The sequence below is a fragment of the Malania oleifera genome, chromosome 11, assembly GCF_029873635.1.
Source record: "Malania oleifera isolate guangnan ecotype guangnan chromosome 11, ASM2987363v1, whole genome shotgun sequence".
Lineage (NCBI taxonomy): Eukaryota > Viridiplantae > Streptophyta > Magnoliopsida > Santalales > Ximeniaceae > Malania > Malania oleifera.
In genome coordinates, this window is record NC_080427.1 from 54,146,543 (window position 1) to 54,218,631 (window position 72,089).

At 36.5% G+C, this 72,089-nt stretch overlaps 3 protein-coding genes across 3 annotated transcripts in view; 1 reads left to right on the plus strand and 2 right to left on the minus strand.

The window, feature by feature from the left end:
- Positions 1 to 3,741: 3,741 nt before the first annotated feature.
- LOC131168459 (cysteine-rich receptor-like protein kinase 46) lies at positions 3,742 to 8,103 on the minus strand. Its single transcript, XM_058127896.1, has 8 exons — positions 7,463 to 8,103; positions 5,918 to 6,236; positions 5,557 to 5,676; positions 5,308 to 5,435; positions 5,013 to 5,223; positions 4,447 to 4,681; positions 4,150 to 4,300; positions 3,742 to 4,039 (listed from the first exon to the last, which is right to left on the minus strand). Exons 1-8 carry the CDS (start codon positions 7,880 to 7,882, stop codon positions 3,752 to 3,754), a joined length of 1,872 nt encoding a protein of 623 aa, XP_057983879.1. The 5' UTR covers positions 7,883 to 8,103; the 3' UTR covers positions 3,742 to 3,751.
- Positions 8,104 to 12,737: 4,634 nt separating this feature from the next.
- Positions 12,738 to 47,628, minus strand: LOC131168460 (polyribonucleotide nucleotidyltransferase 2, mitochondrial). The gene is made up of 16 exons (XM_058127897.1): positions 47,171 to 47,628; positions 46,582 to 46,737; positions 46,321 to 46,491; positions 41,795 to 41,920; positions 41,555 to 41,716; positions 41,355 to 41,474; positions 40,706 to 40,843; positions 40,425 to 40,587; positions 39,211 to 39,336; positions 38,553 to 38,683; positions 38,034 to 38,253; positions 37,847 to 37,930; positions 37,372 to 37,451; positions 35,419 to 35,562; positions 25,116 to 25,751; positions 12,738 to 13,550 (listed from the first exon to the last, which is right to left on the minus strand). Exons 1-16 carry the CDS (start codon positions 47,507 to 47,509, stop codon positions 13,446 to 13,448), a joined length of 2,901 nt encoding a protein of 966 aa, XP_057983880.1. The 5' UTR covers positions 47,510 to 47,628; the 3' UTR covers positions 12,738 to 13,445.
- Positions 47,629 to 71,331: 23,703 nt separating this feature from the next.
- Positions 71,332 to 72,089, plus strand: part of LOC131167551 (uncharacterized) — a 3,627-nt gene continuing 2,869 nt past the window's right edge. The window contains exons 1-2 of the mRNA XM_058126353.1: positions 71,332 to 71,527; positions 72,000 to 72,088. Of these exons, the coding sequence (XP_057982336.1) occupies positions 71,332 to 71,527; positions 72,000 to 72,088 (285 nt within the window). The remainder of the gene's footprint in view (positions 71,528 to 71,999; position 72,089) is intronic.

Sequence of the window (72,089 nt, forward strand, 5' to 3'; positions counted from 1 at the left end):
AATATGGTGGAAACTCAAACAACCAGAAGGATCAAGTGCCTCCGTACAGATAATGGTGGAGAATATTGAAGTGATCCATTTCTTAAAATCTGTGAAGATGAAGGTATTATACGACACTTCACAGTGAGAAGTACACCACAACAGAATGGAGTGGCAGAACGTATGAATCGAATATTGTTGGAGAAAGTTCGGTGTATGTTGTCCAATGCTGGGTTGGGTAGAGAATTTTGGGCTGAGGTTGTAACATATGCCTGCCACCTCATCAACCGCCTACCATCTACTGCTATTTGTGGTAAAACACCATTGGAGAAATGGTTTAGAAAGCCTGCTACAGATTATGATTCCTTACATGTATTCGGTTCCATTGCCTACTATCATGTCAAGGAATCAAAGCTGGATCCGAGGGCTAAGAAAGCAATCTTTATGGGAATCACCTCTGGAGTAAAGGGATATCGTCTTTGGTGTCTAGATACAAAGAAAATAATCTTTAGCAGGGATTTTACCTTTAATGAATCTACTTTTTGAAGAAAGGTGAGAACAGAAAGTGTTGAGAAAAAAGATGGTGCTCCAAAACAGGTGAAGTTTGATAGAAGAATTGTTTACCCAGAAAATGAAGACTCTCCTATGGTAGAAGAAGAGTCGCCTGTAGAAGAGGTTTCAACCCAAGAACCTCCACAGCAACATAAATCTATTGCATTGAGTAAGCCAAAGAGAAAAATTAGAAAGCCTGCTCGCTTTGTTGACATGGTGGCTTATGCATCTCCAATTGCAAACGATGATACTCCTGTTACTTACAATGAAGCAATCCAAAGTTCAAAAGAAAAAAAGTGGAGGGAAGCCATGAATGAAGAAATGCAGTCCCTTCATAAGAATCGAACATGGAAGCTTGTTAGTCTTCCGAAGGGAAAGAAGGCAATTGGGTGTAAATGGGTATATACAAAGAAAGATGGATTTCCTGACAAGAATAGTGTTCGCTACAAAGCAAGGTTGGTGGCTAAAGGCTATGCACAAACGGAGGGAATTGATTACAATGAGGTATTTTATCTAGTTGTAAAACATTCCTCCATTAGAATCTTATTGGCTTTGGTAGCAAAATTGGATATGGAACTAGTTCAATTAGATGTAAAAACTGCATTTTTACATGGAGACTTGGAAGAGGAAATCTACATGACTCAGCCAGGAGGTTTCAAAGTTGCTGGAAAAGAAAATATGGTGTGCAAACTTGAAAAATCGTTGTATGGATTAAAGCAATCCCCAAGGCAGTGGTACAAACGATTTGACAAGTTTATGATGGGGCAAAAGTACAGAAGAAGCAAATATGATCACTGTGTGTATTTTTGCAAGCTACAAGATAGATCTTTCATATATCTTCTTCTTTATGTTGATGATATATTGATAGCCTCCAAAAGTCAGACAGAAATCGACAAACTGAAGGCTTGGTTGAATAGGGAGTTTGAGATGAAGGATCTAGGCGAAGCAAAGAAAATTCTCGGTATGGAGATAAGTAGAGATAAGAAATTGGGGAGGCTTTGTTTGACTCAAAAACAATATTTGAGGAAAGTACTGAAGCGTTTTGGTATGGATGAGAAGTCAAAACCTGTTAGTACTCCGCTTGCTCCTCATTTCAAGCTGAATGCATCTATGTCTCCAAAAACTGAAGCAGAACGAGAATACATATCAAAAGTACCGTATTCAAGTGTTGTTGGTAGCTTGATGTATGTCATGATGTGTACAAGGCCCGATATTTCACAAGTCGTTGGAGTTGTGAGCAGGTATATGCATGATCCTGGAAAGGAACATTGGCAAGCTGTGAAATGGATTCTACGATACATTTTGTATACGGTAGATGTTGGACTGATATTTGAGCAGGATAAGCAAGATGATCATAGTATTTTTGGATACTGTGATTCCGACTACGCTGGTGATTTGGATAAGCGTCGGTCAACTACTGGCTATGTTTTTACTCTTGCAAAAGTGCCAGTTAGTTGGAGGTCTACTTTACAGTCAACAGTTGCTTTGTCCACTACAGAGGCAGAGTATATGGCAGTCACAGAGGCTGTGAAGGAGGCAATTTGGCTTCAAGGATTGATGAAAGATTTGGGAATTGAACAGAAGCACAACAAAGTGCATTGTGATAGCCAAAGTACTATCCATCTAGCAAAGAACCAAGTCTACCATTCAAGGACAAAGCACATTGACGTTCGATATCACTTTGTTCGAGAAATTCTAGAAGAAGGTGGAGTAGTAATCCAAAAGATTCGAACCACTGAGAATCCTGCTGATATGATGACAAAAGTGGTAACTGTGGTCAAGTTTCAACATTGCTTGAACTTGATCAACATTATTAAAAATTGAAAGATTTGCGCTACAAACGCATTTGAAGACATTATGGAATCCATGAGAGATGTTAAGAGATGGAATTTCGCCAAGGTGGAGATTTGTTGAATTATAGCTCATTCTAGAAGCCTACCATTACCATTGAAGTCTTCAATGGTGGGCTATTTTTTCAAAGGTAGGTGATTAGTGGTTGTAATAGTGGTATTTCCTAACCTATATAAACCCATCACCTCCATTTGTAATCTCATCCCCAAATTTGCCTACTTCTCTCTTAGGCACATTTTCTCTTCTCTCTCTCATTTTGTAATATTTCTACAATAGAGAAATATTGATTGATAGTGTCCAAGGACGTAGGCACAATTAGTCGAACCTCGTTAAATTCTGGTGTTCTTCATTTTATCTATTCAGTAGGGGTGAGCAAAATTCGGTGAAAACCGAATTAACCGAATTAATCGGCCGAAATTGGTCGGTTCGGTTCGGGTAAAAATCCCGGTTCGGTCGGTTTGGTTACAATTCCACAAAATTTCGGTTAATCGGTTTCGGTTCGGTTAAGGGTAAAAAAATTTCGGTTAACCGAATTAACCGAATTACTAATTAATTAGATTTTAAATATAATTTATGAATATAAATTTTGCTTATGCAAGTGCATGAAGGAGTTTAATTAACATATTTCGATTCTTTGTTTTACGGTAAAATATTATTTTCATTAATAAAATTAATAAAAAAGGTATTTAATTAAGTTAGATTTGGTTTTAAAAAAAATTTATAATTGTATTATATTTCTAACAATTAATTTTAAATGATTTCGGTTAAAATCGGTTAACCGATTTACCCGAATGGGCAATTCGGTCGGGGTCGGTTCGGTTTCCATCGACAATTCGGTCGGTTTGGTTAATGGTTTTATTTAACCGAATTTTTCGGTTAATTCGGTTAATTACCCGAATTTAACCGAACCGACCGTTTGCTCACCCCTACTATTCAGCAGTTAACTTTTGTCGGGTATAGTTGTAGTAATATATTGTGTGAATTACATGTCTAAGGAAAATTCTGTCTAGAAAAGAGGGATTTAAGCGGTCCGTTGTGACCCCCCACTTCCCTAGGAATTTACCTGGTGTAATTTTGCACAATTATTCACTCTCTATTTACCTGTACAATAGTAAACTGTGGTAAAGTTAGGTGGAACAATCTCAAGTTTCACAACAAAACTTATATGACACCATTTTACCTAAGAAGGCAAGCACAATTACATCCACCTAAGTTTTTCGTCCTCTAACATAGAAGTCCAAACTCAATTGTCTCATGAGACTCACTCAATTGGCAATAGTATTAAGAGCAATTATAGTTGGGGGGAGGGTGGGGTGGGAAGAGCTCAAAGGAAAAAAGCTAAACGTACACAAATTAATGAAGGGAAAAATCATAAATGGCTATCATTAGTGTGGTGCAATATACATGAAGAAGAAGAGTTTGAGGCTGCCTTGGTTACATCAGTGAAAGGAGGTTTAGATGGAACAGGCAATTCCATATCCTTCTGTTTAAGAATTTCTACTACCATCGACATGCTTGGACGCAGAGTCAGCGACTCTTGAGTACACAATAGACCCACCTGAACTACTCTCTTGATCTCTTCAATGTCTTCACTATTCTCCATCATGCTTTTATCTATAATTTCTGAAATTGTCTTCAGCTGAAAGTGTTTCCATGTCTGTCAAAGAACCGAAAAAAAAAAAAACATTTGTCTCAATATGATGAAGATGAACACTTACATACATAGTTAGCTACAAAAATAAGAAATAAAAAGATATAGGAATGTACAGTTGTAACGAGAGTGTCAAAGGATTCCTCATCCTCAAAATCATTATTCGGCACGCCACTCACAATTTCGAGTATCAAAACTCCAAAGGCGTAGACATCTACCTTTTCAGTCAATCGTCCTTGGGCAAGATATTCAGGAGCCATGTACCCTCTTGAGGCCACCAAAACCATATATAGGAAAGATTTAAGTGTTTGAGAATGCATGTGAAGCAAAGAGGAGGGAGTTGACAGGAAAGGTAACAACCCATTAACCAATTTTCACCCTGATGGGGTGATTACTGCATAACTACTACTTACAGTGTGCCTGCAACAGAGGTGCTGACAACGGTTTTGCCGTGCATATGAAACCTTGCTAAGCCGAAATCTGAAATTTTCGGCTTGTATCTCAAGTCTAGTAAGATGTTACTTGCTTTTATGTCTCTGTGAATAATCCTCACTCGGCATTCTTTGTGAAGGTAGTCTAAACCTTCAGCTGTTCCAAGTATTATTCCAAGCCTTTTCTTCCAATCTAGTTCTTTCTTCTTCTCCAGATCTTCCTTGCACGGCAACCAAAAAGCCTTTTGAGTGATATAAAGAAAGTACGTTGGAAGTTAATGATTATTGAAATTTCTAATTGACTGAAGCTTACATTAATCTGGCCAAAATATAACCACAGTGCTATAAAATGATTCCATGAAGATTAAAAGATGCAGGAAACACCTGATTAGCATGACATTTAATTGTTCTTAGATTTGCTAGCATGCATACAATCCTATCTTTGCCAATTCTCATCATAATTATTTATTTTTTTCATTGTTTATTTCCTTATTCCAATTTAAAAAAACTGAGAGATGGACGCTGTACGTCTAACTTCAATGGTTTACCAAACAAGATGAGATCAAGGCTTTTGTTTGGGAGGAATTCATATATAAGAAGGCTGTCATCATCCGTGAAGCAGCGGCCGAGAAAACGAACCAAATTCTTATGTTGAGCACTACTAATAATGTCCAGTTCATTGTAAACCTCTGGACCACGACTTCTTCCCGTTACAAATAAACGTTTTACTGCAATCTCTCTACCATCTTGTAAGACTCCCTGCACAAAAGTAAAACTAGTGTAGGTGAAAATAATTCAGGAATCCAGAAGACTATTAAGTGAAAAAAACCACAGAAAATCTACCCTGAAAACTTCACCATATCCTCCCTGACCAAGCTTATGGGTTTCACTGAAGTACTCAGTGGCCTTCTCTAGCGTGGAGAACTTGAATTCCAAGCCTCTACTTAAAATTGATAGGTTCATCTCCACACCTAGATCAGATACCAAAATGAATAACATTAAAAAATTTTCAAACTATGATTAGTATGCGACATAGTAAGGCAGAGGAATGCTATTTGTTTGTCTACATTAATGAACATGACTATTGTTTACCTGACCAATTCATTTTACTGTGAGAAAACCTGAATCTCCAGCCAAAAAATATCATAGAAAAGGCCAATGCACAGAATACAACAGCTCCGAGTGCATAGTAGATGTATGAAAATGGACTATCTGCAAGAGATTAAAACCATATGGAAGTATTAGAATATTATAATTCAACAGAAAATAGTACCAAAAATGACAGACTTGCGACTTGGTCTATATTTTTACACATAAAGAACAATATAATAGATGGCATCTTAACTTCATGTAGCGAGTACATAATCTTGGTATGCCATTTAGTGACGCATTTCCTAATATAATGCTAGATATAGTGAAACCATTGCTGCTGGAGCTAAAAATTGGAACTAACCTGCAGGAGGGTCAGAACTAACATCAAGAAGTTGGTAATCAGAGTAATGCAGAAAGCATCCGGCATTAAGCACACGACCCTCTGTTGACGGCAGACACTTGGAAGCCAATGATGCTGCTATCTCCAAACATTTAGCACAAGAGATCTTGTCTAAAGTATGCCAGCATTTAGCCATGCCATGCACAGATGAACCATTGTATTCCATGCTACGAAAATCCCATCTACTTTTGTTAAGTGGTGCATGAGTTGCCACATCTTTAATCAGTTTCCTGGCTCCATTTGCAAATTCCAATGTATAATTTTTGCTAATGCCGCATCTCTATTCAATCAAACCCAAAAACAAAACACAAAATCATGTCAAACGAAAACTAAATTATTATAATGCTACATCTATGGAAAAAAAAAAGAGGCAAAAGGGGGTGTGGATGCAAGACAAGGAATTCAAATTTCATGCTTCTTCCTTTGTTTGTGAGCCTTAAGCTTTTTGTCAGGATATTATAAAAAGGTCCTAAACTTTAATGAGAAGAAAAGGCACTGAATGCAATCTTTATTCATGAATTTGAGAAAGACAAATAACAGAAATATACAATGAATAGTTCTGTAAATGAATAAAAAAAGAGAGACAAAATTTCTAAGGACATCGATGATGGAGACTGAGTTCAGATCCAGTGTTAGTCTTTTTTGCCTTGATAAAAAGACTAATTACAACGGAAATCAGAAGTATATATCCAGGTTGTTGCAGGAATATATTTATTTTATTACTTCAAAAGGCAAAACAAGTACCTGGAAATTAGCTTAAAGTTATGAATTTACTTCTAGTATATATGGCAATTTTTAGAAGCTAGATAGTAGGCAAGAATTCTAGCTAGCTGGAAATGCTTAAATGCAGGCTTTATCTTTACATTGGACTTGAAAAGAGAGATTGACGCCCACAAATTTAGATTTGTATCAACAAACTGAAGTGAGTTGTCTAATAGTTAAGGAACAAACAAATATTATCCATTCAAATAAATTGAAAATTTTTATAATCTTTCAGAAGACCAATTACTGTTACATCCACCTCCATGGACAGTGATGAGTTGACTACAACTGACATGAAAAAGTTGAGCTATATAACTTAAAAATTACAACGAAAAAGTAGTAAGTTCAGTGACAAAATGCTCCCCCCAAGAACTTAGCACATCACCATTTATGCACATAGGAATAGAATCTAACATGATCTTAACCAAAAAAAAAAACTACATTAATTAGTCAAACAGAGTGAAAACACTTCAGCAAATGGAGGATCTCCCAGCTGCATTTGCATTCCTAATTCTGTCTGGGTAGTGAACTGATTCCCATTGTTCAAACTTCCAGTCTTTTTTTTAGCCTTCGGTTCACAAACTCCATTCACTCCCCCCGCCCCCTTCCAAAAAAGAAGAAGAAAAAACGATAGCAATCAAACCAGAGATGATTAAGAAAACACAATATAAGGGAAAAATCGACCAAACCCATTAATCTTCTGAAAAAATCAAAAGAACCCAAACATGGGGGGAGATCAATTACCGTCAAATCCGAAGGAGAGATGATTTCTTCGAAGAAACTGTAATTATCCACCCGCAGAAAACAGCCGTCGAGATAAACGCGACCCCCTGTTCTTGACGAACAATCGCGCAATTTGGAACCCATACGATGGACGCAGGATTGGCATTTCTTGGCGCTGAGATGATCGTGGCATTCGGCGAGCATGAACATCTTATGGGGAGGATTGGCCGTGGAGGTGTGATTGTAAGCCATGGCTACTCGCACGTGTTTGTTCATGTCTTCTCGCATCAAATCGTAGCTCTTCGCGTACCTCTTGCCATTTTCGGCGACCTCTTTAGTGCAGGTTCTCGCGATTAGGTCGAGCTCTTCGTTGTGTCCGGCATTTAATGTCGGGATCAGAGCAGAAACGAGAACGATCAAAGGAAGAAAACGAATTGCCATGCGAAAATTTGTGGGTTTTTTGGGGGGCTTTATATTTTGATCCCTTCTTGGTTATGGGGTTTTGGGATTTGTTGAAATCGAGATTTGTGCAGTTTTGATGAGGATTGGTGTTTATAGGGTTTATTGATGGGCAATGATTTGCGAGGCGGGAGGTGGAAAAACGGAACGCGCGAATGCAACTGAAATTAACTGAAACAGGGGATGGGGATGGGGTTGGGATCTCATTTTGGGGGAACAGAACAACTCATGCTGCAAAAAATCTACGCGCGTAAATAACTGAAATTAACAGAAAAACAAGTGTAAACTATTTACAAATTTGAAAAATAATAATGACAATTGATTGATGGAAATTATCTACTTACTTTTTCATTGTGAGAGTTTTTTACCAAAATATTATTTAAAAAAATCAAAAAACACAAATATGAAAGAAATTTAGAAAATTTACATAAATGTACCCAACCGACTTTCAAAAGTCGGTTTGGGCTTTATCAGCCTCAATTCTTGACTACCAAAATAAAATAAAAATAAAAATTGAGAATCAACTTTCCAAAAGTCGATTTGGGTTTTAAAAAAAAAAAAAAATTCAACCGCAATTCTTTACTATCAAAATAAAAAATAAAAATAAAAATTGAAAACCGACTTTTCAAAAATCACCCTCCCAAAAACCAAATCCCAACCCCCACCCAAAATCAAATAATAAAATATATATTATTTTTAATTTAAATAATAGCAAAATATATATTATTTTTAAAATTTTAAGATTTAAATAAAAATTTATAAATAATTTAAATATTTTACTAATAATACTGAAAACATACTCAGGATGAATAGTTAGCTAATGTCATGTATTACCCCCCACGACGGGTTGTGCACCCCGAAGGCGGGACCCGACAATAGCTGGCCAACCACTGCCGAGTCAAATATGTCTGTAAGTACAATGAGTCCGCCGCACCCTGGTCCGGATTATCAAGTGGACGTCCACACTCTACTGAAAGTCACATCGACTATTTATCTCTCATCCCCTCGTGGGATGATTAGCACTAATCTGATCATAAACATCTATTCTATAAACTACGGTACCGTACTCCTGAACTGAACTAAACTAACATCCGGATTCTGATAACATATAATACATGATATATAATAGCGGCCTCGTGCCGATCAGTTTCATAAATACGACCTCACGCCGAAATCATAAATACGGCTTCGCGCTGAAATCATACATAAATACAAACTCGTGCCAAAAACATAAATACGACCTCGTACCGAAAACATAAATACGGCCTCACACCGAAATTATAAATACGGCCTCGTGCCGAAAACATAAATACGGCCTCACACCGAAATTATAAATACGGCCTCGTGCCGAAAACATAAATACGGTCTCGCGCCGAAATCATTTCAGGTATGTACATTCTGAAAATAAATCAATTATCATATATATATTCGTCAAAATCATCGTAACATAACACATTTTTTCATAATACCTGAAAACATGTTTTACTTGTAAAATCTTTTATATCATATTACATTTCACGTAAAATAATATTCATGTCACACATGTGCCATATAAAATCATACTTCTAATTCTAAAATCAAAATTTTCTGACATCTCATACATATATGCTCGTTTTAACGTAATAGCAGCATTTTTCCCAAACATGCATTTATTCAATAATATTCAAATATCGTAAATATTTTCAGGAAATCAATTTGCTCATAAGTAATATTAATTTACGTAAAAAGTAACTGTTTTAGTTTATTCCCTTACCTGACTACTGAGAAAACTCCTAAAATATCCTAGTCTAACCCTTGTAGGATTTCTTGATCAATACCCTGAAACTAAAAATTTCCAGTATTAAATCTCAATATTTTCACGTGTATATCATTTCCTATAACTATCGTAATATCAAATTGAGCTTAAAAAGTCTTACCTCAACTTAGGGATAATTTCCAACTTACTTTCACCAATGATCCGTTCCGGCAGATTTGGAGAGAACTTTCCCAAGAGCGTCGTGGTGACTTCGGATTGTCGATCTGGCATAAATCTGGCCCAAAATCGATGAAAAAGAGAGAGAGGGTCGAAGGGGAGAGAGAGAGAGAGAGGGAAAAGTTTGCTTAACAAGGAAGTTAAAAATCCGGATTTTTTCTATTTATAGAATTGGATTCGTCGACGAGTCACGTCATTCGTCGACAAAACCTTCATTAATTTTGTCGACGAAATTCAGTCGACTCAAAACGCCTCTCGGTATTTTTTCGTCGACGAAATTCAGTCTTCGTCGACAAATTCTCTTAAGCCCTCGTCGACAAATCCCCTGTATTTGTCGACGACGCGACAAACGAAATTGACTTCCTCCTTCTGTTACTGGTTTCATTTCCCTTCCTCTTTATTATCTAAACTCCATTTTTCTTTGGGTTGTCACAAGTCCTATTTGGTTCGAAAGAAAAGTAGAATAGCGAAAAAAGGAAATATTAATTAAAATTAAAAACAAATTTTCTATTTTGGGAAAAAAAATGAAAGTTAGTTTTTTTAAATAAATTTTTTTATGTAATTAGGAAGTAAGATGTCATTTTTATCTTATTATTCTCAAAAGTAAATTATTTCAATTTTTTTGTTATGTATTCATTTCTATATAATATTTTGAAATTAAAAAATTAATTTGCTTTTTTTAATTCATTTGAAAAATAAATAAAAAGAAGAAAAAAAAAATTTTATATTAAATGACACTAAAAAAAATTTTTTTATTTACAAATTTTTATTTAAATCTTAAAATTTTAAAATAATATATATTTTATTATTTGATTTTGGGTGGGGGGTTGGGATTTGGTTTTCTGGGGGTTGACTTTTGAAAAGTCGGTTCTCAATTTTTTATTTTTTATTTTATTTTGATGGTAAAGAAATGCGGCTGAATTTTTATTTTTTTTTAAAGCCCAAACCGACTTTTGGAAAGTCGGTTCTCAATTTTTATTTTTTTTTTATTTTGGCAATCAAGAATTGCGGCTGACTTTTTTTAAAAAAAAAAAAAAAAAAAACTCAAATCGACTTTTAGAAAGTCAGTTAGGTACATTTATGTAAATTTTCCCAATTTCCTTCATATTTATGTTTTTTTTATTTATTTTTTTTAATATTTTGGTAAAAAACTCTTCATTGTGAAAAGACAAAATTAGAATAGATAATTGATGAAGCAATGTTGGTTGTAACTTTTATCTCATTTAGAATTCAAAAATATTAAGAACAGGAAATATATATATATATATATATATATATATATATATATATATATATAAAATAGAATTTGTTTGTGCACATATTTACTTGTCAAGAAAATTTAAAAGAGAATAAGGTATATAGTAAAACAATGAAATTTTTTAATTTTATGTCATTAATTTTTAGGGCAAAAGCTACTAACATCTCCTAATGTTTGTTAAAAAAGGACCTTCTCTAAACTTTCAAACATTAGATTCATCTCTTTAGAGATTTCAAAAATATTGCATCTCTCTTCTAAAGTTTTCCAAAAGCACACAAACTTTTCTTGAAAGACTTTGTCCTTTTACAAAATAAAAACAAAAATTTGTACCTTTTTGGAAAATCTCAAGGGAGGTCCCTAAAATTTTTGATATAAAGGTCATTACTTTTTTTTCTTTGCGAAACCTTAGGAAAGGCTAATGTCTTTCAACCAATTTTTATATGCTTTATTTTTAATCATATTAAAATGATCCTTTATTATTAATGATATTCAATATATAATTGTTTGTGTTTTCATTTTTAAATTTACTACTATTATGATATAATAGGTGTCGCTGCCAAGAATCGTATGACTTTTGTAAAACCGTCCTTCGACCACGACCAGCTGAAAGGAATCAAATAAGAATAGTTTGGAGAACACGGGATGTACTTCAGGAAATCACATAATAGCTAGTCACTCATAACCTCCCTAAACATAATGGCTAGTCACTCATAACCCCCCCTAAGCATAATGACACACTCACTTACTCTTCATTTACTATTGCAATCTGAACCTCCCATTCTCTGACTTTGGCATCAGAGTAATCCCCCATTATACACCCCAATCCTCCAAGTCATTCTTGTTTAATTCGTCTCAGGTGGTTGCAATCAAAGAACGGAATAGCAAAATTAATTCGATTCTTAGCAACAACGATAGGAAATTAATATTTATTTCAAATTTCAAAATAAAATAAGTTATAAAATTATTTTTATATTTATATATATATACATGAATTGTAAACATTTTAATTATTGTAACTTGTAAATTGAGGATATTTTGCATAGATGGTTGAAGGAAAAAGTAAAAGATCATTAAAAACCTCTAAGGTTCTCTTAATAATAGTAGGAAAAAGATACAATAGAATCTTTGTTTCTTTTTTTAAAATAAAATATTAATTTGGACAAGCCTTGAATTTTTTGACAAATTCCATATGTTAAATATCAAAGATTACAATTGGCTTTGTGATAACTAAAACAGTCTTAGATCCTACATTTATACCAAAAGGATCGTTTAAGAAGTTTACATACCCTGCCCCAATTTACTGGAGAAACTCTTTTTTAGTACAAAATTTCAAAACTTTAATTTCAAAAAATAACCTAAATCTATATTACATTTTTTCTCATCGAGCCCGTCAATTCAATCTACTGGTTCTTTTTTTTTTTTTTATAGTGATGCATTCATCGTTCTGATCTTTTTCTATCCCTGTTTTCTTTTTCTGTTTTTCTCTTTTTGGGATTTTTGATGAGTACATAAAATCAATAGCCTCCAACCTGAGTTTGATCTCTTGCAGAAATCAAGAAATCTCATAAAAATGGAGCAACTCCAACCTCAACTCGCCTCGTACAGTATTTGAGCAATTTCAGGAAGGTGCATTATTTGCTTAACTAAAAATGTACAAGACGCAAAAGCTACAACATGAAAACATACTCAGTAAAAGGGGCAGATTGCCCAATCAACTCGAGCAAGATACAAGAAGATCTGTACGCATTTTCAGGAAATTCTTTTCATCCCCAAAGATGCAGCAAATGGTTGTGAACCGTCTTCACCAGGCACATCCCTGCGTTTCTGCAAGATGCACGATCCTCTCCCTTCGGCTTTTGAACAAAATTCAGATAGATTATGACATATAGTAAGAATCAAAAATATAATTTACAAAATGTTGTATTTGGATGATGACAAATGAACCAAAATTTTGAGGTCAGATAGACTAATCATTGATGATGCATCTCAGAAGCTTAAAAGTTCATCCGGAATGCTTTCTAAGAAACTCGCCTTCAACCAACAGCAGAGTGCTTTGTAAAAAACTATAACCTGTTAACAAATGGCCAACCCTCCTGATGATCATGCAGACTAACCCGGTTGAATATATTCTCCTAGAAACAATACTGTGTTGCCCATAAAGCTTTTAAATGAAGAATTTGACACTCTTCCACGTGAACTTCTCCAAATTTTTGCTGAGCATAGAAGTTCCTCAGGTCAAGTTTTTCCATTGCAGCAATGTTCTTCCCAATCACCATCTGTAAGAAATTAACCTAAGAAAACAACACTGTATAGCACTAATCATTTTCCACCAAAGACACTACTGGAATCCCCTTGCTAGAGAAAGTTGAGCACACAACTTCCAACACATCACCCACGTCAAAGTCTCTCTTGCCACCAGCCTGCACCACAGAATGAGAATTTAGGTATGTCATTCCTCGTGTAAAGACGGTCAATTACATTATGAAAACATTGAACAAATTTCAATTGCAACAGCAGCGGCAACTACAACAGCGATACAGGGTCTTTTACATAAAAATGTTGAATATAGTAATCTGCCAATGATAAAGATGGTCTGGCTGATTTTAGCTTTAAGCATGCTAACCTGTTGCTTGCTTATACATGCAGATGCGGAACAATAACTAGGTTCGGCAAGATAGCTATTCATTGGAATAAAATGGAATATAGTTTAAATTTTGGGAATCAAGGAAATAGTAATTTATTATATTTTCCTAATTATTTCATTTAACATGTAATACGAAAGAAATAAACATCCTCGTGATGAAATTTGGGTGTACTTATTCCAGATCTATTCCCTATTATTGACTCATAAAATGTTTCACAATGTTATTTGCTTTATAGTAACAACATAATTTCTTATATAACTAACCTATTAAAACTAATCCATTCCGGGGAATAAGCATTCTGCAACCAAACGTAACCATAGAAGATCAGCCCACACCAACTAGGCTATCACCTCAGTAGTACTAGGTTTATGTTGAAAAAATTGAAATTGTTCAACTAAGCAGTAGGATGAAATCTAAACCGACAAATACATAATCTCACAAGTGAAAGGAAAATATGCATCAGAATAACTAGAAAACAAAGAAACAACATATTTAACACTTGATCAACAAATGCTAATTCCCAACCTGATCAAGAAGAATTTCTTTACATGAAATAAGTTATTAAAAATAGCAACTTAAAATTCAGAAGAAATATACCAATGGGCACGAAACTAAGGAAAACAACTAGGAAGTAATTAAAAGGGTGAAAATTTTGCACCCATGTAATGAGGACTACTGGGAGCAAGCACTCCATGCAGCATCCTGGTAAACTAGCCCTGCAACATGCAGCTTGGCATTTCTTTCAAAAACAAAAATTGGCTATTGATGAACCTCTCAAGTTTGAGATTTCCCACTCCCATTCATCTTTCTTTTTCATTTCTACTTCTTATTTATTTTTAACTAAAAAACCGTTTGAAATGACTACTTCATGTTTCAAGAAAATGGCCAAGTGGCCCAATCATTGGCCCAATCATAAGTGTATAGATACTGTATGGAACAACCACTCTACATGTAATATGACGTGCTGAAGAGGATATTGACAAATGGTAACCACTGTACGCGTGTATGCCCACACATCTGTAAACCTACATAACCCCGCTCCCACGGGAAGGGGGGGGGGGGGCAGAGAGGGAGGGAGAGAGATTCACCATAATATACCAAAAAAACAGAGCATGACAGAAATCATGCAGTTCACAACTGCAAACTAAGTCAATGGGACCAATAAAATAAACACTTAAAAGAGGGATTCTCTCCCTTGACAGCGTCAGTTTGTCTATTGTGCTCCATTCAGAGCAATTAAACCCAATCCAGTTGTGAACAAGTATCCTCCTGATGATGTCTTTGTGAAACCTCTCCCCTTCTATCTAACGTCATTGGGGTATATTGCTATAATGATTGTAGACCATGAAGGAAGGAGACTGCAGAAGATCAGTCCAGATCGAAGGGAAAACCTTCAATATGGGACTGAGTAGAGTCAGAACGAGTTTCTATTTGTGCTTGAGCATAACCCTAAGCAAAATCAATGGGTAAAGTTCTCTCCATTGTCAATCAAATGGTTTTAGAAGGAATGTTGTCGGTTTTTGGAAGATGAGGAAGAGGCTTTCGAAGCACGGGTAGGAAGTGTCAGGTATTGGCTTTCTATTCATTTGATGATGGGGAAGTTTTTGGAGATAGGGTTGGGACAATCCTTGTGTGGCTAAAGAAGAGGGGTGGTGAAGGTTTATTGGAGAACTTGGAGTAGCGGCTAAAGGCAAATGATTTTGGCAAAGGCAAGGTCGGGGAGGGGGTTCAGAGGAATGCTTCTCATAAGAAAGTTTTCTGATCACTGTGGGAATGCGATGCAGATTGTGATGCCTGGACATTTTTCATCTGCCATTAACCCCCACCTTTTAGGGGTGGCGGCAATTGTTGCAGAGGCGGCTAGGGTTTTGACTTGATGCTAGGGCATCAAAGACGGCCATGGTTTCTCAAATAGGAGACAAGATGATGAAAGTTGGATAAAGTGGATCGAGATGATTGGTGGTTGTCTCGGACTTGGGCCAGACAGTTTGAATCTGGGCCAATATTATAAACAAGCCCAGTGCCAGGACATGGTTCGGATCTGAGCAAATGCTATAAACAAGCCAAGACCAGGTTGTAGCAGGTTCCAATCTGGGAGGAAGGAAAATCAGTTGGGCCATGTAACAGAACAAGCCCAAATTCCTCAGGATTTAAAGTAAGCCCATGAATCTAATCAGATGCATAATAAGAGCAAGGGTGGGGGGTCACGAAGCTCAATGATCTAACCAGAAGGCTTCTTATGGTGGGAAGATGTCTCTTACAGAAGAGAAAGGAGGTAAGGGAAGCAGGTTAGCTAGCTCTGACATTACTACTCTTGTGCGTTGGTGAAATAGCTTCCTATGTAGGATGATAGGGTGGAAGAACCCACGTGGAGCAGCAGCTTCCTGTTAAAGAGCAGAGTGAGAAGCAAATATGTAGCAGATTGTGTTCCATCTCGGGGTAGCGAGGCTGTGAAGGAATGTGACAAGGCTGAGGATATGAAAGTGTATAAGCATTGAACATAGGGGCAGGAGGGGCCAGGCAAGAAGGGGTTTCCATTTAATGATCAATTGAATTCAAACCAACGACAATAATAAGAACAACCAAGCCTTAAGTCCCTCTTAGCGGGTCAGCTCCATGAATCCTTTTCCACCAATTTACCGATCATGGACAATTTCTTCCAATAATTTAAGAAGCTATTAAATCCTTACCATCTCATTCCGAGTTATTTTAGGTCTACCCCTACCGCTTTTACTGCCAGTAACATAACTCACTCTCACCAATGCACTATCCGACCTATCTTGCAAGTGGCCCAAACCATCTGAGATGCCCCTCCCCATCTTATCTTCTAAAAATGCTATGCCTAACTTACCATGAATATGTTCATTCCTTAATTTATCTTTTAACATTATACCACTCATCCACCTTAGCATTCTAATTTTGGAAATTTATACTTTTTGGATATATTGTTTCTTAGTTGCACAATGTTCTCATCCATATGGAATAACTAGTCTCATAACCATCATATAAAACTTTACTTTTAATTTTAAGGGTATTCATCGTATTCTACGGTCACTCAACATGCCCGAAGCATTCTCCATTTGACTCACCCTACTTTAACTCTATGCATAACATCTTCTTTGATTTCTTCTTCTTGTATAATAGATCCAAGGTATTGAAATCTAGTAATGCTATTAATTTCTTTACCATCAAGTTTAATCTTTTTTCTAATATTCCTCTTAACACCGTGACTGAAATTACATTTTATATATTTTGTCTTATTTCTATTTATCCTAAAACCTCTAGATTTTAAAGTTTCTCTCCATAATTCTAACTTAAGATTATACTCCATCCCTAGTTTCACCAATCAAGACAATATCATCTACAATGGCGCACACCTCATTTTCGGTGACTCCTCGTAAGTTCATCACAAGTGCAAAAAGATAAGGGCTCAAAGTAGATCTATACTCGAACTAGTTGAAAAGAAAAGAAAAAAAATCATTTTTCAGGGAATTTTTTTTTGTTGAGAATCTCAAAACTGTTCTGAGTATATTTTAGAGAAGGATAAAGGAAAATATCGTATTGAAAAGGAAGCAAATGGGAAAACATTTCAGGAAACGACTGAGTTTGCCCGTGATAGTGGATTATTGTTGGATAAACACTAAACAAAACGTTGAAATTGGTCATGATTCCAATTGTTATGAATTTTTTGGGGATTTTTCTTATGTGCCTCCTCCCCTCGAAGGCTTTAGGGATGTTTCTATCTTTGAGAGAGGTATGGATAATGATTTGTGTTATGCAAATCAATGAGCAGCGAAAAACCGAATCACACAATGTAGCAACCAACGATGAACAATACGAAAACACAATCACACAAAGTATATGAAAGCAATAAAACAATGGCACAAAGGATTTACGTGGTTCGGGCAATGTCTACGTCCACAGGAGCAAATTGCCGTGATTTTCACTATATTTGGTCCAAAGACCTAGAGTTACAACATACAACAACATATGTATGCTAACCCTCTTCAACCTCTAGAGGTTTTCCCTCCAAAACCCAACCTATTCAACTTCCCAATTCAAAATTTGAAAAACAACGCTAAGTAACCAAGCCAAACTGTCAACGGTTTCAGACAAAACGTCGATAGTTTAGTCCCGAGACCAAACCGTCAATATAACCCTGCATAGTTGTCAATTGTTACTTCTTAACTTGAACAAAACCATCGACGATTTCAGGCAAACAGTCGCCAGTTTCTTCCTACAAGTCAACTTCTCTGTTTTTCCACCATGTTTTCTATGTAGATATGTTCCACTCAAAATATGAATCACATATTACAACATTCTCCACCTTGGCGAATATATAGCCCTTAGGAGAAAAACCAAAAACATAACCCGCTACCCGCTACTCCACTTGGGACAATAGGTTGGGACCACCTCCCATCCAACAACTGGAGATGTTACGCAAGTCCAAACAATGCTTGAACTTATCCGTGGTAACAGGCTTTGTCAAGATGTCTGCTGCATTTTCAAAAGTGTGAACTTTCTCAAGCACAAGTTCACCAGAAGAAACCAATTCCCAGATCCTGTGAAATCTCACATCTATATTCTTGGTCCTTGCACAAAACACCTGGTTCTTCGCCAAATAAATGGCACTCTACCTATCACAACGTAGCTAAACTCCACCTTGCTAAATACCTAGCTTCTTGATCAAACCTATAAGCCACAATGCTTCCTTGGTAGCTTCAGCGACTACTATATACTCCGACTCAATTGTAGATAGTACAACTAGAGACTGTACCATAGACCTCCAACAAATAGGCCCTTCCACAAGAGTGAATACATACCTTGTTGTAGACCTCCTGTCATCCAAGTCCCCTGCTTAGTCTGCATCCACATATCCCACATCTAACGGATCACTTTGTTGCATGCCGAATATGATGTCATAGTGTGAAGTACCCCGCAAGTATCTGAAAATCCACTTGACTGCACCCCAATGCTGGCTACCCGGATTCCAAAGAAACTTACTCACCACACTGACAGCTTGTGCCAGATCTGATCCTATATATACCATAGCATACATTAAACATCCCATTGTACTAGCATATGGGACCTTTGACATGTCACGAATATCATCATCCGTCATTGGCCATTGAACGGTAGACAATTTAAAATGATACGCCAATAGTGTACTTACCAATTTTGCATTAACCATGTTAAACCTCTCCAACACCTTCTCCACATAGCTACCCGCAGATAACCACAATCTCCCTGCAGCTCTGTATCTATGAATCTCCATCCCAAGAATCTTCTTGGCTGCACCCAAATCTTTCATATCAAATTCTTTACTCAACATAGTTTTCAACTAATTAACCTCAGTAAAATTCTTCCTAGCAATCAACAGTCATTCACATAAAGTAATAGAAAAATCACCCATTTGCATCCTATCGCTCTCTTCCCTTTTGGAAGCTCCACCAACTCTCATATCAAGTTCTTATGCAGAGACTCCATCTCCTCCACCATAGCACTCATCCATCTGCTTTTCTCTTGGTTGTACACCGCCTCTTGAAAGTAATAGGATCCTTACTACTAATAATGAGTGAATAAGACACCAGATCATCAAATCCATACCCGGGCGGTGGCCTAATAGTGTCTGGGTCTGTATATAGCTATACTGTGATGCTACTAGTTTCTCAAGCTAGAACTCCCGGCATTCTAAATATTGTCATCTCTACCCTGAGTCTCCAACTCTACCTGCACCACATGCTCATTTCTGCTGCAATTTATACTGTGATGTTGCTAGTCTCCCGAGCTAGAACTCCCTGCATTCTGAGCATTGTCATCTCTACTCTGAGTCACTAACTTCACCTACACCACATGCTGGTCTCCCGAGCTAGAACTTCTTACATTCTAAACATTGTCATTTCTGCCCTAAGTCAACTCCATCTGCATCACATGCTCATTGTTGTTGCAGTTTTCTAGCACTTGTTTCTCTTCTTCTACCTGAGTACGCTGCACCATGGCTTTGTTATAAAAAACCATGTATCTATTGATCACCACCTTGTTTGCCTTTGAATCCCACAACTTGAACCCACCTTTCTGACACCCCAAAAAGATACATCATCTAGACTTTGCATTAGGCTTCGATCTCTCCTCACTAGAAACGTGTACATAGGTTGGACATCCAAACACTCTCAAAACAGATAGTCTACCATGCTGTCTGTCCACACCTCTTATGCAATTTTCCCATTTAGTGATGCCCTTGGTGATCAGTTAACCAAGAAACACGCCATACACACCATCTCAGCCCAAAACTTCTTTGCAAGCCCTGCATTCAACTTGAGACACCAAGCTCTTTCAGCTATGGTTCGATTCATCATTTCCGCCACACCATTTTGTTGTAGTGTCTTATGTACTGTGAAATGTCTCCTTATTTCATACTGCTCGCACAACTCCATGAATCTCGAATTGGTGTACTCAGTTCCATTGTCTGACTTGTGGCATTTAATCCTTCTCCCGCTCTAATTTTCCACCTCAGTTTTCCACAATTTAAACTTGACAAATGTCTCTGACTTGTGTCGCATGAAATACACCCAGACCTTTCGTGAGTAATCATCGATAAAACTCACGAAGTACATATGTCCCCTTCATGATGCTACCCTGATCGGCCCCAAACATATCGATAAAACTCACGAAGTACATATTTCCCCCTCGTGATGCTACCCTTACTGGCCCCTAAACATCTAAATGAATGTTGTCAAGGATACCCTCCATATTGTGTGTGGTTATCTTGAACTGCATCCTGTTCTGTTTCCCAAGAACACAATACCTGCAAAAAATTAGCCTGCATGTTTTGACACCCTTCAAAAAATTCTCTTATGAAGCTCCATCATCCCACGCTCACCCATATGCCCTAACCGTATATGCCAAACAATATTATCTGACTCAAAATTTGCAGCTGCAACTCCACCTACAACTGTGGTACCCAGCAATGTATAGATATTTCCCACTAATTTTTGTCCCTTCGTCACCGTTAAGACGCCTTTACACACCTTCATTACCTCACTTTTAGACTTGTAACTAAACCCGTTACAATCTAAAGTGCCCAATGAAATTAAATTCTTCCATAGCTTTGGTATGTGCCTAACATCACATAATGTTCTTACAACACTATCAAACATTTTAATTCTAATATTCTTTATTCTAACAATTTTACATGAAGCATCATTTCTCATTAGAATAGAACCAGAATTTACTAACATGTACGTGATGAACCAATCTTTATTTGGAATCATATGATAAGAACACGCCGAATCTAGAATCCAAGAATCCGTGAAGCGATCTGAATCTGATGAAATAGAAAACATATCACCATCACCGCTCTCTGAGTTTCCTTCTTCCACTACATTCGCCGATTTTGAAGAACCCTCTTGATTTTCTGCATTCCCCTTCTTCCTTTCCGGACACTCCGATTTTATGCACCCCTTTTTCTCGCACTTAAAACACTGTATATCCTTCTTCTTCCTGAACTAGGATCGAGATTTATTATTACTTGATCCGCTCCGTAACTTGCCTCTCCCACGATCCTGATTACCCTTCACCTTGTGAAATCTCATCGCTAGCTTTCTTCCTCTAATGAAAATCTAACAAAGCACTTGCGACCTCTTCCAAATTCTGGATTTCTTTTCCCCATGTTAGTATTGTAACCAGATTTTCATACATATGAGACGCAGGTAGGGAATTCAATAGCATCAATGCCTTGTCTTCCTCCTCAACTTCACATCAACCTGCATCGAATCACTTATAATCTGATTAAATACAATGATGTGTTGGTTCAAATCTAAACCCTCTGCCATCTTAAGCCAATACAATTTCTGCTTAAGATACAACTTGTTCGTCAAAGACTTGGACATATAACGACTTTTCAGTTTCTGCAAAACTGCCACTGGAGATTCCTTATCCATGACGTGATGCAACACGTCATCAGCCAAACAAAGTCTGACACAGCCTTCACTCCTAACTCCTTTCAACTTGTTTCATCCATGCCTTTCGATTGACTTCTGTATAATGTCTTCACCATACCCTACTGCACTAACAGATCCTCAACCCTCCCCTGCTATAGTCTGAATTTTTTCGATCCATCGAACTTGCAACATCAAACTTTGTAGAAGAAATCCCAAAAGCCATTTAACCAATTGCTCTTATACCAATTTGTTGTGCAAATCAATGCACAACGGAAAACCAAATCACACAATGCAGCAACCAAGGATGAACAATACGAAAACACAATCACCCAAAGTATATGAAAGCAATAAAACAATGGCACAAAGGATTTACGTGGTTCAGCAATATCTACGTCCACAGGAGCAAACGGTTGTGATTTTCACTATATTTGGTCTAAAGACCTAGAGTTACAACATACAATAACTTATGTATGCTAACCCTCTTCAACCTCAAGAGGTTTTCCCTCTGAAACCCCAACATATTCAACTTCTCAATTCAAAATTCAAAAAACAAAGCTAAGTAACCAAGCCAAACCATCGATATAACTCTACATAGCCATTGATTGTTTCTTCTGAACCTGAACAAAACCATCGACAGTTTCAGGCAAACCGTTGCCGATTTCTTCCTACAAGCCAACTTCTTTATTTTCCGACCATGTTTTCTTTGTACATGCGTTCCACACAAAATATGATTCACATGTTACAACAATCTCCACCTTAGCAAATATACACCCCTTAGGAGAAAAAACGAAAACATAACCAGCTGCTCCCGTTGAGGAGGCTAGTGTCAAGAGAAGCTCAAAAGCTATAATATAAAATGGATCTCGCTTTGGTTGATCCTAGAGATAATGAAGTTCGTTTGGATGGTGCTAATAGAAATAAGAAGAAAGAACAGCCTGAATTGGCAAATTTTCAATCATGATGTAAAAGGCTTAAATTGGGGTTTTCTTATTTAGAGTTTGTTAGGTTTAGGTTTAGTATTGACTTTATTTTCTTTTTCTTTCCTTATTTTGTTTTTCTTTTCTAGCTCTAAGGATCTCTTAACTCTCCTAAGCTGTTTTTTTTTTTCTCTTCTCTTTCTTAGTAAATTTCTTTTCCTTTAAAACAAAAGAAGATGATTTCATTGGATCAAGAAGAATGTACAAAGAGGAGAGTAAAAAATCCTCCTTAACAAAAAAGGCAAAAAACAGGAGAAAAAACATAAGGAGGAATCAAGAATCAAACTAAAAAAGCTAACCAATCCCATTGAACATCTAAGAGTCTCACTCCTTTAAAGCAACTTGCACAAGCACACCAATGCAATGCCAAATAATGTATCTTGTCCCATAACATAAGATATTCAACTTCTTCCCTACATATATGTGCATTACTTTCCGATCATAATCCCCAGAGCACTGCTAAAACTGCACATCTCCATAAAGCGACAGCATCTTTGCTTTTACCAAAACCAGAAGAAGAGATGACCAACAAATTCTCCACCAAGTCTATACAAGCCCAAGTTCTCCCAAAGGACCAAAAAGCTATTCCACATCTTCCAAGAAAAATCACACTGCAAAAATATATGAGGAACTGTTTTTGAACTGTCAAACATATTGAGATAAAAGTCTTAATCTTTTTGGGAACTTTGGCAATTCAATTATTTTATAGAGTGGAAAAAAGAAATTAGCAGTAGTCAAAAGATAAAAAAAAAAGATTTTACATGAATAAAGCCCTGAACAATCTAAGGACCAAGAATGTCTATCCACTCCAAAAGGAAATATGACAATTTTCCATCATCAACATAGATGAAAACTCCTCCATCTACCTATCATTTAAAGACCTACGAAAATGGAAGTCCCAAGAAGGCATATGACCATCACACATCAAAAATAGAATACAGTATTATGCCCCAGAGTGAAGCAAAAAAGATGACGAAAAGAAATGGCCAAGGCAGTATTACCCACCAATATCAAACGAATTCAAGGACAAACCAAATATGAGGAATGAAGAGAGTAAATCTCAGAGATAAACCTCTGTGGACTTCCCGAAGAAAATCCAAATCCCAAATTAGCTTCCCATGTTCCCATCCATTCACAGGCCATCCAAACATACTTTAAATGACTCTATGCCAATAAGACAAATCCTCAAAAAGGAATTGCCAAAGCCATTTAGCCATTAAGGCAGTGCTTTTAGACACCAACTTTCCAAGACACAAACCTCCCTCCAAGTTAAACCTACACACCACCTCCCCAACAAATTAAATGATCCCTCTTTGCCCCAACCCCAGACCAAATAAAATTTCATAATTTTCTCTAGCTTGCAAGTTATACCCACTGGAATCCTAAAAATAGACAAATAATATAAAGGGATACTAGCAAGACAAGCCTGAATAAGGCAATCTTAAAAATAAACAATCAATGCGGCCGCCCCCATTTCCAACCCTAGTAAAATTTCTTTTGTTCTCAAAAAAAATTACACTTGTTGATTCAAAATTAATGAACTCTATACATACATGCACTTGCACATAATAAGAATTGATATGTGAAAAATAACTTCCCAATTAAAAGGTGCCACGGTGGCACCATAACAACTCATGATGCCCATAACGAAGTCTATAATTGAGAGTGGAGAAGTAGGCAAAACTCTCACGATCTAAGGGTAATTTTTTAACTCGCCCATATCAAGAAACTACCCATGATCTTCTATTAAAGGTCTCCGGAGCCCTAAGGTAGGGGCTCTCTTTTCGAACACTCAAAGTCTCGTTATATTTCATCATCGGAGAGGTACCCAGAGGCCACTCCAGGCCTCCCAAGCATCTATCTCTACTATGATTGGAGAGGCAGCAGGTGGTTGCAAATTAACTACTGATTTAAGGATCAGAATTCAGCTTGGATCAATCTCTACACTAAAACAACAGCAGCAGCAGCAGCAGCAATAATTTTGCCAAATTGTACAAAGCATGTGGCATTATACAGATCATTTTTATGTTAAAAGCAGGTATTTAAGATTAAAATTAATCTATTAAGGTAACCAGCCACAGGGTGAGTTGAGAGAATTGGAAGCAATTTCATCCTTTGCATATGAAATATTCATAAAAATAAATAAATTTTACTTCTTGGTAACAACTACTTTTTTTCCCTAAAGGACCAAGAGGAAGCCATGTCGCAGGAAATTAGGCAAAGGGAAAGCAATTCAACCCTTTGTACCCTTTCTCCCACTCATTAAATGGATAAATAATTTTACTTTTTGGAAACAACTAAATGACCAACATTGCATTTCTACACATTGGTGTGTGTATGAGAGAGAGAGAGAGACAATATAACATACTTCAGCACAATTATCAAAAGGCTGCTAAGATATCATAAAACAAAGTGACACATACCTCGAACCGATACATTCCACGAATTCCACCGCCCAAATCAAGGACCAACCCATGCGCACGAATTTGATAAACTTTCGCTGTAAGCTTCATTCCAAGCTTCAGTTTCTTCGCATCAATGTGATTGTCAGCTGCAGTTTCCTTACCATTTATAACATTTTGAGAATGTGCATGGAATTTGGATTTACCATCTTCATCCAGGTTTCCAAAGATAGAAATGATTTGATTAGCTCTCTCCTTTTCCAAATTTGAATTGCCCTCGGGTCTAGAGGCACTTTTAGAACTCTGACTTGATACAGCTGATTTTTCCTCCTCATCACACTCTGCAGCACTTCGAATTACAATTGGTGGTGGTGAGGAAATAGAAGAGTCTACACCACCAACTTTGTCTTTGAACTGTGGCAAATCTTCCAGGATAGAGTCCTGACTTTCTTGTCCATCAGATACATCAACCAATGAGGAAATATTAGAGGCTTGCTTTGTAAGTGAGACAGATTTTTCAGCCACATTAGACTTCTCAGATCCTGGTTTGGGTACAGTTGCTTTAAGGGATAATTTAATGTTGCCACGAACATCTTGCCCTATACACATTAAAGAAAGCTGCTGGCCAACAGACACTACATCTGAAACTCGAGAGACCTGATAATACAGCAGGTGCATGCCTCAAGCTTAAAATGACCATGAGAATGAAAATTGCAAGGGTTTAGAAACAAATTCCACAACAAAGTCGTGCATCACCACAAGAAGAAAGGATCATTTGAAAATTAAAATCAATATATAAGTTCTGAAAATCTTATGCAAACAATTGAATTTTAACATGAAATTCCATAACCACCAGCAAGTTGCAGCTTATGATTTTTCAAAATTTGCTTGAAGCAGTGTCAACTACACAAAACACTGGAGCTTCAGAAAAAAGCAGTGTCAACTAACATGTCTCAGACACTTCTCAGGCATGGGGGGCTTTTTTCGTTTTTAATTTCCAGACATATGTTGAAGACATCAAATCTGAAGTCTATGGCACTTAAAGAACACAGCTGGAATTATTTTTTAAAAAAAATTAAAATCTTTGGGACAATTTGTGATGTCATCAAATTTTGAGAGATTACTTATATCCTGCATTGATCATATTAGCAAAAAGAAAGAAAAAGGGGGGAAAAAAAGGTGTGCTCTTAATCCTCGTGTCCTTGCAAATCTTTAGAAGTATTATATACCTAATATGACAACTCCCTACCATATGGGTGTCAGCTGAATTGTCAGCTGGGTCCTACAGAAGCAAAATTGAAGTGGGATATTTGCAGGGGAAATATGTTAGGAGTCCTTAGTGAGTAAAGTTGTTAAATTATATGCTTGAAAGTTAAATCCATGGATTCATTTTTGACGATCATTGCTTCTTTAGAAAATAAGTACATGTGGAGTCTATTAAAGGGCTGTAACCTTGTTATGTGTACAAGATGAGTGGACAAAACTTCTCCAGCATTGATGCTTAAGGGCAGTAATCTTTTTATGTGTACAAGATGAGTGGACAAGAGTTCTCCAGCATTGATGCTTTATCTTGGTCATTTGGATTTCATGGTTATTGTGAGTCTATTTCTCACAAGCATAAGGCATATTTCCTAGGTTCTATCCTTCTCTTCTAATTCTTCCCATTATTTCATATATGAATCCAGCCTATTTCCATTTCTAAAATAATAAAACCACAATTTAAGGGCCTAAATCTCCCAAGCCCATATCCACTATTTTACAACATCAAAAACTCCACAATTTAAACCTGACTGTTCTCAGTACTGTCCCAGCCCTCAAAACCCAAAGACAGGGTGAAGGTCGAGAAAATTTTTGCTATGCTATTTGGCAATTTAGTACTTCAATAGAACTTAAGCCAAGGTGGAGATTTGTTGAGTATGTCTTGAATTCTTTCCCAGGCCCACAGATATAGGCCTAGAACATCATATACTAATTTTGTTTGCTTGGAATTTCATAAAGTTGTCTTCACTGGAAATTAAGTTCATGTCGAAGCATAAATTTCAGGCTTTGGATGTGGATTTGAACAAAGGTCATAATTTCGTAAATTTCAGGCTTTGGATATGGATTTGAACAAAGTTCATCATAATTTTGTGCTGCATTTTATCCAAATCTACTATCAGAATTCCAAGCTCCAAAACATGGAGTAAGAGTATAATTTTTTTTCCAGTCTATAAAATAATTAAAAGTCCTGAAACTTTATGTTTTGGAAACATCTAAGTCATAATTGGTTTCCATCTTGCTCAGGCTTGTTTCTAGAAGGTTTTGACTTGTGTACTCCAAGTCCTATGAGGTCCCTTGTATCAAAATGAAATTAGAGCTTGAATAGTAAGTTGCTGGTCTTCTAGTTGATTGCTCTAGGCAGAGCCCCTAATTTTCAAATTCTTCAACATCTTCTTATCTTCTTTCACTTATTTCTTTTACACTCCCTAGTCTCTACTATTATTCTTTGACAGGCATGCAGGTGATGAATAGTCCTTGGCATATGGCTCTGCAGATTTAAAAAGTGATGGTAAATTTCTGGATAAGAGTTGTTTGACCAAACCATGGGGAAAATCATAATGGATGGACAAGTGGAGGCTTGCAGGAGAGCTCACACAGTTGGCTTATAGAGACATCTGAGAGACAGGAAGAGTTTTTAACTGCTGTTATCTGTGTTGCCATAGATGGTTTGCTACTGTATGGGTGGGAGGGCTGTTCTCTGGCGCTACCTTTGTTGTTGGAGATGGTTTACTAGTGCACTTTTTGGCAATTGGCATGACTTGTGCTGTGGAACTAATCCAGGTAAAAGCCAATCCTGATGCTTTTTGGGCTAGCCTCAATCTAGGTGAGAGGCAATTTAAAGATTCAGAAGACATTTTGAAGAGACAGATATGCAGGGATACTTGGGCCTTTTGAAGGTGCCGTACAAGAGTTGGAGGGTAAGAGAAGGATGCATACAAGGTTATTGGGGCTCAATCAAAGAGTGGTAGATTCTCTGAGAAATCGTACTCTTAAGATTAAGGGAAAAGAAAGGAGATGCAGTCACTCAATTTCCCCTTGAAATCTGTACGGAAAACCAGGTTCCTTGCAAAGAGGCCTGTTACTTGAGAAGCCACAAAGAATTCTATCTCCTTACAACTTGATGAAAAGGGACCATACAGTAAAACAGGAGTTGCTTGAGTAAAGAGTTGGGTGAAGCGGTCAGTTACACTATCTTACATTGCACTCAAGAAAAAGCAGCACTACAGGACTAGGTTTATGCTTCTCCTGGCATTAAATGGGTGGTAGCTGATATGGTGGGGTTGCACTGCATGCTTGGAGGGGTATCTTCTGAAGGAAAGGTTGAAAGAGTTGTGGGATGCAACTCCTCAACCAGCATTTTGGATTACATGGAAAGAAAGGAATGCGAGGTCCCTTAAAGGAGTAAAAAGAACTCTGGAAAAAATGAAAAAGAAGTGGAAGTGTTTTAATTTTCCAGTTGAAGGGTTCTTCTTTTAAAAGTTCTGATTCATTGTTAGATTTTGTTGACGGTATTTTGTGCCTGCAGATTGTCTGTTTAATGCAGAATCACACTTTTCTCCTAGTCTTTCTTTATTGCCTCCGGCACTATTTTGTGCATTAAACCTTCTTTTAACTCACTCATAAAGCCCCATTCCTTTTGGCCAGTCGCAACCATATTGGTTTTTCCCTACAACATTACAGTTACGCTTAGTTCACATTGAATGCCTATTCCTAGGAAAAGAATGGAATAACATGGGAATGCAATAAAATTTGTATAGGACTTAATTTTAAAAAAATCATTCATGTAAAGACATGAGGTAGTCCATCCACCCATGGTGAAACTTGAGAATAGTTAACGTTTTTGCATTGTCATTTGCTTTATGATTACAACACATCTTCTTTTGTAAGCTATCAAATTCTTATAATATGATAGTTCTATTCCAAGGATTACATTCGGCAAATAAAATGAACCTAAATTTCCAAATTAATTGTTGTACAAAAATTTCCACAAAATATTTCTTCAATTTTCCAGTTGCTAATTACCTTATAAACATCTGCTTGAACGTCAATAATTGGTTTTCTTCTTTACAAATATTTTTTTATATAGAAGCAATATCACTAATAGAAAAGAGAGAGAACTACAAAGAATAGAGAACAAGACATCCTCCTAAAGACAAAAACAATCACTAATAGAAAAGAAAGAGAACTACAAAGAATAGAGAACAAGACATCCTCCTAAAGACAAAAACAAGTAACAATCACAATAAAAGGAGTGAGCGTTGGAATGGAGTGGAGTCTATGAATCCTGGAAGCGCTATATTAGTAGGTAAATCTGTTCACCTCGTCCATGGTTGTATCAGTGCTTCACATAGTTTGTGATTGTCCCAATTAGTTTTGATTGTTCTTCATGTTTGACATTGGTGTGGCTTTAAGTTTGTGAGTGTTGGAATGGAGTCTATAATCCTAAAAATATGTTTCCCACATCGCTTCCACACCTTTGGGGCCGAGAGCGGGGCAACATACCATATCCATGTCAAAGGAAGAGTATTCCAAGTTCCAGCAGTATCAAGCATCACAACAAGCTTCTCTTCCCATTGCATCTCTTGCCCAAATAGGTAATCCCACAATATGCCTGTCATCTAGTACTTCTCGTCCTAGTCCTTGGGTCATAGACTCCGCTACCACTGATCATATCACAAGTATACCTAGCTTCTTCTCCATTCTTCAATATCCTGCAACTTTACCTTGTGTTACTCTTGCCGATGGATCCACCACTGCAGTCAAGGGAATTGGGACTGTAAATCCCACTTCTTCAGTCTCTTCCTTCGGTTTTGTATATTCCAAAATTTCCTTTCAATCTTATGTTCGTTAGCAAGATTACTAAATCCATAAATTATTCAATGATATTCTTCCCTGATTCTATGGTTATTCAGGATTTGAAGACAAGGAAGACAATTGGCGGAGTGTGTGAAGCTGGTGCTTTATCACTTTGAGCCGCAATCTCCTTATACCGCCTGCACTAATGCTGCCACACCTCTCCAAATTCATTGTCGTCTTGGTCATCCTTCACTGGAAAAGTTAAAACATCTTGCTCATGATTTGAGTTCTGTGTCTAGTCTTGATTTTGAGTCTTGTCAGTTGGGAAATCATCATGTCCCTTTCACTTCCTGAGTTAATAAACAGGCTGCAAGCCTTTTTATGTTAGTTCATTCTGATGTTTGGGTCCTACTAGAGTTATTTCTAAGTTGGATTTCCTGTACTTTGCAACCTTTATGAATGATTATTCAAGAATGAATTAGCTATATATAACAAAAGAATTGTTCTGAGTTATTTCATGTATTTTGTGTCCTTTTGTTATGAAATAACAACTCAATTTAATTTGTTAGTTTGAATACTTTGAAGTGATAATGCTAAAGAGTATTTCAGTGCACAATTCACTATTTATATGACTCAATTTGGTATTATCCATCAATCATCCTGTACCCACACTCCTCAAAAAAATGGGGTTGTAGAGAGGAAAAATAGACATCCTTGAAATCACTAGTGCCTTACTTTAATCAAATGCATGTACCTAAAGTGTTTTGGAGTGACGTTGTACTTACTACTAGCTATCTAATCAATAAGATGCCATCCTCTATTCTTAGTGGTAAAATTCCCTACTCCATTCTCTTTCCTAATTCACCTTTATTCTCTCCCTCGTATATTTGGGTGTGTCCTTTGTTCATCAACTAACTCCTGGGGTGGATGAGTTGGATCCTTGTGCTATAAAATGTGTCTTCCTGGGCTACTCATATACTCAAAAGGGATATCATTGTTATAGTCTTATGCTACATCACTTCTTTCTTTCTACCGATGTTACCTTCTTTGAGTCTACACCTTACTACACCTAGTCCCTAAGTGCTTTTGAGCTCAATGAGTCTCTTCCTCTGCCTAATCTTCCTGATTTTACTTTGTTGTCCTTGCCCAACCAACCATCTGATTCTCCACGTAGTTCGAGTCCTTCTCATCGTCTTGATCATCCTAATTTGCGAGTGTATTCAGAACAGCGGCTCCAAAGAAGAGAGTCCTCTCTAGCTTCTACTACCACGCTCTCTAGCTTCTACTACCATGCTTTTGGTTTCTTCGTCTAATGATCATATTTACCATGATGTTGATCCTCCCATTGCTGTTTGAAAAGGTAAACGCACATGTACTCAACATCCCATCTCCAAATATGTTTGTTATGACTTCTTATCACCCTCCTATTACTGTTTTATTACTGCTCTATCATCTAATACCCTTCCTAAATCCGTTTCGGAAGCCTTATCCCACTCTTGAGTATAGGAATCCTATGGTTGAAGAGATGAATACATGACAATGGCACTTGGGACTTAATACCTCTTCCTCCTAACAAGTCTATGGTTGGTTGTCGCTAGGTTTACATTGTGAAAGTCAACACTGATGGTTTTGTGGCTTGTCTAAAGGCCCATCTTGTTGCTAAGGGATGTATTCAGGCGTATCGCCTGGATTATTCTGATACTTTTTCTCCGGTTGCCAAACTTACATCAATACATTAGTTCATCACCTTGGCTACTACTTTATCAGCAAGTGTTATGAGTCAATTTCTAAATTTTCAGAGGACAAGTCATTGGGACACAGGAATTCGCATCTAGAGATATCTCAAAGATGCACCTAGGAGAGGTCATTTATATCGTGATCAGAGCCACACCTATATCCATGGATATAGATGTAGATTGGGCAGGGTCACCTTCCAATCAGAGATCCACAACTGGGTATTGTATCTTGGTAAGTGGAAATTTGGTTTCTTGGAAGTGTAAGAAACAAACAATGGTGGCTAGATCAAGTGCTGAATCAAAATATAGAGCTATGGCTCACACTATAATGACCCGGAAATTTGAAATTTATTAAAATAATTAGGAAAAATATAATAATAATAAGAATAAATATGAAAAAGAAGCTTATGGGTTGGTAGGAGAGAAAACCGGTGACGTTTTTCTCCAAGGGAGATAAAATCGGCAACGGTTTTGTGAAATAACCGCGGAACGGTTAAAGGGTAAATGGTAAAAAGGGGGCTGACTAAAAAGAAAACCGGCGACGGTTTTCTAGAGGTCTCAAAAAACCAGCGACAGTTTTCTACGCAAAATGAATTATGAGAAAGATTGTGCGGGGTTTTTAAAATAAAACAATTCTTCTCTTCCTCTTCTCTGAGAAACCCACGGCTCTCCCTTCCTATTTTCATCGATTCTCGCTCCAATAAAGCTCAGTTTGACAATTCGAAACCACCACGAGGTTTGTGGGATCGTTATCTGCAAAGTAGCCGGAGCAGATCGAGAATTTAAGGTTTTGGGGAAACATCCCAAAATCAAGGTAAGTGAAATAATTTAAGGATTTGATGTTAAATTAAGGTATTTGGAGTTTAGGAAGTATTATATAAGTATTATTTGAGGTTTTGAGTTGATGAGTTCGGGGTTCTGTATCAAGGTCCGTGTAAGTGCCGCAAATATCGGTTCGGGGTTCCTGCCGGCGTAGTTCAAGAGTCAGGTAAGGGGGAATTACATTAAAACAGTTTTTTACAAAATGAAACAGATAAAATGATGGGTTTTATGTATGTATACGTATATGTTTCCAAATGGGTTTTAAATGCCCAACCATTTAAAAGTGTGGTTTCTGAACCTAGGACTGCTAAGTCAGCTACGTATTTGTGAAAATGCATTGATGAAAGTAAAGAATGTTTCAGGATTTAAATGTAAGGAATTTATGATTTTTTTTTTTAGCATACAAACATTAAACATGGGTTGGCTTATTTTACCAAAGCATATGTTTATTGTTATTAAATTTGTGGCATAAATGAAATGGTTTTGCCATGTAAAATTATGTATATGTATGAGATGTGGGTTAAACAAGAAAAGCAATGACAATGAAATATAATATGGATTATGCTGCATGTGTTTATTAATGCAACCATGTTGAAAACAGCTTAAAGATGTTGGGCAATGTAATGAATGTCTTGGCTAAGGCCATGAGGAAAAAGGAAAGTAATGTAATGACTTGGCTTAGGCCATGAGCAGGGGATAAAAATGAACAAGTTATGAATATGAAAATAAAAGACAATGAGCATGCAATGAATGAAAACATGCATGAATGTATATGAAATATGAAATGTGAACGATGTAAAATGTGAAAGGTTATATAAAGTGAAATGTTATGAAATGTTAAAGCTGAGAACATGAACAGTTATGAATTACAGAAATGACAGACAGAATAATGTATTATAATATTATCAGTATTTATGTTAGTAGAACATGTTACGTTTGGACGAGACAAACTCTTCGCCTGAGGGTTTGTTGAGAAAGACGAATGCGCTAATAAGTATCAGATGTAGCGGTAGGCTACATAACGTACTAGGGCGGAGGGAAACTATTTGTATGGGCGGGTAAATTTCCCTATTCTCAGGGGCCATCGTTGATAAAATTTTGTATGAACTGTGTGAGTACGAGATTAATCTATCACTTGAAAGCTTACTGAGTAAGGTGAGTGCCCTAGTATGCTTTAGTAGTGACATTTGGGTTGCTTAAAGTATCAAAACAGATGGGTGTTACTTGTATGGGCGAGTAATCACCCCTATCCTTGGATAGTCTCGTGGGAAAAATACCTTACATGTGTATAATCAGGTTCGGGAAATGTTTTCAGAATTTATGTTAATATTTTGCAATGATATTAATATATTATTTATAAATCTCATGTTGCCACGCATTGCTTTAATGTATGGTTTTTTCCCCTACTGAGATGTGTCTCACCCGAATACAAATGTTATCTTTTCAGGACCTCATCATCATTGAGTATGAGCTTGGGGAGCTCAAGGTTTTTGTAAGTTCTTTTTGGGAACTGTAAAAGGGGGTATAGCCCTGATTTGTTTTTGGGATGTAATGATGATTTATGTTTTACGTCTTTATGTTTTAAGTCAACGGTTGTGAATACTGGAAGTTGTAGATTATGTTTTTGGAGATATTTGCATAAGTGGATACAGGTGGATGTATGGTTTGTTTTGAATGTAGTTAGATGTAGAAAACTCTGATATTACGTTGATTGAGGATTGTAGTTATGTTTTTCGCTACGTATTTATTAATAGAATATCAAGTGCAGGAAGTGAATAACGTGGCACCCGGGTCCCACAAGGCGGGTTAGGGGCACTACAAGGCACGGTTTATTCAGGTTTAACGCGCCGGACCGGGTTTTCGGGTTTGGGGCGTTACACACACTACTTGTGAACTTCTCTGGTTAAAAAACATGTTGGAAGAATTGGGTCTTTCACATTCTTAGCCTATGAAGTTGATGTATAATAATCAAGCTGCTTTTCATATTTCCTCCAACCCAATCTTTCATAAGCAGACAAAGCACATTGAAGTTGATTGCCACTTTGTTCGGGAGACACTAGTGTAGAAGCTCATTACTACCGCCTATGTGAAATCTGAAATGCAGCTTGTTGATTTGTTTACCAAAACTTTGGGGGGTGTTTGTGTTGAATTTATTTGTAACAAGCTAGGAGCATATGACATTTACGCTCCAGCTTGAGGGGGAGTGTTATAGGTTATTTATGTCTTTTAGTATCATTATTAGGTGTGTTAGTATGTTAATTAGTGAGTGTTAGTAAGGGTATCATTGTCATTAGAATGTATTTAATTTGTATTAATCAAAATCTCAACAGTTCTAAAGACATCCTCCCAGTTCTTTTGAACCATATCATGAGTTCATAACTATATCATAAAGCATCATTCATTTTTATTTTCAAAATTGTAGAGCACTTGCATAATTTTCGCCCACCAACAAATTTCTTCACTCGCTTTCCAACAACACATTATTTTAAGCCAAGAGAGGCTAACAAGTAGATGTTTATTTATGCACTAGAGATCATTTTGAGAACACATTTGAAATGTGTCATGTATGTTTCCAAATCTTTAAAACTTGTTCAACAGCAATCTACAAATATCTAAAACAATATTGCAAACAAAATGATGCCTTATTCATAGAATTATGCACATTTAGTAGCTTACAATCAGTAGGGTGGAACAGAAGTTCCAAATCACTGCTGAAAAAAAAGGACAAGACAAACTAGATCTCCAGATTCAGCATACAATGACATATAGCAAAAGTTTTGAGCAAAAAACACAGGCTGAAATATCAATAATAAATTTTTTTTAACCAAGAAAACCAACTGAAAATACATAAGTTGTTCAAAAATAAAACACAAAGGAAAAAATATTGAAGTAACTAAAAAACAGCACTTACAAAATGTCTCATAACATACCAAATCATGGGATAACTCAGATACGTGTAGAAGACCTTGTTGCCCACCATTAAACTCCACAAAGGCCCCATATTCTTTCACTGAAGTGACAACACCCTTGTAGATTCCTCCAATTTCAATCTCACGGCCAATTATAAAATCAACCTAAGCCACACCCAAAAATTGAGTTCAACTTTACTAACTGCCACAAATAAATAGTTTGGCTCCACGCACTAATTCAACCAAAACATCAAAGTAAGGTGTAACAATAGGATGAGATAAGAATATCTTATGTCCATGCCAGCATCCGCAATATAAACAACGAAGCACTGACTTCAACTAGGACAATATTTCAAGGGAAAAAAGTAAAGGTTTTTTCCTACAAATTTTGGAACATTCAGTTTGAATAAAACAAAGGAACTAGTACAAACATATTTCCATAAGAATAAGAATAGAATGAAAATGTGCTTCCAAAGTAGTCTCAATGAACAGTATTTTGTTTTTTTCCCCCAGGCAGGGGTTTACCATTTTAATAGCAGGAGAAAAGCTTTTTCACAACAAAAAAGCAGGGAGGAGGGTTCCCATGGCTTATATTAGGCATTGGTGATGATATTTATTTGAAACTGGTGTTGTCTTAGAACAATTAATAGATCACAATCAAAATAAATTAAAGGCACATAGAAACAAAAGTATCAATTCACCATCAAACTGCATTAAAATTCAAGCAATACCAGTTCACATCCCAGCCAGAAAAACACAGCTCAATATGCCTGCATCTTTTTGCTTAATTAGGTTCACAAGAAGTTGAATTTCCAAAAAATCACTGTCCTTACCATATACATTATTCGGTTGATCCTCAATCCTTCTCAAGAAGAACCATAATTTCCTGGTCAAAAAATTTTCAGCAGAACCCAGCAATTTGTTTAACCAGGTTGGACATCACTATAGCATAACAGAATGGCATTTCATCTCCGCAGAGGGAAAAGCTACAAACTGCTTCCTTCATGAGTAAATCACTATAAATGCTTCCTTTGTGAGTAAATCTTGAAAAATGAGCAATCTATTTAATGTACAGAAACTACAACAGAGTCAATTTCGTAGAAACTACAGCAATTTACCTTTCTATGTGATTTTATAAACGTCTTGCCTCAAAATTAAGGATTAAATTCAAAATAATTCTTTACAGCAGGTTTGATTCATGAAATAATGATTTGGAAGTATTAGACCCAATATTAGATTGATTAACGACACCTCATCAGATGCATTCCACGACTGGCGGATGAAGCAGATGCTTTCCGAAGAAGAAAAGAAGTTGTCCATTGCTTTGATGCATATTAAAGGATAAAGCTTAATAATGGAATTTGCCAAAAACACTGAACTAAAATAAGCATTAAAACATTGAAAAACTACAGAGAGTAAAGGTCCTGCAGTTTGTTCCATGGTGAGAATTTGTCTCCTTAGCATTCTACAGGGTTAAAATGCAATGTATTGTCACCTGCGAATTACTTGGACACGAAATTAAACTTCAAGTATTTTTCCCATAATATATAGAACAGTCTGATAACCATGAGAAAGCTTCAAAGCATAATTGTATCTTCTTTTTTTTTAAGGGTAGATTTGTGCAAGAGCAGGGCTTGTCCTTCTCACAGAGCTGCCTCAGTTTTTTAAGGTGTTCATGTTGGAGAGTAGCATGTGTTTAGTGGTTTTTTTTCCTTTTTCTTTTCTTTTTTTTTTTTTTTTTAATCTTTTTGGGTCCCCCCCCCCCCCCCCACACCCCAGGGGGAAGGTTGGGAATGGATAGGATGTTTCATGAAAGATGCTTCTGAGACATAATTTCACTTCTCCAAAAAGCACATATAAAGCATGTCACATGCCACTGACATCACATAACATATAACCACTTCAAAAATGAAACATTACTCCATTCAAATGGCAAATGGTGAATATAATAGCTCAACAAAATCAAACAAATACCTTTTCTTGCACTCTTTCCATTACAGATTGATTCTTAGCAACAATGGTAAGTGTGCCATCACTCACAGATATCCGTGCACCTACATTACAGTAAATTATCAACATGAATAAAAAGAAAAGAAATCATGCATACTATGGTTTAAAGAAAGCTCCTTATCAATTCAGTTTTCTGAAATTTTCTGTGCAAAAAAGCTTCTTACAAGAAGTGTGCCAAATTGAGTAAACCAATTAGAACAGCACACACTATACAAATACATGCAAATGAATACAACAAACTCAAAGATAATGCAGTCAAGAACATTCATGTGGCTAAGTTTATCAATCCATAATTCAAAAGGAATTATGAACGTTCAATAAATTTAAAAGGAACTACAGCAGGCCTATGCCAGTGGGACATCTTCCAAATGTCTAAATCTTTATAGGAAAAAGGGAGAATATCAGATAATACTAAATTATCTTCAAATTCAAATAAAACCTGTTCCTTCTTCAATTTTTCTCTTCAGAGCACCCATAGGCCCAATCAAACGACGAAGAGCATCATTGCTGAATTTCAAGGTGGCTGCAGCACATAGATATTCTCAATGAACAGACAAAGGAATAACATCACATTGAAAGATGTAAGTCCGTAAGTCAAATAGAAAATCAAAAGCAGAGCATTCAACCTAATCGAGGGGAATTTCTGTCATCTTGAGTACGCGGTGCATTGATCTCTTGCTCCATGCAATCAAGGATTTGAAGACGACCCTTAAGAGCAGGCTCTAAACACTCACAAATAATATCTAAAGGAATTCCGGCAGGTTTTATATCTAACTGAATTGCAGTTACTCCATTTCGTGTGCCAGCAATCTTGAAGTCCATGTCCCCCAGATGATCTTCCAAGCCCTGAAAATTCAATGTTCAACTATTGAGTAGAAGCTTAGCTGTAAATAAAATATTAAAAAATATAAGCTAACTAGAAAGCTACAGGTGCAAAAAGTAGAAAACTAAAAACTATGCCTCTATTAATAGCAAGCTTTTCCGAAATTAATATTCAAATGCAATAAGTGAAACAAAAATTAAGAAATAAAAATAAAAAACGAATATAAAAGAAAAGGTTACAGTTTCTAATACTCAACACATAAATATTAAAAAAAAAAAAAGACACAAAAACAAAACAAACAGGCTGAGTAGAAGAAACTTACCAAAATATCAGTCAGTATGCGAAAATCCTTAATTGTGCCAGTTGATGGGTCAACTTCACTAACAAGACCCACTGAAACACCTGCCACATGTTCTCGTAGTGGAATGCCAGCATCCATCAAAGCCATACTAGCTGCAAAACATAAAATATTTTTAAAAAAAAAATGTATCTTACTGAAGAGTGAAGACAAATACTTTACACATAACCGGAGGCCAAAAAAAAAAAAACACTTTCAATCATAATTGCAATGAAAGTTAGGACAAGTGGAATAAAAGTAATGAACAGCCATCCGTATGCATGACATGAATCCAACTCCACCAAGAAAAGTTTAACAGCAATCAGTATTCTTCTAATAATTCTCTACACAAATGAATGCCAAAGAAAAACAGTTAAATGAAAAACTTACCAAAAAATATTTAAATAAACCAGTAGCACTGGAAAAATCTCTACATGCATGATTGCTTAATATAAACAATTCAACCACCAGCAAGAAAAAAACTAAGAAATTACATAATTTAAGACCCAAGTTTTCTAAGCATATAACAGAAATGAAATGCAACGCAAATTGGAAGTTCATAAAGACAGAATGAAGAATCCAGTCAAAAAGCACAGTTCAATGCCTAGTGAGAGTTATCAGAGCATCAGATAGAAAAGTATACCTCCGCAGACAGATGCCATTGATGTTGAACCATCAGAAGCCATGACTTCTGAATTGACACGTATAGTATACAATAAATCATCCTCTGGAGGCAGGACTGCGAGCAGAGCTTTCTCTGCAAGAGTGCCTAACAACAAAAAGTGATCAAGCATAAATTAATGTATTTTGGACAACATTAACTTAGTAAACCATCTATGCATCCTAGACATAGAAGTCTTCTTATAAAACTTCATTTTAAAATATAATAATAAAATATGGATAGTACTTCTCACATGAGCAGTCTACAAGTGGCCAAGCGGAAGAGTGGGGGGCGGAAGGAAAAATTGTATGCTCCAGTATTTTACAAAGAATCAAGTAAACTTGATCCGCAAATTAACAAAACTTGGCCTAAAAAATATGAACTTGATGAATCAAACTCAATCTAATTTTAGTTGCTGCTTAACAAAACTGCGAATTCAGCACTAAAAATATTTAGCGCCACTAAAAAATTCAGCCTTCAGACATCAGCCATGTCAAACATAATATTCCTGCCAATAAAGTGTTCACTGAGGTTATCAAAAGACCCAGAATCATTTGGTTCAACATTGTTGACATAACATAACACCACCGAACAATGTTTTAGAAGGAAAAGGTGTAAGGCGTCTGTAAGCCTTAAGGCGTTGGGGAGTAAGCCTTTTGAAAAAAAAAAATTTAGATAAAAATATGCAAATAAATTACATATATTTTAAAAATTAAGAAAAATTAAGAAAATCACAAATATATTGCAAAATAAATTCATATATAATTTGCGAACTTTGTTGACCATTCCAAAATTTTAACACTTGAACTCATTTTGGAAATCATGAAAAGAGATATCTACAACATTACAAAGCTCAAATTATTTTCGAAATCTACGATACAGCCTTCGACTAAATTGGAAAGGCTGAGGTTTAAGATTTTTAGAAATCAACTCATATTAAGACATTCTTTTTTAAATAAACACGCACTTTAAATTTTCTAGCCAAATCACACACCCAAAATGCATAAGCTTCAACTTAGAAGGTGCAAAAGGCATGCCTTTTTGTACAAATGTGTAAGCCTCAACATAAAATGTGTTAGCCTTTTTGGATTTGGTATTTTAGATTGAGCCTCGAAGCATTTTAGGCATGTTTTGCCTTGAGGCGAGCCTCGATTAAGCCTTTACAACATTGCCGCCGAAGTTGTGCATTCACTCACCATGCCCAACTTCCCGCCTATTCAAGCCAACTCGTTTGCCAACTTCATTAATTGAAAATGGTGGGAAACTGTAGTGAAGCATGAATCGCTTGGTTGAGGGACCAACAAGGGACTCCAGGCGTTGAGCATCTCCAGGTGACCCAAGTGTCACAGTACAAAGAACCTGTATACAAAATAAAAGCATATGAGAAAGCCATAAACCAAATAAAGCATGTTTCAGTGTCTTTTATGCAAAGTAGTCTGAGTCACCCTACTTCCTAAAGAAAATTTTCCTTACTGACCTGAGTATCTCCACGAGAGAACAGTGATGATCCATGTAACACTGGTAAATTACCAGCTTCGCAAAACAAAGGTCTAACTTCATCAAGACGTCTCCCATCAACTCTAAGCCCTTTTTCAATAATTCTTCTACGTACAATCTGGTAAATTTAAATACTTCAAAAAAAATTGTTAACTTCAAGAAATACAATAATCAAGAAAAATAAATACATGGAAGAGAACTGAAACTAAAAGATTACAATCCTAAGCCCACAATCCCCAAAAGAGCATCCAATTAACTTATCTAGATGTGTGTCCCATAGAATAAACTTTCAAAAATTCCAAACCCCATTTCTTGTATTATAGGCTCAACAGCTACTCCACATTTGTCGTCAATTACATCAGAAAAATTAAAGACAAATTCAAGATGGAGATGTGTGTGTGCACCAGCCAGTTCTTAAACATGTAGTGTCTGTTTATACTCGCCAGTTCTAAAACAAGTACTGTACTGACACCATATAAATAAAAGAAAAGTATGTGTACTTCATTGATAATTTATGGATTAGACCTTTTTAGTATAGAATTTAAACAAGGGGTGTGAAGATAACCAAGCAGGAATAAACAAATCATCAAATAACTAGCCAAAAAGTAACCTGAAGAATATCTATTTACCTCTTTCCTCACGGTATCGACCACTTTTCCTAGAACTTTTAAGCTTTCTTCATCACACTCTTCTTCAAGTGATTTTCTTACATCTTGTGCAATCTTATCCAAGGCTTCTCCACGTTCAAACTATATCAAAGAATCACCAATCATCAAAACTGATAATCATATTCACATTTCCCTGTTGCATCAACAATGATGGTATGCACCTTGCCATATGTAGGGTCTGTAAACACAGCTTCAATAGATGTTTCTGCCAAGTTTCTGACTTTTTCCAATGTTCTGTCTGAAACCATAGATAACTTATATTCCCTCTTGCATTTACCAGCTTTAGCTGCCAGTCTGATTTGAGGTTCAAGAAATTTAACCGCCTAAATGATCCAAATCATTCATCTTAGTGTAACTAAATTATTACAAGTACCAGAAATAGTTAAAAGCCTACAACTCACCTCAGGATGAGCAAGCCTCAATCCAGCTTCCAAATCTCTCTCTGATATCTCACGGGCTTGAACATCAATCATTAAAGTTTTGTCCTTTGTGCAAGCATACACCAAGTTGAGATCACTTAAACTAAGCTGCATCACATCCACCAATCAGCCGGGCGAAATTTTTTATTATATATATTATGCAATATAATGCGCCAATGTCTGCAAAATGTCTTCATGGAACCAAAAACAACGAGAGAGCAGTGTCAAGTTAAATATGCTAACAAAAATGGACATCTCACATTTCAAATGAGAATATGAAAACTGTCGAGAATTTGACTGAGATTGATACAAATAATGAAATGCAGGCAATCAAAACATGCTATTAAATTGAGAATTATAAAATAATTATTAAAAAAAAAAAAACATAACCTATGAAGCCATACATGCAAAAGAGAGCAGGCGTGGGTTTGCAATTTGCCTCCACAGAAGATCAAACTCTAGAAGGGCATGGAATATGCAAGTACAGCTACAAATGGAAATACTATGAATTTTTATTTTCAGTTTCATTAAGATTGGGGATATGTTTTTGTTTTATTTCTAACTACAAAGATTTAAAGAGCAGCATCACAAACTCTTGTTCCAAAACAGTTAGATGCACTTTCATTTCAAAATTTTCCATTTTTACATGTTTTCAAAATAAAATGAAAACAGTTTTATCAAACACTTTTTTATTGCAAAACAAATATATTAAGAGAGAAAGAGTATAGAGAGATTTACAACCTGGAAGGGACAAGAGATCCTCATTGTCCAAAGCATCCTTCACTTGTTTTTTTCCTGGCAAATGCTAAGCCTTTCACTAGTAACACCCTGATCAATGGCCCTTCCACAATACTTAAACTACCTCCTGAATCTCTCCTAAGAACTTTTTTGTTTTCTAACCAGAAGAATCTCAATTTTCCTCAAAATGTTTCCTCATTTCAAAGCCCATCTGCATCCTTTCAGAAGGCATATACTTTTTTCATAAAGTTAACAAGAATTTATTTCCTTACCAGAAGTATATCCCTCTAAACCAACATTAATACCTAGAATCTCATCCTCAAGTTTTTTTGTGTTTTTCATTTGCAGGTTTTGGAATATAAATTTTTTTTCAAAAAACATACTATTGCATGGTTCTTTTTATTGTAGTATAGCTACATTCACGTCCAAAATTGTATGCTTTAAATATTTTTTAATGCATTGTATTGGGTGTGATTTCTACTAGTCGTAGGGTGTGATTTAGAAAATTGTCTATGTGAAAATAAATAAATAAATACGCAAACATGTACTTTGCCTGTGTAACACAAATTTTTTGTATACATAGCCAATCACAAGCCCGGATAAAGGAGCAGGGTTGTGTTAGGTAGCTAACAGCCACATAAAACTTTGTCAGATCTAATAATCATGTATTCTTACCAAATTTGCCTAGGTCAAGGGAATAGACTGGGTCAGTATAAAAAGGAAAGGGTTTATAAGTTAGTACAACAAAATAAGATTAGATTAGCAACTCGGAATATAGGGTCTCTTTTGGGAAAGAGTATGGAAATAGTGGAAATAATGTGTAGGAGGAAAATTAACTTAATCTATTTTCAAGAGAAGAAATGAGTAAAAGAGAAAGCTAGAGAAATTGAAAAATCAGGATTTAAACTTTAGTACATTGACAAAGAGAAACATAAAAACGGGATGGGTATTATTGTAGACAAATACCTAAAAAATAATGTAGCATGTGTTAAAATAATAGGAAACAGGATCATAAAAATCAGGATAGCTTTAGGCCTGGAGATAGTGAGCGTCATTAGCATGTACGGCTCCCCAAATAGGCTTTGCAAAAAATCTTAAAATACAATTTTGGGAAGATATGGATAGTATTGTACACGAAATACCAATGTCTGAAAAGGCATTCATAGGAGCTGATTTGGATGACCACATTGGAAAGGATAATATAGGATATGAGAGGATACATGTAGGCCAAGGATATGGAGATAAATATGAGGTCAATAATACAATCTTTGATTTTACCATGTCTTATGATTTGGTTATATTGAATACTTGCTTTATAAAAAGAGAAGAACACTTAATAACCTTAAAGAGTAGGTAAAATAAAAGAAAAATAGATTTCTTCTTAACTAAGAACGTGATCGTCTATTTGTAAGGATTGTAAAGTTATTCCAAGTGAAAGTTTGGCTACTCAACATAGAGTCTTAGCATTATATATAGATATTAAAAATTGGACGAGAAGGAGTAGCATAAATCAATGCAAGAGAACTAAATGGTGGAACTTGAAGGGAGATAATAAAGCAAAATTCAAAGCTAAAATGAACAAAGAGTGTGATTGGATAGTAGGGAATAAGATTGATGCAAATACTATTTGGAATAAAAATGGAAAGATCTATCATAAGGATAGCAAAAGAGGTTTCGAGTGAAACTTCCATGAGAGACATAGGTCGAACTTACAGTAGTAATCAGTTAGTTTGTTGGGTATTAGCAGGAAAATATGCCCTGTCGAAGAAGAAGAATAAGAAAAAAGAAGCTGGCAGAGGTTTTACGTTTGGGTGTGAGGGTTCAAATATAGAAATGATGTGCTGAAGCATTGTATTCTACGATGATATATGGGAATTCTGACTCTTGTGAAACTTCCATATTGAAATTATCAAGTTTGAAGCTTGAGAGAGCTATAACAAGGGTCATGTCACAGGACCAAACCCTTTCTATGTGGACCACAGCCTTAAAAATTCAAAAGGCAAAAACCTCCAGAATAGATGCTTTGAACTCTAACAATAGAGCCTATCATAGGTCTTTTAACTTTAATTTTTTAAGTGATTTTTGCTACATGTTTTATATTTGTGTCATAGGTCTTTCAGTGGTTTGTACAACTAAATGCCTCGTAGAATTTCTGAAGATAAAGATTCCAACCTTCTCCCATTAATAGAATTGGTGAATTTCCTTGCAGAACATCTATGTGCATATAGAGTTTTTTTTATTTTTTATTTTAAAAAAATCAGCACATAATCTCTTATCATGCAATGCTGTGCAATGATATGATTCCTGTACGGCAAATGTATAATCAAAATATAGGATGAATCCACTCAAACAAAATTCAATTAATGGACTTGATAAAAAAATAAAAAGAAAATAGCCAGTAATTCTTCAATCCAAAGAATTATAGATATGTAGAACACCCAAAAATTTCCCTACATATGAACTGTAGCAACAGTCAGTCCATAAAGAATCCACCTCTAATATTCTACAAAAATCAGGAAATGAGAAAAGAAAATAGGAAAAACTGAATGTCGCCAATATTGTGAAGATAGTTTCAGCATAAGAATCAAGAGACATCTAGAATCAAAGTGAAATAATATAAACAACTCAAAATTTTGAAGATTGAGATTAGACGAGGATCCAACATAAGGGATCTCAAAAATTTTAAAACTTGGAACAGAGGGAAAGGAGGGAGGTGGAGGGGTAAATTCATAAGCCCATACATTCACAGAGTCTCCCACATTATGTGACTCGAGCTGGTCATCTTTGTCATCCCTCTATATCTTGCATCGAATTTAGGTGATTTCAAATTACGGGCCATTTGGCCTTTGGCATGGGTTAATACAAAAAATGAGGCAATGATAAGTAGGTCCTATATCTCTAAAAAAAAAAAATTTGACTTTGTTTTCGCAGTCATGCATAATATATAATTCTTAGAAAATATGGGGTAACTCCAGTAATAAGTCTGATCCTTAAATCTATGAGCAACAGGTTGACACTAAGACAATAAGTCAGTGGTCTCATAAAGAACAGATATGTCAGCATGCTTGTCATGTTAGACGATAGCATCAAGGTGACATCATTAGGGTGGGCTAAGTAATACTCTCACCGTTCTCATCAGTGGGATGGTCAAGGGGTTCAGACCCAGTAATGGAGGCTCATGACCTGCAAAGGAGTTGTATCCCTGGCTTGGTCCATGCAGGACCTTGAGGTCGCATTCTGCCTTGGAAGCCCCCATTTGAATGATACATGTGTACCAATTTGTTACATTAGTTAATGTCCTTGACTCATAGTATCGATAGGATATGCCAAAGGTTGGGGATGAATCATTATAGGAAGGTGAATCACTACCCCATCTGCTGCACAAGACCAACCAAACTTGCAGTAAGCAAACTACAACTCTACAACCACACCCTGACAGGGACTTCCATAGATTCTTCTTGGCCTCCCACAATAGGAGTTTGAGGGTCCTTTTTTAGCTATTTAAACATTCCACTATGCCAAAGTTTTGAGGTTTTAATCTTAGTAGCCACCATTAATTCATGTCAATATATTTTTTTTTACAAGGTATGTGTCACAACAGATTATTCCCATCTGGCAATAAACCTAAACAAATGGCTAGCTCCCTTAGAAGGTAAACAGCTTGTATATAATAAATACATACACATATGTGTGTTTGTGTGTGTGTGTGTGTATATATATATATATATATACATATATATATCAAAAATATAAAAAATAAAAAGGTTTACCTCATCCATGCTTGGGTTAACAATAAACTTCCCACAAATCCTCCCTATCCGTATCATCCCAATGGGGCCACCCCAAGGAATATCTGATAACATAAGAGCAGCAGATGTTGCATTAGCTGCCATTACATCTGGATCTTGCTTCCCATCAGAAGAAAGAACACTTGCCATTACCTATATAATACAGGCAACTTCAATTGAGACATAAGAGAAACAAATACAAATATCCAAAAGAAACAAGGAACCAACGCAAACTCGTCATACCTGGACCTCATGGTAAAATCCAGCAGGAAACAGAGGTCTTATTGGTCGATCAATGATACGACCACATAGAAGTTCACGTTCTTTCGGAGCACCCTCCCTCCGCATAAATGTGTTTGGGATCACACCTTGAGCAAACTGCTTCTCTTGATAATCAACCTAACAAAAGCAGAAGCCATTAAGACTCACTTAGTGCTCCAACAGACTAAAAGCCCAGACTAACAGCCCAATAACAAATCCCGCCCCTTGCCCCCCAAGACTAAAACAAATAAATAAATAAAATACAGCCCATAAAATATCTCAGAGAGAAATATACGTATATATTGCAAAACACTGTAAGCCCTTAGTGACCTTTAATACAATGTTGTGAATGTTATTTCATTATTTGCAAGCTTCTGTAACAATTGCACAAGTAGCAAACATAAAAAATGTATCCATAATCAGTAATCTCTAATGAACAAAGCATGCAGATAAAGAGTTTCCAAGAAAATGGAAAGGCGGCAGTACGGAACATCTGATATCCTAATGTTCTATGAAGAATCAAAGTCTCAATATAATGTGTTTGCTAAAAGAAATGCATAAATTCGCATACTGTGAGCGGCAAGAAATCTCGAACGTCGTCTCCTTTAGCTGAAGCGACGGTAGATAGCACTCTGGTCTCCTCCATAGCCATGACAACGGCACCATTAGCGAACCTGGCGATCTTCCCGGTTTCAAAGGTAATTAAGCGCGAACCGATTTCGAATTCTTCTCTGAAAGTTTCAAGTACCTTCGTTCCAGGGACAGGGAACTCGGGGTCGAGTAGCGACGGCGATGACGGTGCGAAGCCAAGACGCCCAAAGCGAATGGTACGGAACCCGAGCCTTCTCCACGCTAGATACAGGGGTAGTGATGTCAGGAGAGGGTTGGTCCGGCTCGCCATTCTTGCCATGGCGAAGGCCCTATGAGAGAGATGGGGTAGAGGGGTTTAGGGTTTAAGAGTTTTAGCCGGGAAATGTTGGAGGTAGTCGAGTGAGACATGGGGTTCTAGGTTGGCTTTGGAGTGTATGCAATTATGCATTGTAATCCATAGATCATTTATTTTTTTAAATTTCCTTGTTCTCCTTTTTATTTTTGCTCAAAAAATTTTGGAGCTTAAATCAATTAAAGGAACAAAAATTAGAGAACCTAATTTTAAAGTAAGTGAAAATAACCACAATCTATTACCTCTAATTCTAATGCAAATTTAATAGTCACAATCACAGAGCATATCATGATCAAAACAGGTAATATAACTTGAAAGTTGTGACAACCCGAATAAAAATGGAATTTAAATAATAAAGAGGAAAAGAAATTAAAACAGTAACAGAAAGAGAAAATCAACAACATTGCATTTTAGAAGGACTAATCGAGGGGAATCATCAGAGCTTCGTCGACGAATTCAGGGGATTTGTCGACGAGGGTTTAAGAGAATTCGTCGACGAAGAGATATCGAGAGAGGTTTTGAGGTGACTGAATTTCGTCGACAAAATTATTAAAAGATTCGTCGACGAATGACGTGGCTCATCGATGAATCTAGTTCTATAAATATAGAAAAATTCGGATTTTACTTCACAGTTAAGTCATCGTTCATTCTCTCTCTCTCCCCTTCAGCCCTCTCTCTCTCTCTCTCTCTTCGATTTTGGGCTGGATTTACGCCAGATCGACAATCTGAAGTCACCACAACGCTCCTAAGGAAGTTCTCTCTAAATCTGCCGGAGCGAATCGTTGGTGAAAGCAAATTGGAAATTATCCCTAAATTGAGGTAAGGTTTTTTAAGCCAAATTTGACCTTACGGTAGTTATAAGTAATGATGTACACGTAAAAATACTGAAATTTAGTACTGAGAGTTTTCATTTTCAAGGTCTTGATCAGGAAAACCTACAGGTGTTAGGCTAGGATATTTTAGGGGTTTTCTCAGTAGTTAGGTAAGGGAATAAACTAAAACAGTTACTTTTCACGCAAATTATTATTATTTATAAGTAACTTGATTTCCTAAAAGTATTTACGATATTTGAATATTATGGAATAAATGTACGTTTGAGAAAAATACTACTAATGTGATGAAACGTATATATACATGTATAAGATGCCAAAAATTATGATTTTTAGAATATAATGTATGGTTTTATACAACAAATGTGTGGCATGAATATTATTTTCCATGGAAGAATATCATGATACGATGATGATACGAATGAAATATGTTTTGTGAAATTATGAAAGAGTACAGTATATTATGATGATTTTGAAATGCATGGTAATTGATTTAATTTCAAAACGATATGTTCGGCGCAAAGCCGTAATTATGAAATGTTCGGCACGAGGCCGTAATTATGAAAGATGCTATAATATCACGTATTATATGTTATCAGAACTCGAATGTTAGTTTAGTTCAGTTTCAGGAGCTCAGTACCGTAACTATATAGATCAGATATATATATGTTCAGATTAGTGCTAACCACTCCACGAGGAGGTGGGAGATGGATAGTCGATGTGACTTTTAGTAGAGTGTGGATGTCCACCTGGCAGTCCGGACCAGGGTATGGTGGGCCCATCGTACTTACAGACATATTTGACTCAGCAGTGGTCGGCTAGCCATTGTCGGGTCTCGCCTTCGGGCTGCACAACCCATTATAGGGGGTAATACATGACATCAGCTAGTTATTCATCCTGGATATGTTTTCAGTATTATCAATTATAACAGATGTTTTATGTACGTTATGACTTATTAGAAAAATATGAAAGCATATGATTATTCAGTATGATATGATGAACGTTTACAAAAATATGAAATGTACAGTATATATATAATTGCCTTAAATGTTCATGTTGTCACACAGCTGTATTTAGTTTATTTTCTCTTACTGAGATGTGTCTCACCCCCAACATTGATTAATTTTTCAAGAGACCCTGTGTGACCAACGGGTCGTGGCCACTGTTGAGTTTACTAAGCTACCCCGTTAGGAGGGTAAGTGATGTACTAGGATCAGAATTGTTTTGATTATGGGATCCTAAATGTATTTTGAAATATTTTGGAAGAATGTAAATAGATACAGTATTTCGGGAATGTAGATAACTCTGGTATTATGCTTCTGGTATTATGTTTTATGGTTGGATGGTTGAGATTTTATGCTTACTGCTGCTTAGGTTTCCGCTATGATTGACGGGTGTCCCCGTTATCCACGAGTTTGAGTTGACCATTCTATTTATTATGTTACATTTTATGTTAAGGAATTTGAGGTTGTTACAAAAGCAAATAATAAAACAATTTGAAATCTTACAAAAATTTTATTGATTATATTGCTTTTTTATATTGACAGAATATGGACGAAGGAGAGAGAGAGAGAGAGAGAGAGTTTGAGTGAGGCTTCGGAGCCTAAGATTTTTCCCTCAAACTGGCGCAACCTACAACTGAGAATAAAACATCTATTTATAGATACTGAAGGTCGGACTTCAAACCATTTGGAATCCATAAAGTGAGTGCAGGTGTTTAATGGGTCCCATTGACCACTCAATTCAAGATTCCTTACCAAATCTCGGTCAACGCAACAAGACAAAATGAAAATTATTGAAGTAAAGAAAGTGGTAACAGCACGTGAGCGACTGTCTTTGGGTGAATGAACCACTACCACTTGATTTACTTTAATAATAAAAATTAGAATGTTGGCCATAAAGTTTGGCAATCGTAAGACTCTCACCTAACCCACTCATAAAAATTACAGAGCTGGGGCAAAAGCTTCCAGCTGTAAAATTACATTGAATAAAGGAAAAGACAAATGACCTAATGGTTGGTAAACGTCTTCATTAGTCTTTTGAGTTGGTAGACACACATCTTGAAATAATGGGTAAGACTTTGTCTTCTTTTGAAAATGGCTATCAGACAAACTTTTGAAAAAGTCCTCTTCTTTTGAATTCTAGAGCCGCAACTTTTGACAACTGCAAATTTCTTCTTTTAAACTTTATCTTTTGATGAAGAAAAATCAGTCTTCTAATCATGATGTTCCTTCTCAAGAAATTCATAACAATTACCAATATTTGTAAGATTTAATGTGTTATGAGAATTTTGATCAGATGAATCAGAGTCGTCTAATTCCAACTGGGCGATCATCTTGATCAATTTTGACTTCATATTACTTGATTTTGACTTTCTTGAGCTTGATGAAACGACGTCGTCTTCAAAAACCTTTTTTTTTTAATCTTTTTTTGTCTTTTGATTTCAAATATGAACCTTCTGGAAAGGCGGGAAGGCAAACACCACAACTTTGTGCAAGCTATGCCTGCACTTTTCCTTCTAGCATGGTGAATTTTTCCCACCATCAAACTCTGTAAACTCTTCTAACAATTTTTGAATAACAGATCGAGCTTTCTTAAGGATAGACTATAATATAGTCCCAACAAAAAATCCATAAAATAGGAGCAAAACAGTAGGAGCTTTGAAGAAAGGTCAAATATATCTTGTGGAGGATGAAAATACTTTTGAAACAACTCAATATCATTTTAAATTGTTTATGGGAAAAAACAATTCTCGGGGCCAAAGAACTTGAACCATTTAAAAAACCATTTTGGAAAATTTTTTGAAATCTTTTTATCGAAGTGAATCGGCCAAGAATGACTGAAATTTCATATGAATAAAGTATTTGACCAAGCTATGATGTAGCCCTTGTAGTTGTATGTTTGAGAGACAAAAAACTCCTCGAAATCGTCTTGAGACGCATGGGTGCTGACCTCACTCGAAAGGAGTAATGACCTTTAAAATCTTAATTTTGGAGAAAATAATTTTTGATGCATCATCCAAGTCATAATTATGATCAATGAAAATGGAGTTTGCTTCAATCAAAAGTAACTCCAAAAACTTTTGATTCTTCATAGGGTCAGGAGTATCAAAATGACAACCTCTAAAGAAATACTTTTGAATTACTCCGAAGGAAGAAGATGAATCCCATTCGAATTCAATGGGAAACAAATCTTCGAAAATTTGCTTATTAATATAACCGGATGCAGTCTTCTTTGGTGATGAAGAACTTTGCTGCTGTTGTTCTTCCATGATTTATTTAAATGAAGGTTGTGGAGAGGCTAATGAAGGTCTTATAAGAGGATTGAAACAGTTTTGAAGATGGATTCTCTCAGGAGTGGCTTCAGTGGCTTCTTTTGATGATCCCTCTTTTGAATAATAATCACTCGTTCTTTGTCTTGACATTTTTACCTTGAAGAAAATCTCTAGTTAGAAAATCTGGTAATGAATTTGAAGAGCCTTTAATAAATTCTATTTGAAAATCAAAAAATAGATAGAATGGCTTGCCATTTGGCAAAATTTTGTTTTGAAACAAGATTTTTAACATATTTTTCTAAAATATCTTTTGCACTTTTGCAATCAATCCTACATAAAATTTTTTTATTAATCAGATCATTTTGAAACTCATGTATACACAACAATTGATAAATATTTTTTTTTGACTGTGAAATAATTGGTTTGTGGTCATGACCCTACACCATAATGGAATCGAACTAAGGCTTCATTTGATCATATCCGCTGTTTGAAAATACCTCCAAATCCAACATCAGAGGCATCAGTCTCAACTCTCATTAAGGTCTTTGGATCTCAAAGACTAAGGCAAGGAAAGGTTTTGACGAAAGCTTCAACCTTAATAACATTTTTATGGAGGTTTTGGAGTGTATGCAAGTATGCATTTTAATCCATACATCATTTATTTTTTAAATTTCCAACCACAATCTATTACCTCTTTCATAGAATTTGAAAATATATGGACCTCTACCAAGTTACAAAATTATTAAAAACATAAATTTAAATTAATAATAATAATAATAATAATTTTAATTTGCACGTTAGGTTCAAATATTTTAAAATAAATATAATATCTTGATAACGTATATTATCAAAAGAATAATACTGTAAACACACATATATACAGCCTAACTAATTTGTTATTGAATTTTTTTAAAAAAAAAGAATTTTAAAAATAAATAATAAGTAATGATATGAACAAATTTAAAGAAAAAGCAAATATGACCCACTAACATTCTATTATAGTAAAACATTTTGAATTATAATTTTGAGGCACAACATACTAAATTTTCTCTAAACTTTAAGAAAATATAATATGATATATATATTTCTATATTTTTTAATAATTTAAATAAATTTCGCAATTTTAATGCATTTAATATAAATGTAACATGATATACATATTTTTATATTTTATAATTGTTTTTATTAAGGTTATAAATTTGATTAATGGGTGTTTAAAAAAAGAATTGAAAAAATGAGAGTCAACAATTTGAATTATTTTTGTGATTTTAGTTTATGTAAATATATAAGTGTATGATGGTTTTGGGGAGGGGTGGGGGCAAGGGTAGAGGGAAAAAAAATGAAGAGGTTAAGTCATTAGGTTTTCGGGCAAACAATGTAAATAAGTCATTCATGCTCTTATTAATTTTTTTGAGATCAGACAACTTTTGTAAATAATTTTTTCTACAATTTCTCTCTCGCTAATAAAATATAAATGTCTTTTTCTCCTGAGATTGTTGGTTTCTCATATTTCATATAAGAGCGAGAAATTATGTAATGATGTTTTCAAGGACTAGTTTAGTTGTGGAAAATATTTTTTGATTTTCATAATTTTTCTAAATAATTGTAAAATTTTAAACTTATTGCATAGTTTTTTTCAAGATTCATATTAAAAAGATAAAAAATAATTAAACATCTTGTTTAAATGTGTAAAACAACTTTTCATTTTTTTACTTATAGATTTCAAAAATTTTACATAAAGGACAACTTGATTCTCAAAAAATTATATAAGATAATATATAGAACTATACATTTTGGTGTTTGAATTTGAATATACACGGGTTTAGAAAAAAAATTATATCTAATCAACACAAAAATTACTGGAAAAATAAAAAAACGGACTGAAATTGGATCGGAATCACAAGCGGTTCAGTTTTTCGGTATTTGGTTTTAGTTTTGGTCTTAGAAAATGTAAATTTTCGGTTTCAATTTTCATAATATAACTTAACCGAAAAAGCTAAAAAATTGATTTAAATTTAAATTATGTATATAAATTAATATAATTACCTAATTAGCATGTTAATACATAATTGATCCATTTAATATTTAGAAATCAAAACGTCCAATAGATTCTCAATAATTTATGTGAAAAGCAATTGTTGAATATTTATAAAATCGGTTAAAAACCGAAAAAAAACCATAACCAAACCGCTAAATGTGTGGTTCTCTGGGGGATAATAAATTTGGTTCGGTTGCGGTTTCGATTTACGAATATTAAAAATCATAAGGTTTGGTTTGGGTTTCGATTTGGTCCATAATCGAATCATAATAAACTGATTACACCCCTACTCTCCACATCCCGCTTCAAAACACTTTTTGTATGCAATGCAAAGGCCCATTTTAATTGCAAAAAGTGCTTTTAATATTTTGAAGCTAAAAAGTAACTATAAAGCTTAGTGGCAAAACAAACTTATGTGACTTTTAAATTTCACAATTCAAAATGAAGAGAAAAACTAATGTAGCCCTTAAATTTTTTTTTAAATTTAAATTTGCAACTTTAATTTTCTTTAAATATGCGCATTTTTTTTTGTGAGCACGCAAACTTTTATAAATAGACTCCCCAATACGAGAACAAAATTTACATACATCATCAAAGTTCAAACTTTATTGTATCAAATCCCAAACGATATGAACCAACAAGCTCCGATTGCATAGGATGATCCGCACATGCCAAGCGGACCCATCACAAGAGCTAGAGCCAAGAAGCTCAAGGAGGCTACACAATGACTAATTGAAAAGTTGCTTGAGCAAGAGTCAACGAGGGCCATGGACACTAAAGAAAAAGACTTTCTTAAAGAGTCTAAGATGGTGAATTGTCTAAACATGCGTGAAGCTGAAACCTTAAGTCAATAGGGGCTGTTTTGGGGAATTTTTATTCTTATTTTTAATTAAAGTATGGGATAAATAGTGAGTCAATTGCTTCAATTAAGCATGACATGTACTGATACATGTTTCATTAAATGACATGGCACATGACATATGACTTGCACATGTTTCATTAAATGACATGACATGCTTAAGGTTATGTGGGGTCATTTTATTGGCTAGATTGATGTCATAACTTATTCTTATTGGCTGGACTAATGTCATGGGTTTCTTTTATTTTATTGGCTAGATTGATGTCATAGTCTATTCTTATTGGCTAGGCTAATGTCATGAGTTTCTTTTATTTTCTATTAGTAGTCAACTCTCTATTGTATTGAAGGACATATTTTTTGGATGAATACAATTTCAAGTGAGGTTGATTTCTCTTCAAGTTCTTCATTGAACTTTCACCGAACTTATCAAAGGTGCTACCTTTGTGGCGTTCATCCATTAATTTGATATTTTTGGTTTGTGTTTCACATCAAGTAATAGGTCAAGGATCAACTATCATATCGAATCTTATTTTGGGTTTCGGGTTTCGATAAATATGATTTGGGGTCTTAGGACGTTCATTCTTGGGGTTCCACATCATTTGGTATCAGAGCTTTGGTTTAAATCAGGTTCTATCTATCTTATTTTTCTTGTTTACTTTCAAAAATTCTTTTATCTTATAATCATTTATCTTTATTTCATATTATTCTATCATTCGATCTACCTATCTTGTTTTCTTGTTTCCGAAATTTTCCATTTATTTTTTCATATCATCCATCATCAAGATTGAATCTTTTGTGGCTATAAATTGTAAAAAACACAACAATGCCGATTAGAGCACAAAAATAAAACGAATAAAAAAAAAGGCAATTTGTGCGCTCACAAAAAAAAAAGGCCATTTTGTGCATTCAAAAAAAAAGAAAAAAAAAAAGAGAAAAGGCAGTATTTTGCATTCAAAAAAACAAAAAAAGAGGAGGCAGTAGCTTGAAGGGTTGTGCAATTTGTGGCTGCACTTAACTTGGATCCTCCTTTATCTTTGTTTTAGTCCATTCTAAAATCTATTTGATTTATTATTCTCATTTGTGTTTGAATATATCATTGGTCGAGTTGGTTATTTTGTTCCATTGAATTTCTTTTTATTTCGTTTGCATCATTATTGTTTTCTTGACTTTTTTTTGTCTTTCCTTCGTTGTTTTGTGTCCTAATTTAGTTATTTTCATTGATATCTTGTTTCTAACTCATGGATTCAATTGCTGCGTTTGGTTGAACTATTGGTTTGTTTTGGGATTAGTTCATTAAAGAACTAAAAGAGAAATCCTGAGTGGTGAGAGGCACGAGTGTGTGAGCGTACTAGAGGGAAAAAGCCCAAAAAAAAAAAAAAAAAGGTGTCAAAACACAAGCGTTGAGTGTCATTGTTTGAGGGTAAACATGTAAGGGAGTGAGTAAGGAATTTTTTTTCTCTCTAATATCCTTTTTGCAGGTTTGAAATCATGAGTAGAAAGGCAGTTGGCGTTGAAACTTCCAGCAAGGGTAGTGAGAATAAGAACCCTCCACAAGATTCATTCTTTACTTTGCAAGCCATTCAACAACAGTTTGAAAGACTCAATATGGTTTTTGGGGAGTTTAGAGATAGATTGGATAGGCAAAACGCTGCAATTGATGGATTGAGAAGAGGGCAATCCAATGAAAGGCAGCGAAGGCCACATACTCCTCCGATTGCTGAATTTGAACATGATGCAAGTGATGGTGAACATGATTGTATGGGCAGATTTGCTTATCGAGGTGCTAGGCAAGAGTGGCAACCTCGATGGGAGCCAAGGGGTTGAGATAACATCAATAGAAACATCGGAAGCATCAAAATGAAGATCCCTTTTTTTCAAGGGAAAATAAACTTGGATATATACCTTGAATGAGAGAGGAAGGTTGAACTAATTTTTGAGTGTCATAACTACTTCGAAGAAAAGAAGGTGAAATTGGCAGCTGTAGAGTTCAATGACTATGCATTGGTATGGTTGGATCAAATTCTTCTTAGTAGGCGTAGAAACATGGAAAGGCCTATTGAGATGTGGGCTGAAATGAAGGCGATGATGAGGAAGCAATTTGTACCAAAGCACTACTACCGAGACTTACACCAACATCTTCAAAGCCTCACCCAAGGTGTAGTGACCCGAAGAATAATAGTATTTAAATAATAAAGAGGGAGAGAAATGGAAACAGAAATAGAAGGAGGCAGTAGGCTTCGTCGACGAATGACATTGCATTTTGGACAATATAATAATTTCAAGAAAATTGTCAGGCTTCGTCGACGAATATAAGGATTTGTCGACAAAAGTCTTCAGGATCTCGTCGACGAGGTCCCGTCTCGTCGACAAGAAAATACCGAGCAACGGATTTGGGCTACTCTGAATTTTATCGATGAAGGGTAAGGTTCGTCGATGAATTTATTGAAGGACTCGTCGACGAGGTGACGTGTCTCGTCGATGAATCTGGCCCTATAAATAGTGACAACTCGGATTTTTATCATATTTTCAGCGCTCTCTCTCTCTCTCTCTCTCTCTCTCCTTTCTCTCTCCTACGGTCCCTCTTGCTTCTCTCTTTGATTTCGGCCCCACCAGTCGCCGGATTGACGATCCGAAGCCACCACGATGCTTGTGGCAAAGTTCTCTGCAAGTCTGCCAGAGCGGATTGTTGGTGAAACGAAGTTGGATTTCATCCCAAATTCAGGGTAAGGCCTTTTAGTCCATTTTTGACCTTATGGCAGTTATAGGGAATTATGTAGGCGAAAAAATATTGATATTTTGTTCTGCCAAATGTTGTTTTCAGGGTGTTATGTAGGAGGCCCTGCGGGTGTTAGTCTAGTAAACCATAGGGGCTTTTCAATAGTCAGGTAAAGGAAATATGCTATGCTAGGAAATTTTAAAATATTATACAGTTTATTAAATTATGAAAATTAAGTATTAAAGTATGGTGTGGCTTGAGAGTATGAATATAGTACAAAGTTATGATTTATGAATTTTAGTACCATGCTTTTATGAATTTCAGCACCATGATTATACGAATTCTAGTACCTTGATTATACGAATCTTAGTACCATGATTATATGAATTTCAGTATTATGATTATGCAGTTTCAGTGTTATGATTATATAGTTCTCAGTATTATGGCGTATGAATTATAGTACAGTTTATGCAGTATCATAGTTATTACGGTTATTTCAGAATCATGGTAAATCAGATAGTTGTATATAGAGATATATTATATAGTATCAGACCCTGTTGGACTATGCAGTTACAGAGTACGATACCGTTGCTACAGATATTATGTTATGTTATAAGTGCAACCACCTATTTAGATAATATGTGGTAGTAGGTCGATCACCTAGGTCCTTGACATGGACAGGCTCCCCATCAGATATGGGTTGAGGTGGGCAAATCAGACCGATGGAGTATAATGATTTACCCTGGTCGGCCAGCCAGTGTAGATCCTGCCTACGGGCCGCACAACCCTGTCATGAGGGGTTAAATCATGACACATAGTTATCCACAGGGAAAGTTTTCAGTTACTATTATGTATATACAAATTTACAGAACAAGGAACATACGTTTGTACACTAGAAGTATTTTGGATAGTAACCTACACTACTGTTATGTTAAGCAACGTGGAAAGGGTGGTGGATTTTATTATTTAAACTGTATTTACATATTCAGTTATACATGATTATATGAAAACAGATTTTCATAATATTGTAGCTCATTTGCCACACACTAGTGATAGCATATTTCGTCTTACTGAACGTTGGCTCATCCGAGTGTTGAATCATTTTTTAGGTGATCCAGGTAGGCGAGCAAACCAGGCTCGCAAATAGAGGGGCTTCAGTAGTGCCCTGTCAGTAGAGGGTGAGTATATTTTTGGGAATGTTTTTGTATAACCCTCACCAGTTAAGGATATTTTGGGAACAGTTATATATGTAAATTATGGGAAACCTGTTAGCACTCTAGTATTGTATATAATTATATATGGATATGTTTATTTGATTTATGCTTCTCGCTGCTTAGGTTAATGATTGGGTTTTCCCCAGTATGGTATCAGAGCATGTAGAGTGAAAAACCCCAGTTAATTAAGCAGGTCATTACACAAGGTACCAAAAGTGTGAAGGACTACCACAAGGAGATGGAGATGACTATGACTCAGGCAAATATTGCAGAAGATAGAGAAGTTACAATGGCACGATTCTTATATGGGTTGAATCGGAAAATTGCTAACATAGTGGAGCTGCAGCACTATGTGGAGTTAGAGGACATGGTGCATATGACAATGAAAGTGGAGAGGCAACTCAAACACAAAGGTGGAGACAAGTATGCTACAACAAATTTGGCTTCCTATTCCACATGGAAATCGAATTGAGGGAAATCAAAAGAAGAAAAGGTTGTTTCCAAATCCAAGGTAGAAAAGGAGAAAGGCAAAGACAAAGTGGGCAGCCATGAAAAAGAAACTTCTTCTCAACCTAGTAGGTACAGAAATACCAAGTGTTTTAGGTGTTTGGGGACTAACCATATTGCATCACAATGCCCAAATAAAAGAGTAATGATTATGAGAGATGATGATACTATTAAGACCGATGATGAAGAGAGTGATCATAAGTCCATGCCTTCACTAGAAGTGTCTAGCGATGTTGAGTGTGTTGTCCATGACGAGGCATTAGTAACTAGGAGAGCTTTAAACATGCATGTGGAGAAAGATGAAAATGAGAAGCAGCGTGAGAATATATTTCATACTCGATGTTATATCCATGATAAGGTATGTAGCATGATCATCGATGGAGGGAGCTACACTAACGTAGCTAGTACCACATTAGTAGAGAAGTTGGGGTTGCAATACATAAAACATCCTAGGCAATACATAAAACATCCTAGGCCTTACAAACTTCAATGGTTGAATGAGTGTGGGGAGGTTAGGGTGAATAAGCAAGTACTGATTGTATTTTCAATTGGAAAATATTCTGATGAGATTCTATGTGATGTGGTCCTTGTGCATGCTAGTCACATCTTATTGGGCAGGTCGTGACTGTAATGACCTGAGGAATAATGGTATTTTAAATAATAAAGAAAAGGGTAAAATGGAAGTCAAACAGAAGGAGGCAGTAAGGTTGTTTTGGGCGACTCTAAATTTCGTCAACGAAGGGGGGAGTTTGTCGACAAATTTTCTATTGACTTCGTCGATGAGGTGACGTGGCTCGTCGACGAAACCCTTAGTATAAATAACCTAAAACTTAGTTTAAAAGTAGAAAAATCAGAAAATTCTCTCTCTCTCTCTCTCTCTCTCTCTCTCTCTCTCTCCTCCCTATGGTTTCTCTCTCCTCTCTCTTCGATTTTGGCTCCATCGTTCACTGGATCTACGATCAGAGGCCACCACGACGCTCATAGGGAAGTTCTCTCCAAATATGCCGAAACGGATCATTGGTGGGAGCGAATTGAAATTCATCCTTAATTCAAGGTAAGGCTAAATATTCAGAATTTGGTCTTCTCGTAGTTGTAGAAAAAAGTTATTTATAGGAAAATATTGAAGTTTAGTTCTAATAGTTATTGAATTCAGGGTGTTGAACGGGGAACCCTGCGGGTGCAGGACGAGTGAAATTTTTGGCAGATTTCTTTTCGGTACTAGGTAAGGAAATAAACTAAAGCAGTTATTTTTCACCCAAATTACTATTATTTATAAGAAAATTAATTTTTAGAAAAACATGTATTATATGAATATTATTGAGTAAATGCATATTTGGGAAAATACTGTTGTGATACAGGAATTACGATTTTAGAATGAAACGTATGATTTTATTCAGCATTGTGTGACATGACTATTATTTTTACATGATACGTATTATATTATGACAATTTTATGAATAAGCATGTTTTCAGGAATTATGAAATAGTACAGTATATAATGATTTTGAAGTACATGATAAATGACTTATTTACTCAGAATGATATGTATGAGATTTTCGACGCAATGCTGTGTATGTTATATGTTTTCGGCGCAAAGCCGTGTTTATGAAATGTTCGGTGTGAGGCCGTATTTACGAAATGTTCAGCGCAAGGCCGTATTTATAAAAGTATAGAAATGCTATCAATCCATTTATGTTAAATGCTATATTATCATGTACTATATGTTATTAAAACCCGGATGTTAGTTTAGTTCAGTTTCAGGAGCATGGTACCGTAGCTATATAAATCAGATATCTATATTCTGATTTGTGCTAACCACCCTACGATGTGACTTTTAGAATAAAGTTGTAGACGTCCACGTGGCAGTCCGGACCAGGGTGTCGCGGGCCTATCGTACTTACAGACATTTTTGACTCGGCAGTGGTCGGCCAGCCATTGTCGGGTCCCGCCTTCGGGCTGCACAACTCGTCATGGGGGGTAATACATGACACAAACTAGCTATTCATCTTGGGTATGTTTTCAGTATTATCAGCTATACCAGACATTTTATGAACTATATGATTTATTAGAAAATAGGAAAGTATATGATTATTCAATATGTTATGATGAATGTTTCAAGTATATGAAATGTACTGTATATGTATAATTGCATTAAATGTTCATGTTGTCACACAACTGTATTTAGTTTATTTTCCCTTACTAAGAAGTGTCTCACCCTGAACTTAAATAATTTTTAGGAAACCCAGAAGGACCGTCGCGTTGCGGCCGCCGATGAGTTAGTGTGTTACTACCCTATCACGAGGGTTAGTTTTATCTAGGAACAGTAGATTGGAGTTGCGGGTTCCTAGATATGCATATATGTTTTGTATTTTGGGAGATGTATATAAACACCATGTCTATGGATTATAATTCACCCTGGTATTATATCTTTTGTGGTTATGATGATGATGTTTTAAATTTACTATTACTTAGGTTTACGCTGTGAATGTCAGGTGTGTCCCCATTACCCACGGGTTCGGGTTGATGTATTTATTAAATTTGTGTTATTATATGATAGATTAAGCAGGATGTTACAATTTGGTATCAAAGCCTAGGATACTAGATTCTGTAGACTCTAGAATGCAACAGTAATAATACCAGAGTATAGGATATGGGAATTTGAGGTCTAATTTTGTAGTCTAGATGCAAGACTTCCGTGGTGGTTTGTGTGATTTTCCTGGAGTGACGATTTCGGGAAAGTCATAGTAAACTATCGTCGGGTTGGGTATCTAGGTTGCAGGATTGAACCTTGAATTAAGATCAAAAGAGACGAATTAATTAGGAGAATATATTATATGAGTTGGATTATATGTATAGTGAAGGGGTTTTAAGTTAATTTATTTGTTTTTCAGGATGGTCTCTGGTGGCAGTAGTGCCCACCCCAGCGGGAATGAGGGTGCTGGACCCTCAGGCATTGCGGGCGGTGATTCGGATGCAGTTTTACGCAGTGTGGCACAGCAAGTCATGGCCAAAATTGTCAGGAGTTTGAGGGAGCAGGGTGGTCCGTCGGCAGGCCACGATAACTCGATCGAGAAATTCGTTAAGATGAATCCTCCGGCTTTCTCATGAGGAACAGATCCTATAGTCGCTAAAAATTAGTTGTAAGAGATTGGGAAAATATTTGTAGTGCTGCAGTGTTCGGAGGAACAGAGGGTGTTATTTGCTACCTACAGACTGACTAGAGAGACTGAGAGATGGTGGTTGGCGGTGAAACATTTAAAGCAGTAGAGGACAGTACCTATGAAGATGACATGAGAGCGGTTTAAGGAGACATTCTTCAATAGGTATTTTCTAGCCTCGTCCAGGGAAGTTAAGATTGAGGAGTTCCTGAATCTGAAGTAGGGATAGCAAACCGTACAGCAGTATGCGGCGAGATTCATCGAATTATCTTGTTTCGCCCCGTACATTATACCAGATGAAGCAAAGAAGGTACGACAGTTTGAAAGAGGCCCGAGGATATAAGAACATATGCAGGTGTTGATATTGAAGTTACAAGATTTTACTAAATTGGTGGATAGGGCCACTATAGCAGAGGTTGGGGAGCGGTTGGAGGCTGAGGAGCAAAGGCAGAAGAAGAGACGCGCACCTTCCGATTCCCAGCAGGGTGTTGGCCGTGGTTCGTGGAAGAGAGGTGGCTACTACAGGGATCGGAGGCAGGAGACCGGGAATCGCAGTTTTTCAGGTGTGCAGCCATCTCCAGATTGACCGACTTGCAGGAAGAGACACCTGGGGGAGTGTTGTGTCAGGCGAGGTGTTTGCTACCGGTGTGGGGAGTCAGGGCATTTGATGAGGGACTGCTAGACTCAAATTGGTACTGCTTCTACTCCTAGACCTACTCGAGGAGGCTACTAGGCGCCACGTGGAGGCCAACAGTGGAATATGGCCCTAGCCAGGGTTTTTGCTCTGACACCGGGTGATGCTGAGACAGCCGGCAACGTGGTGACATGTATGATTAATATGTTTTCATTTAAAATTATTGCATTATTTGACTCAAGGGCTACACATTCGTTTGTATCTATGAGATGTGTTAAATTGTGTGGGGCTAAAACACAATCACTAAATGTTGAATTATTAGTAGCTACGCTGACCGGGTCAGTAGTGAGGTGTAGTGGGATACTCCATGGTTGTCGAGTTGATGTTTAGGGGAGAATTTTATCTGTTGACTTAGTGGTGTTGGATATGCATGGGTTTGATATCATCTTCGGCATAGATTGGCTAGCTGCTAATTCTGCCATTATAGATTGTCGTGCTAGAGAAATGATATTCAGACCTCTAGGGAAACCAAAATTCAGATTTATAGGGTCACGAGTGCAATCTCTACCTTAGATGGTTTCAGCTGTTTAGGCGAGGAGACTGCTCTTGAGTGGTTGTCAGGGATTACAGCCTTTGTGAAGGAAATGTCGGATGTTAGCTTTGGTGCAATCCCAAGAGGGGGGGTGAATTGGGTATTTAAAATTTATCATCTAGGTTAAACCAGATAAGTAGTATCACTTAACATAGGGTCTGTCTATGCAAATGTAAACCTAATCATTCACAATATAACATACACATGCAGTAAGTAAATTGTGGAAATGTAAAGAACACGCACGATATGTTATCGGGGTTTGGCCAACTGTGCCTACGTCCCCGCCTCTAGCTCGCAAGCCAAAGGATTCCACTAATAGCTCACTTAAGGGTGGAGCGGCACCGATTACAACCAGGTCAAATTAACACAAGGTTGACCTCAACCTTAACCAGGTCAAATAAACACAGGGCTGACCTCAACCTTAACCAGGTCAAATTAACATAGGGCTGACCTCAACCTACTTGCCTTAACAGGATGACGCACCTAGCTTTCTTAACCGGGTCTAAGCCAATCCGGGACTATTTCAGGGCTAGTCTCCCTCTTCAGGCTCGTGCCTGGAAATACAATAGATTTGTATAAAATTTGTACACGGAAATATGCTTCTAGAAAAGCAGATGTGTGCACTAATACAGCTCAATCAATAATGCAAACACGAATGATATGTAGATATACTCAATGCTCTAATGTGTGCAAAACACTCAGTCACTTGTAAGCTTTAAATTCAGATCTGGAGTGTATACCCAAGCAATATTTAAAACACACTATTCGAATATCACAAAATCAGATCAGGGTTTCAAATATGCTAAGCAAGATAAATCAAACAAACTTAATAGGATATTTCAATATCTAAAGTACAATGGAGTTGTTTGAAAGATTAGCTTTTTGCAAAAGGATTTTTGCACACAAAATTTAGGTTTAGGTAACTTGCAACTATAATGCAAGAACCACAAACCTCAAAGTCTTCCTACACAAGATTTATCAAATGAAATCTGTGGAAGAACTTTAGGCTATACTCTCAAATAAAATCAATCAAACTTTATACCAAGAGAGAGTACTAGCTAGAGAGATTACGCGCTATAGCCTTATAGAAATACTCACAATGCTTAAAGAAATCAAGATTGAAGAGTATGTGAGTCTTTACAAGAAGTATTTGGCTAATATATGGTTTTGAGAGTTGAGAGAGTTTTGCCCTAATCAAGTTTGCTAATCTCTTCGTAATTATGACAAATGAACAAGTATTTATAGGCAAGGAGGATTTTTTGACCGTTGGGCACACGATGGGTATAATTAGAAAAGATTAATGACATTTCAAATATGTTAACCCTGTTTAAAAAATGTTTAACTGCAGTAAAAATCAGGGTAACCCGAGAGGTCCGGTCAACCAGAACACTTTCGGTCGACCAAGTCTCATATGGTTCGGTCGACCAGGGGACTTTTGAACTGAGGGCTCGATCGACCAGGAGAGGGCGATTTCTTAATTTTTCGAGGTTTGGTCGACCAGGACATTTTGAATTACTTGGTTCGGTCGACCAGACTGCTGGGATTTCTCCCGAGGACCCTCCGGTTGATCAGGTAGTTGGATTACAAAAAGGGTCGGTCGACCAGATGGTCAAATTTTTGACCTAGGGAGGTTTCGGTCGACCAAGTCTTTTTGAACTACTTGGTTCGGTCGACCAGGGCTTTTTGAACTACTTGGTTCGATCGACTAGATGGTCAAACTTTTGACCTAGGGTGGTTTCGATCGGCCAGGCCAAAATGAACTGACTGTGTTGGTCGACGGAAAGTGCACCAAGTGTGCATTTTGGTCCCGTTTCGAAGCATACAAGCCCTATTCAAGTGCCTAACAAGTATGTGTAAATGTGTGCGCCCTAGGGTCACTTGGGGTCCAATTTGAAGATACTGAAAAAGTTCGGTGTCGGTCGACCTAAGGCTGTTCCCTAAGGTCTTTCTATGATCTGTGTAAGTACCTAAAGTCCAACTAAGGTCGATTTGAGCATACCTACCTATCATGCATGATGCAAATTATTACAAGTCATATGGGTGTATAGTCCATAATAAAATTACATCTCAGAATGAAGAAACTGAATAATAAATACAAATGCAGCACAAGATATTTTATTCATCGGCACGAACACCGCATGCCATCATAATAAGTCTTTTAGTCCTGAAGCGCGCACAAGGTGAACCTGCATGTAGTTCTCAGTACAACCATTAGTACCAAGAGTATTTGTCATAATCAAAACAGGGCATGACCAATCAGGTCAACATTGGAGAATGAATTAAAACTTATTAACACGCCGGTGGTGAAAGAATTTACAAATATATTCCTAGATGAATTACCAGGTTTGCCACCTGATCGTGAGGTAGATTTTCCCATTGATCTACTTAAAGGTACAACTCCGATCTCTAAAGCACCATATCGAATGACGTTGGCAGAATTGGCAGAATTAAAAGATCAGTTGCAAGATTTGCTTGATAAGGGCTTCATACGTCCTAGTGTATCTTCGTGGGGAGCTCCAGTACTATTTGTGAAAAAGAAAGACGGGTCTATGAGGATGTGTATAGATTACAGGGAGATTAATAAAGTAACTATCAAGAACAAGTATCCTTTACCCCATATCGATGACTTGTTTGATTAACTCCAGGGTACACGGGTATATTCTAAGTTCAACCTCAGATCAGGTTACCATCAAGTAAAGGTAAGAGTAGAAGATGTATCAAAGACGGCTTTCAGGACTAGGTATGGGCATTACGAGTTCCTTGTTATGCCATTTGGTCTAACGAATGCTCCTGTGATGTTTATGGATTTGATGAATAGGATTTTTCATCCATATGTAGATCAGTTTGTTGTTGTTTTTATTAATGATGTACTGGTCTATTCAAGGAGTTATGATGAGCACAAGATACATTTAAGGCTGGTTTTGCAGATGCTCAGGAAGAAGAAGTTGTATGCAAAGTTCAGCAAATGTGACTTTTGGCTCGAGAAAGTTGTGTTTTTGGGGCATGTTATCTCAAAAGACGGAATTTCTATGGATCCTAGTAAGATTGAGGTGGTAGTGAATTGGGCTAGACTGAGGAACGTTCAGAAGATCAGAAGTTTCTCGGGGTTAGTTGGTTATGACCGTCATTTCGTTGAGGGATTCTCAACCTTATCAGGGCCTCTGACACGACTGACTAGGAAAAATGCCATATATGAATAGGATGACAACTGTAAGCAGAGTTTTTAGGAACTGAAACAGAGGTTAGTCACATCACCAGTACTGATAATCTCATTAGGGGGTGAGGGTTATACTATTTACAATGATGCGCCATTGAAAGGACTTGGCTATGTATTGATGCAGCATGGCAGGGTGGTGGTATATGCATCCAGACAATTGAAAGAATATGAAAAGAACTACCTTACCCACGATCTTGAATTGGCTGCAGTGCATTGAAAATTTGGAGGCATTACCTGTACGGCGAGCAGTATGAGATTTTCTCCAACCACAAGAGTTTAAAGTATTTCTTCACTTAAAAGGAATTGAATATGAGACAGAGAAGGTGGTTAGAGTTAATTAAAGATTTTGATTGTACCATTAGTTATCACCTAGGAAAAACAAATGTGGTAGCTAATGCGTTGAGTAGGAAGTCTGTGAGACCAGTGTTAGCAGCTATGGAGATCCAGTATCCGATTATGACGGATCTAGAGAGACTCGACATAGAGTTGGTAGAGAGTGATCCTCCAGTATGTATCGCCAATTTAGTGGTACAACCTACTCTACATGAAAGAATTAAAGCTGCTCAGAAGGAAGACCCAGAATTAGTAAAAGTGATAGGTAGAGTGTAGACTGATCAGGGTGAGGAATTCTGCATTTCAGATGACGGAGCTTTACGGTCCGTTCCAGATTATGTGTTCCTACTGATGCTGACATTAGGAAGACTATTTTGGAGGAGGCTCACAGATCTTTTTATACAATTCATCCTAACAGTAAGAAAATGTATAGGGACCTGCAAGAATTTTATTGGTGGAGTGGTATGAAGAGAGAGATTGCCGGGTATGTAGCCCAGTGCTTGACGTGCTAGCAGGTAAAATCTGAGCACTAGAGGCCGACGGGTCAGTTGCAGCCACTATTTATCCTAGAGTGGAAGTGGGATCATATATCTATGGATTTTGTCTCAGGGCTGCCGTCAACATCACATGACCAGAATGCGATTTGGGTGATAGTGGATCGGTTGACTAAGACCGCCCATTTCCTCCCTATTAAGATAAGCTATCCACTTAGCCGTTTGGCGAAAATTTATGTCCAGAAGATAGTTCGTTCTCATGGGGTGCTGGTATCTATAGTGTTAGATCGAGACCCATGTTTCACATCACGGTTATGGAGAAGTTTGTAGGAAGCTTTAGGGTCTCAGCTATCGTTCAACACGACATTCCATCCTTAGTCGAATTGGCAGACTGAGAGGACGATACAAATATTAGAAGATATGCTCGAAGCGTGTGTTTTAGATTTTGGGGGTAGCTGGACTTAGTTCATGCCACTGGTAGAGTTTGCGTATAATAACAGTTACCAGTCCAGCATCGGCATAACACCATTTGAAGCTTTATACGGTAGAAAACGACGTTCTCCATTATATTGGGATGAGATGGGTGAGCGGCGAGTTGTGGGACCAAAGCTTGTACAACAGGCGTACAATAAGGTTCGACTCATCAGGGATAGAATCAGTGCAACTCAGAGCCGATAGAAGAGTTATGCTGATAATCGCTGCGGGAATTTGGAGTTCGATGTGGGTGATCATGTATTTTTGTAGATAGTTTCGTTGAAAGGGGTTATGAGGTTTGGTAGGAAGGGTAAACTTAGCTTTAAGTTTATCCGTCCATTTGAGATTTTAAAGAAAGTGGGGCCGGTGGCCTATAGGCTAGCCTTGCCACCTACACTATCCAGGATGCACGACGTATTCCACGTATATATGTTGAGAAAATACGTCCCAGACCCTTCTCTTATTACTAGTTATGGTGAGTTAGAGTTCAGTGATTCACTAGTCTATGAGGAGGTACCCATGTAGATTTTGGACAGAAGAGAACAAGAACTATGTTATAAGAAGATTCCTTTAGTAGAGGTTTTATGGAGAAATCATACAGTAGAAGAGACTTCTTAGGAGCTCGAGGAACATATCAGACAAAAGTACCCGTAATTGTTCCAAGAAGTTTAGATGTAATTAGAAAATGTAAGTAAATATGTAGTATTTCTTTTACAGGTACATGTAATACTTTGGTTAGTAAGTGGTATTTTAGTTTTGGGGGAATTTCTTTTGGTTTATGTAATCTCCCAGGACTTGGAATGTAACTATGGTATTCGTCCGCCATAAGTGAGGGTAAGTAATAAAATAAGTAGATCGTTTTGCTTTTAAAGGATGATGAGTTGTATGAATAGTAAATTTCGAGGACAAAATTTTATAAGGAGGGGAGAATGTAATGATCTGAGGAATAATGGTATTTTAACTAATAAAGAAAAGGGTAAAATGGAAATCGAATAGAAGGATGCAGCAAAGAAGGATGCAGCAACCTTCGTTGATGAACGCTTCGCGTTTGTCGATGACGTGGCAGTATAGGCTTGTCGACGAAGGTGTGCCTCGTCGACGAGAAGATACCGAGAGGTTGTTTTTGGCGACTCTGAATTTCGTCGACGAAAGGGGGAGTTCGTCAATGAATTTTCTATTAACCTCGTCAATGAGGTAACGTGGCTCATCGACAAAGCTCTTAGTATAAATAGCCTAAAACTTAGTTTAAACGTAGAAAAATCAGAAAAATCCCTCTCTCTCTCTCTCTCTCTCTCTCTCTCTCTCTCTCTCTCTCTCTCTCTCTCCTCCCTATGGTTTCTCTCTCCTCTCTCTTCAATTTCAGTTTCGTCATTCACCGGATTGACGATCTGAGGTCACTACGATGCTCCTAAGGAAGTTCTCTCCAAATCTACCGGAACCGATCGTTGGTAGGAGTGAGTTGAAATTCATCCCTGATTCAAGGTAAGGCTAAATATTCAGAATTTGATCTTCTCGTAGTTGTAGAAAAAAGTTATTTATAAGAAAATACTAAAGTTTAGTTCTAGCAGTTATTAAATTCAAGGTGTTGAACGGGGAACCCTGCGGATGCAGGACCAGTGAAATTTTTGGGGGATTTCTTTTCAGTACCAGGTAAGGGAATAAATTAAAGCAGTTAATTTTTCAACCAAATTACTATTATTTATCAGCAAATTAATTTTCAGAAAAACATGTATTATATGAATATTATTGAGTAAATACATATTTGGGAAAATATTGTTGTGATACAAGAATTACGATTTTAGAATGAAATGTATGATTTTATTCAGCATTGTGTGGCATGAATATTATTTTTACATGATACGTATTATATTATGGCAATTTTATGAATAAGTATGTTTTCAGGAATTATGAAATAATGCAGTATATGATGATTTTGAAGTACATGATAAATGACTTATTTACTCAAAATGATATGTATGAGATTTTCGGCACAATGCTATGTATGTTATATGTTTTCGGCATAAGGCCATGTTTATGAAATGTTCAGCGTGAGGCCGTATTTACAAAATGTTTGGCGCAGAGCCATATTTATGAAAGTATAGAAATGCTATCAATCCATTTATGTTAAATACTATATTATCATGTACTATATGTTATTAGAACCTGGATGTTAGTTTAGTTCAGTTTCAGGAGCACGGTACCGTAACTATATAGATCAGATATCTATGTTCATATTTGTACTAACCGCCCCACGAGGGGGTGGGAGATGGATAGTCGATGTGACTTTTAGTGTAGAGTGTTATACATCCACCTGACAGTCCGAACGTGGGTGTGGTGGGTCTATTGTACTTACAAACATTTTTGTCTCGGCGGTGGTTGGCCAGCCATTATCGGATCCCGCCTTCGGGCCACACAATCCGTCATGGGGGGTAATACATGACACCAACTAACTATTCATCTTGGGTATGTTTTCAGTATTATCAACTATATCAGACATTTTATGAACCATATGATTTATTAGAAAATACGAAAATATATGATTATTCAATATGTTATGATGAATGTTTCAGGTATATGAAATGTACTGTATATGTATAATTGCATTAAATGTTCATGTTGTCACACAACTGTATTTAGTTTATTTTTCCTTACTGAAAAGTGTCTCACCCCGAACTTAAATAATTTTCAGGAAACCCAGAAGGACCGTCGGGTCGCGGCCGCCATTGAGTTAGTGTGTTACTACCCTATCAGGAGGGTAAGTTTTATCTAGGAACGGTAGATTGGAGTTGTGGGTTCCTAGATATGCATATATGTTTTGTATTTTGGGAGATGTATATAAACACCATGTCTATGGATTATAGTTCACTCTGGTATTATATCTCTTGTGGTTATGATGATGATGTTTTACATTTACTGTTGCTTAGGTTTCCGCTGTGAATGTCAGATGTGTCCCCGTTATCCATGGGTTCGGGTTGATGTATTTATTAAATTTGTGTTATTATATGATGAATTAAGCAAGATGTTACAGTAGCAATATGATCGACGTGTCACTTATGATGGGCTCAACAATAGGTATTCCTAAGCAAGTATATGAAGATCAAATGAGATTGAAAGGAGCAAATGATGAGAAAAAAAAAATAGAGGCTGAGAATAAAACAAAAGGAAAGGTAGAGAGCATTGAAAAAAAAAAAAAAGAGGCGAGAAAAAAAGAGCAAGAGAGGAGCTGAAATAAGAAAAAAAAATGGTAAAAATGAGGGAAAAATAGCGAGAGAGGAAAAAGTGAGTTTGTATGCAAAGGAAAAAGAGTGTAAGAAACTTTTTATGCACAAAGACCTCCATTTGTACTCATGTACAAGGAGACATATTTGAGCACTAACGAACTCACATCTTCCTTGCCTAGTGTTGTTGTTTCTTTGCTGTAGGAATACAAGGATGTATTTCCTATAGATATGACCAATGGTTTGCCACCGATTAGTGGAATTGAGCATCAGATTGACTTCATCCCTGGGGCTACAATTCCCAACCGTTCGGCCTATAGGAGCAGCCCCGAGGAGACTAAGGAAATTCAAAGACAAGTCGAGGAGTTGCTAGCTAAAGGGCATGTGAGGGAGAGCATGAGTCCGTGTATGGGTACTCATGCTATTGGTAATGAAGAAAGATGGATCATGGAGGATATGTGTGGACTGTAGAGCCATCAATAAAATCACTGCAAAGTATCATCATCCTATCCCTAGACTAGATGACATGTTATATGAACTGCATGACTCTTGCATCGTTTCTAAAATTGATTTAAAAAGTGGCTACCATCAAATAAGAATGAAACCGAGTGATGAATGGAAAACTGCATTTAAGTCAAGGTACGGTTTGTATGAATGGATGGTTATGCCATTTGATCTCACCAATGCACCTAGTACTTTCATGCGCTTGATGAATCATGTGTTGCGTGCATTTATATCCATATTTGTTGTTGTCTACTTTGACGACATCCTAGTGTACATCAAGAATCTTGACGATCACTTTGATCATTTGAAAAGTGTATTGGATGTTCTTAGGGAAGAAAAATTGTTTACTAACCTAAAGAAATGTAATTTTTGCATGCAAAAGGTTATTTTATTAGGTTATATGCTGAGTGCTAAGGGCATAGAAGTCGATGAGGAAAAGGTGAAAGCAATAAAAGATTTGCCAACACCTAAATCTGTAACTGATG

Bases quoted from the DNA above. Each gene is read 5' to 3' on its own strand.
- LOC131168460 (XM_058127897.1), bottom strand. From the start codon at position 47,509: ATGGCAAGAATGGCGAGCCGGACCAACCCTCTCCTGACATCACTACCC. The intron at 46,492-46,581 runs GTATGACGAGTT...TGTATTATATAG, and splicing joins GATTTTACCATGAGGTCCAG to GTAATGGCAAGTGTTCTTTC. The intron at 25,752-35,418 runs GTATGTTATGAG...CTGTATTATCAG, and splicing joins CTGAGTTATCCCATGATTTG to GTCTCTCGAGTTTCAGATGT.
- LOC131168459 (XM_058127896.1), bottom strand. From the start codon at position 7,882: ATGGCAATTCGTTTTCTTCCTTTGATCGTTCTCGTTTCTGCTCTGATC. The intron at 6,237-7,462 runs GTAATTGATCTC...TTGATTGAATAG, and splicing joins TCTCTCCTTCGGATTTGACG to AGATGCGGCATTAGCAAAAA. The intron at 4,682-5,012 runs GTAAACCATTGA...CGTGCAAGGAAG, and splicing joins CCTTGATCTCATCTTGTTTG to ATCTGGAGAAGAAGAAAGAA.